Source organism: Hordeum vulgare, chromosome 6H (assembly GCF_904849725.1).
Source record: "Hordeum vulgare subsp. vulgare chromosome 6H, MorexV3_pseudomolecules_assembly, whole genome shotgun sequence".
Taxonomy (NCBI): Eukaryota; Viridiplantae; Streptophyta; class Magnoliopsida; order Poales; family Poaceae; genus Hordeum; species Hordeum vulgare.
In genome coordinates, this window is record NC_058523.1 from 70677908 (window position 1) to 70749996 (window position 72089).

The 72089-nt window shown below is 43.5% G+C and overlaps 1 protein-coding gene across 1 annotated transcript; it reads left to right on the plus strand.

Annotated features, from left to right (window-relative positions):
* The first annotated feature begins 19393 nt into the window (after window positions 1-19393).
* LOC123405113 lies at window positions 19394-44237 on the plus strand. Its single transcript, XM_045098941.1, has 2 exons — window positions 19394-19772; window positions 43993-44237. Exons 1-2 carry the CDS (start codon window positions 19394-19396, stop codon window positions 44235-44237), a joined length of 624 nt encoding a protein of 207 aa, XP_044954876.1.
* Window positions 44238-72089: the final 27852 nt, after the last annotated feature.

Below are 72089 nucleotides of genomic sequence, written 5' to 3' on the forward strand. Positions count from 1 at the left end.
CCAGGGACCCCGGCCTCGAGGCGGCGGCACAGCCACACTCCGGCAGCCTCGACCAGCAGCTCCGGCACAGGGTGCACTCGGCTGAAAGGGAAGATGACCGATGGCGGAGTGGGCAACGAAACTGGAGATCACCACATCGTCCTACTGAGATCGTAGCAAGATACGATTACGACCCGATAGAAAACATGCTAGAACAGGAACACGATCAACAAGGAGGATGAAAGGTATTGAACAGTTAGGCGCTCGTTTATTTGTATGTTCACTGTCCGTTCCTTGTAGTTCAGACATTCATTGAGATCCACCTTTGTGTATGTTGTTGTTTTATTTTCTCACCCACTGCATCAGTGTTATAAGAGACATCTTGATTAATTTATATCAGGGCTCCCTTTATATAATCCTCGACGAAAACCTGTAGGCCCATGTGATGACTCCCACCTGCCCCTCCATTTGCTCGCTCGGCATCCTCGATCTGTCTCTAAGAACACGACGTCTTGCGCCCAAAAAAATCTTCCAAGCGTCGTCCGCCATGTGAAGCTTGTTTCTATGAGGTAGACTGACCTCGTCCTTACCACTGTCAATCAGTAGCAAGGTAGCAGTTCATTTATATGTGAGTCGATCTAGTTTTTTTAGTTTTTCTGTCAATTCATTCCAAGTACAAAATTGGAGCCGCTTCCTTGATGCGTACTTAATTGTGGAGGAGAATCTTGACATTGTACTTTAGATGATCTCTATTAAGATAGGACAACACTGTTGTACCGGTTATTTTCTCTGAACTCTCATCTTTTACTGATTAAACTACTACTTCAATTTAAAGTCAATCTTACATCTAACTTTCTCTGTTGTGCACTCCGAAATTATTGGCATTCACGTATGCAGGTGCTTGATAAAAATCCTTTGAGAATATTCTGATAGAATAAGATGGTCAGTGTTCCTAAAACATATTTATTTTTCATGCAGTTAAAAATGCTCGTGTATCAACTATCAAATTACATTCATTCCCTCCCCTCCCATAACTAAAATTAAGAGCTTTGCACCCACGTTCTAACATTTCTTAGAATTAACATGCCTTCTACTCCCCCCGTTCCTAAATATAAGTCTTTTTGAGAAAATCTACACTCTAGGGTATGCCTATATACATTGATATGTAGTTGGTAGTGGAAACTCTGAAAAGACTTATGTTTAAGAACGGAGGGAGTATTATAAAGGGAGAGATCAACTCATATATGCAGTTTGTCATCTGCATAAACTTTTCTCATTTTGTTCGATAAAGAGCACCGTGGATTGATATATTATCATGTTTGGTTAGACTTAATCATATGTGAAACATCTGGGTCACATGTGTTGCCCTATGTTTAGAGCAGGTGAATATTTTCATGCTCGCTTACGTAGATATTGTGTTAGACTGAAATTATTAATATGAATTACCATGCGAATTCAGTATTTTTATGGTAACCAGTCCCCTTAATAAGTAGAGCTAGTATTAAGTCTTAAAGATTATAAGTGACAACAACCATTAGAATTCAGTCCTTATATGTTAAACTGTTGTTATTTCTTTACATATATATGCTTCTAATGGAAGTACTTAGTTATTTAATTATTTTTTTCTAACAAATACACTTCAAGCATTCTCACCTTGGCCAATCCGTTGATGACATAACTTTCTTCTTTTTACAGTATGTATCTATACTTCATATGGGCACATGAAATCTACACGACTAGCTAGAACTTGTGCAGCGCATGTTTACTCGATGTAATACGTAATACTGTTCTTCTCTATTCTCATGGTCGTATGTTCAGCAAGCGAAAACTTACTGATAGAAGTTCCAATAAATATATTTATATTTCATTTGCCTTTCTTTGCAGAAAAACTTATGTGTGAGGATTTTGAAGGCAGTTGCCACAAGGATAAACTAGAGAAGCAGAGAAAATAAGGAGCCATTGTTCCATTATCAGCACGTAGAAACAAAAAATCATATGGATATGTTTCACCTAGATTGTGACATATGTAATTGTTTATAAGTGATATGTGCAATTGAGTTTGTAAACAAGTACTACTCTCAGTAATACAGTCTTATTATTTCGTCCCAGTATTTCATAGGAGCAAGTAATTCTATTGAGTGCAATTGATGATATTATGAAATCAGCATTGTTCATAGAGATTATATCAGCAGTAAACTGACAGGAGAAATGATACTTATCATCAAACTTCTTCTAGTATACAATAGGAACAGGATATATGCAGTTGCATCTAGCATGAATTTATCAAAGCATCCCTAGGGGCATAAAGATGCTCTTAAAACGTCTCATATCCATGTCGCATGCTTTGTTAGGATGCTTTTAAAACGCCTCATATGCATATTGACACGCTTTGTAAGGACGCTCTTGAAACGTCTCATTTCCATGTAGATACGCTTCCTCTGCGTCTCACTGGTTCTTTAGACGGTACGTGAGGAGACGCTCCTAGGACGCTTTAATGAGCGCCTCTAAAATCCGCTAGAGATGGTTTAATGCGCCTTTAACACCTATATTTACTGCCTCTACGTGGCATTTTTGTTGTAGTGCAAACTTACTCATAACTGAAGGTGAATCAAGTAAAGAGCTAGATGGCAGTTCCTTACCTCCCCTCGTAGTTGAGGACAAGACTTTGGTTTTCGGATCCTTCAGATTCTTCATAGTTATCAGCAGATATAAATCCCAAGTGACTCAGAGAATATAGCAATACCTCCCCGGCAACGGCGCTAGAAAAATGCTGACTGGCACTCTCTGGCAATAGCAAGACGAATGTTGATTCTGTGACAACAAACTTTCCCCTGCAACGGCACCAGAAGAATGCTGCTAGCACTCCCCGTCAACGAAACCATAAGAATGTTGTTGATGGCCCACCAGCACGTGGGTTCGTAGCAGTTTTTGAGGGTAGAGTATTCGACCCAAATTTGTTGATCGCCTATAGGAGGTGAGAGGATACTCTCAAGTATTAGCAGCTGAATGTGTCAGATTCAACCACACCTGAAAGATTAGTATCTGCAAGCAAAGTAGTATGATAACAACGGTGTCGGAAACGATCTGTTGACACATCAGACTATTTATAACGATTGTATCAATGGCGCCAAGTTGCTGCGTTGAAGGAAATTGTCAGTTCCCGCCAACGTCCAGCGAATCAAAAGTGTAGCAGGTAGCAACAGTGTAACGAGTAATAGCAGCGGCAAGGAACAACAATTGTGACAGCAGTAGCAAGTAGCAACAGTAGCAAGAGACAATAGTAGCAACAGTAGCAGCAGGGCAAGACAAGTAACAACAGTAATGAGACAAACTCGTAGGCAATGGGTAGGTGATTTGTTTGGATGATATTCATCATGCAACAGTTATAACACGGAGAGATATGTGGCTAGCTCCCGTTCGTCAATGTGATGTAGGCATGCATTCTGTGTGTTGTCATACGTGCTTAGGGAAAAGAACTTGCATGACATTTATTGTCCATCCCTCCCGTGGCAGCGAGGTCCAAAAGGAAACTATGGGATATTAAGGTTCTCCTTTTAATAAAGAACCGGACCAACGCATTAGCACTTGGTTAACACATGAACTCCTCAAACTATGGTCATCACCGGGAGTGGTTCCGGTTATTGTCACTCCGGGGTTGCCGGATCATAACACATAGTAGGTAACTACAACTTGCAAGATCGGATCTAAAACACAGATATATTGGTGACAACATAATAATTTCAGATCTGAAATCATGGCACTCGGGCCCTAGTGACAAGCATTAAGCATGGCAAAGTAGTAGCAACATCAATCTCAGAACATAGTGGATACTAGGGATCAATCCCCGTCAAAACTAACTCGATTACATGATAGATCTCATCCTACTCATCACCGTCCAGCGAGCCTACGTATAGATTACTCACGATTGATGAAGAGCTTCATGGAATTGGAGAGGGAAGAAGGTTGATGATGACGATGGCGACGATTTCCCCTCTGTGGAGCCCAAAACGGGCTCCAGATCTGCCCTCCAGATGAAGAACAGGTTGTGGCGGCGTCTCCGTATCGCAAACGCGACGAAATCTTCTCTTCTTATTTTTCTCGGACAAAAGTGAACTTATAGAGCTGAGATTGAGGGTGGCAGAGCCACGTGGGCCCCACAAGCTTGCCCACCGCCACTAGGGGGGTGGCGGTGGCAGGGCTTGTGGCCCACTGGCCCACCCCCTCAGGTGGATCTTTGCGCAAGTATTTTTCATATTTTCCAAAAATGTTCCCCGTAAATTTTCAGGATGTTCTGAGAACTTTTATTTCTGCACAAAAATAACACCAAGGCAATTCTGCTGAAAAGAGCGTCAGTCCAGGTTAGTTCCATTCAAATCATGCAAATTAGAGTCCAAAACAAGGGCAAAAGAGTTTGGAAAAGTAGATATGATGGAGACATATCAGAGTACATGGTGGGTTGTCTCATTGGGACCGTCCTTAAGAACTGAGTTTTGTGTATGTTATCCAAGACAAGGTACTACAGCACATTGGGATAATTAATTGACCCTCTTAGCTTATTAATCATCTAGATCTTTGTCGAGGAGTTGCAACTAGTTTCTGGTGTTTGTAGGAAAAGTGTTGGCGGCCGTGTTTAGCTCTGCCCGACGGGGTAGGCTTCACTTCGATAGATACATAGTGGTACGGTGTACCAAGTGGCACCCGGATGGTGGGCTTGGGAACCCTGCGCACATCGTTTGTGGCCGTTAAGGAAACTTCGGCCGGACTTCCTTGCGGGTTCAGTCTCAAATAGGCGATAAACCTCGACTAGGGTCTTGTGTGGTTAACGATCGTGGCCGACACCCACGCCAGTTCTTTTGCTTGAAGGTTGTCGAGATGCATGACGTGCATATGGTGCTAAGTGGTGAGAGCATGTGTGAATAAGTATACCCCTACAGGGTGATTTAATCTGTTCGAATAGCCGCGTCCTGGAATATGGACTACTTGGAAATATTACGTGGTACATAGACAATTCAAATGGATACTCTAAAACATGCAAGATAAGTGTGAGTGCCATGGATGGCCTTCTCGTAGGAAGACGAGAGTGGATCCATGGTGGTGTATTGATTCGTGAATATGTGGACTCGTGTGCGCTATCCCACCTCAAAGAAAGAACTTGTAGTCGTAGTACAGGTTAGCCAAGAGTGAAAGATGGCTTGCTGCAAGCAAACCCCACACTCCTTTCATTGATACATGATGCATATGTAGATAGTTCCGATGTAAGTCTTGTTGAGTACCTTTGTACTCACGGTTGCTATATTTACGTTTCGTAGAGAAGATTTAATCTCATTAAAAGGTTCTATGCGATGTGTTCGATGTTGACCGGAATAGCTTGGAAATCCCAGACAGAGGTCTGGTTCCTTTGGTAAGGTCGTTGTAGCTTTTTAGGCTCTTCCAACCACTTTTAGTAGATGTCTGTACCCAGACATGTTGTGCTTCCGCTTGATGTTTGTATGACTTGAGTGACGGGTCACGAGACCCCTGTTTGTAATATCAAACTATGTTGACTTTTATGAGTCTTTAATAAAAGCTTGAGTCATAGAGTTATATTGTGATGCCATGTTGTATCTACACATATCATGCATATTGTGTATGTTATGAAATGCAATATATGTGTGGGATTCGACACCTAGTTGTGTGCCTTTAGTAGTACTCTTTATGGGGAAATGCCTCTTTGTGCTTCCACCGAGCTTTGGTAGCTTGCTACTGCTCCGGACACATTGATTGACCGGCATGTATCCTTCTTTGCTGCTATGTTTGTCCCTTCGGGGAAATGTCACGTGGTGTAATGGAGTCCTTGTAGCTTGCTACAACTCGTCTACATACGCTGATGACCGACACCTGCTTTCCTGGGTTATGTATGCCTGTACCTATACGGATGTACCACTTGGGCTAATAACTAGTCATGTCGGCCCGTGTTCTTTGTCGTTTTAATGCTAGCGACACATGCATATACGTGAGCCAAAAGACGCAAACGGTCCCGGCCAAGGTAAGGTGGCAGCCGTAGAATTTATCGTGCGTGAGGCCGCAAAGTGATGTGCTGTGTTACAGGCTGGGTTCTTATGATTCAGGATCGGGGTCCCGACATTGCCTTTGCCTTCAACTGGTTCAAAATATTTTTTGATGACTTTGAGAGGCGGCAGATAACCGAGTTGATTTTGATAGTCAGCTTGGTAGTTGATGGCGGATATGTTTCTGATGAATCTCATGATCCAAGGCGCATAAATCGTCAGCTCAAATAGTGACAAGGCATTATCAGCCAAAGTCCTCAAGAAGAAATCGTGAAGGTTCATTTCGATGCCATGGATGACGTTCAAGAGGATATTCCTCCTGATTCCAACAACATCTTCTTTTTGTTGGGGAACGTCGCATGAGAAACAAAAAATTTCCTACGCACACGCAATACCTATCCATGGTGATGATCATCTATGAGAGGGGAGAGTGAATCTACATACCCTTGTAGATTGCTAAGCGGAAGCGTATATAACGCAGTTGATGTAGTGGAACATCTTCGTGATCCAAATCGTAGCCCGTCCCGCGATCTCATCACGATCCGTCCTGCTATCCCATCACAATCCATCCCGATCTAGTGCCGAATGGATGACACCTCCGCTTTCAGCACACGTACAACTCGATGACGATCCCTGCCTTCTTGATCCAGCAAGAGGGGCAGGGAGGTAGATGAGTTCTCCAGCACGGCGACATGGTGGTGGTGGTGGTGAACTAATCGAGCAGGGCTTCGCCTAAGCACTACCGAACTAGACTAGAGGAGAAACATATATAGAGAGAAGTAGAGGGAGCACGTGGCAATTAGGGTTATCCCTCACCTCTAAAACCTCTAGTATATATAGGAGGGAGGGAGGGGAGGAGGAAGCCTCAAACCCTCAAGGTTTGGCCGAAATTGGAGGTGGAGGAGTCCTAATCCGATCCTACCAGGAGTAGGATTCCTCCTCTCCACTTGGAAACCGTTTCCACCTTTTCCACCTTTGGGTTTCTTTCCTTCCCACCTCCAATCTGCCTTGGGATTTGGTGGAGGCTTCGTCCAGTCCACTAAGGGATGGTCCACGTCCTCCCACAGCCCATGAGACCCTTTCGGGTGGGTGGGCCCACCTGGTGGACCCCCGGAACCGATTCGTCACTCCAGGTACACTACCGGAAATGCCCGAAACATTTTCGGAGTTCAAAACTCACTTTCCTATATATCAATATTTACCTCCGGAGCTCCTCGTGATGTCCGGGATCTCATCCGGGACTCCGAACAACTTTCGGTTACCAAACACACATAACTCAATAATACTGAAACGTCACTGAACCTTAAGTGTGCAGACCCTGCGGGTTCGAGAACTATGCACACATGATTTGAGACACTCCCCGATCAATAACCAATAGCGGGACTTGGATGTCCATATTGTCTCCAATATATTCTACAAAGATCTCTGTCGGTTGAACCTCTATGTCAAGGATTTAATTAATCCCGAATGTTGTTCCCTTTGTCCTTCGGTATGTTACTTGCCCAAGATTCGATCATTGATATCTCCATACCTAGTTCAATCTCGTTACCGGCAAGTCTCTTTACTTGTTCCGTAATACAAGATCTCATAAATAATTCCTTAGTCATATTGCTTGCAAGGCTTGTTGTGATCTTGTATTACCGAGTGGGCCCCGACATACCTCTCCGTCACGCGGATTGACAAATCCCAGTCTTTATCCATGCCAACCCAACAGACACCTTTGGAGATACCTGTAGAGCACCTTTATATTCACCCAGTAACATTGCGACGTTTAATACACAAAAGGTATTCCTCCGGTGTCCGGGAGTTGCATGATCTCATGGTCATAGGAATAGATACATTGACATGCAGAAAACAGTAGCAATAAACTGACACGATCATATGCTACGTTTATAGTTTGGGAATTGTCCATCACATCATTCTCCTAATGATGTGATCCCGTTATCAAGTGACAACACTTGCCTATGGCCAGGAAACCTTGACCATCTTTGATCAACGAGCTAGTCAACTAGAGGGTCACTAGGGAGAGTGTGTTGTCTATGTATCCACACATGTATTTGAGTTTCCAATCAATACAATTCTAGCATGGATAATAAACGATTATCATGAACAAGGAAATATGATAATAACCAATTTATTATTGCCTCTAGGGCATATTTCGAACAGTCTCCCACTTGCACAAGAGTCAATGATCTAGTTCACATTATTGTGTGATTGTAATGAACCTAACACCCATACAGTTCTGGGGTTCAATCATATATTTCTTGTCAGAGAGGTTTTTAGTCAACAGATCTGAACCTTTCAGATCCATGTGTGCTTTACAAATCTCTATGTCATCCTATAGATGCTGCTACTACGCGCCATTTGGAACTATTCCAAATGTCTGCTCCACTATACGAATCTGGTTTACTACTCAGAGTTATTCGGATTAGTGTCAAAGCTTGTATCGATGTAACCCTTTACGACGAACTCTTTAATCACCTCCGTAATCTGGAAAAATTCCTTAGTCTACTAGTTACTAAGGATAACTTTGACCATTGTTCAGTGATTCAATCCTCGATCACTCTTTGTACCCCTTGACACACTCATGGCAAGGCACACATCAGGTCCAATACACAGCATGGCATACTTTAGAGCCTACGGCTAAGGCATAGGGGACGACCTTCGTCCTTTCTCTTTCTTCAGCCGTGGTCGGGCTTTGAGTCTTACTCAAGTTCACACCTTACAACACAGCCAAGAACTCCTTCTTTCCTGATATATTTTGAACTCCTTCAAAAACTTGTCAAGGCATGCATTTCATTGCAAGTTCTATTAAGCGTTTTGATCTATCTCTATAGATCCTGATTATAAATGTTCAAGTAGCTTTATCCAGGTTTCCTTTGAAAAACTCCTTTCAAACAACCCTTTATGCTTTCCAGAAATTCTACATTACTTCCGATCAATAATATGTCAATCACATATATTTATCAGAAATTCTATAGTTCTCCCACTCACTTATTTGGAAATACAAGTTTCTCATAAACCTTGTATACACCCAAAAGGTTTGATCATCTCATCAAAGCGTATATTCCAACTCCGAGATGCTTGCACCAGTCCATAGAAGGATGGCTAGAGCTTGCATACTTCCTAGCATCCTTAGGATCGACAAAACCTTCTAGTTGTATCACATACAATCTTTCCTCAAGGAAACCGTCGAGGAAACAATGTTTTGACATCCTATGTGCAATATTTCATAAATAATGTAGCAACTGCTAACATAATTCCAACAAACTTTTAGCATCGCTACGAGTGAGAAAGTCTCATCATAGTCAATTATTTGAACTTGTTGGAAACATCTTTGCGACAAGTCGAGCTTTTCTTAATGGTAACTTTTCACCATCATCGTATGTCTTCCTTTTAAAGATCCATGTGTACTTAATAGTCTTACGTTGTCTTAACTATGGTGCTCCTATGACGTTCAGACACACCATCACACTATGGTGCTCTAGGTGGCATGAGTTGCTAAACAATTTCCACATTGTCTTAACTGTGTACCAAACTTGCAACTGAGATATTCATCTCTATGATCATATCGTAGACATTTTATCCTCTTGTCACGATGATCTTCACTCCGAAATAGCTTGAACTTTTCAATATTTCGGACTTCTCATTCATCAAGAAAATACTCATGTATCTACTCAAATTATCAGTGAAGTAAGAACATAACAATATCCACTGCGTGCCTCGGCACTCATTGGACTGCACACATCAAAATGTATTACTTCCAACAAGTTACTTTCTTGTTCCATCTCACTGGAAAAACGAGGCCTTCAGTCATCTTGCCCATTGGGTATGATTTGCATGCCTCAAGTGATTCAAAATCAAGTGAGTCCAAACGATCCATCTGCATGGAGTTTCTTCATGCGTTTATACCAATAGGCATGGTTTGCATATCTGAAATGTTTCAAAAATGAGTGAGTCCAAAGATCCATCAGCATGGAGCTCCTTCATGCATTTTATACCAATATAACTCAAGCGGCAGTGTCACAAGTAAGAGGTACACTACTAGGAAAAGGGCTATAGATGATATAGACACTAATGGCGCACCAGACAAGTAGTGTGCCACTACTATATAGCAGTGAGGCACCATATGCAGGTGTGCCATTAGTGTGATGGACACTAATTGCGCACCGGGGCAAAGTGCGCCATTACTAGTTTAACTAGTAATGGCGCACCACTCACCCAGTGCGCCACTACTATATTTTTTTTGCAAAACTACTAATGGCGCAGCACCAGCTAGTGCGCCATTAGTAACCAGGGTTACTAATGGCGCATTTGTATATAGTGCGCCACTACTATAATCTTTTTTTGGCAAAACTACTAATGGCGCACCACCAACTGGTGCGCCATTAGTAACCAGGGTTACTAATGGCGCACCAGTTGGTGGTGCGCCATTAGTAGTTTTGCAAAAAAAGGATGGAGGAGCAGAGCAGATGCGCCTCACGTGACACGAGCCGTCGTAACCCACCCACCAACCCACCATCCACCCCAATCCCCTCTCTCCACTCCTATCCCACTCCCTCCCAACCGCAGGCGGCGGCGGCGCACCAAAGCGAGCGATCCCCAGCTCCACCGCCGCCGCCGACCCCCCGCACCCTCCCCGGCCCGCTCCTCCGCCGCCACCGACCCCCCGCACCCTCCCCTGCTCCACCGCCGCCGCCGACCCCCCGCACCCTCTCCCGCTCCATCGTTGCCGATGACCCCCCGCACCCTCCCCGGCCCACTCCACCGCCGCAGCCGACCCCTCGCACCCTCCCCCGCTCCACCGCCTCCGGCGAGCCCCCGCACCCTCCCCCGCTCCACCGCCGCCGACGACCCCCCGCACCCTCCCCTGCTCCACCGCCGCCGACGACCCCCCGCACCCTCCCCGACTAGCTCCACCGCAGACGACGACCCGCTGCACCCTCCCCCGCTCCACCGCCGCCGATGACCCCCCGCACCCTCCGCCGCTCCACCGCCACCGCCGACCGCCAGCACCCTCCCCCGCTCCACCGCCGCTGCTGACCCCCCGCACCCTCCCCTGTCTCCTTGCTCGGTTCCCCCGAACGGAATCGGTCGAGCGCACCACCCACCCCCTCCCTCCCCCGCGAGCGCCATTGCTATCCAAATATATATATATATTACTAATGGCACACCTCTCTATGGTGCGCCATTGCTATCCAAAAAAAAGATTACTAATGGCGCATCTCTCTCGGATGCGCCATTGCTATATATATAAAAAAGATTACTAATGGCACACTGCATGGGATGCGCCATTGCTATAAAAAATCTAATGGCGCACCGCTCGGGGGTGCGCCATTGCTATCCAGCCCCAGGCCCCAGACCCCATCGCCAACCCGCTCCTCTGCATCCACCACCCGCACGCCGACGTTGCGCCCACCAAGTCCCAGCGCATCGGCCTCCACCCCCACCCCCCAAACCCTAGCCCGAACCCCAACCCCATTCCCATGGAGGTCGAGGTCAAGCTCTGCCTCCCCGACGCGACCGCGCACCGCTGCCTCGCCGCCTACCTTGCGCCCCGCCTCCTCTGCACCGACGCCCAACGCAACGCCTTCTTCGACGCCCCGGCCCGGCCGCTCGCCGCTGCCACCGCCGCGCTCCGCGTCTACCTCTACGGCCCCGATGACCGCGCCCCCTCCCGCGCCGTCCTCGCGCTCAAGCGACGCGCGTGCATTGACGCCGGCGTCAGCCGCGTCGAGGAGGTCGAGGAGCCGGTCGACCCCGAGGCCGAGAGGCTACGCCTCAACGGCGGCTCGTAGGCCAGGCACTACCGTGAGGCTGAGGACAAGCTCGGACACGGCAGCCGCTGCCGCCATCGAGCACCTCGAGCGGAAACCTATGCTATTGGATCCAGATTAGATCTCATGTTCTAGATCAACCTTGCACAGATCGGCACCGCCCTTGCCGGCCTACAGCTCATCACAACGAAGACAAGCTAACAGGTATGATGAAGCTTCCTCCTTCCCGATTAACCACTTTATGTTTTTAGTCATTTGTGATTTGTATGGTGATATGGACAGAATCCATATTCGTTTATGGAGATGACCCTTTATCTATGCCTACAAGGAGTTTTATAATTATTCAATCGAGCTGCAGAGGTTCAGTGAGTAAATATTTCCCGTTTGATGTGTGACATCCGTAGCTAGCTACTAGATATGTATTACAAGATGTTATTAATATGTTGAAGTTTTTTAAATTTCAATATTATGTCCAGTAGTTGGGTCACTTCTGTCGATCCTTCTTATGGTAATATACTTGTGCTTTTTTGTGCAGGATTATTTTGCGTAGCAAGAATCATAGAGTTCTAGGTCAAATCAAACGATGGACAGGGAAATAGCTGCCTTATGAGCCAACATTTAATACTAAAATAAGGATTTTTGAGAGATCGGATGAGATAGTAACAGAACTGGATGGCTAAGTATATCTCGCAAGTTTCAGAAATCTCTGCCGAAGAAATTGGATACTTCGCTATTTATGTTTCTGGAAGGCCACTTGTGAGGGTTAGGGGGTAATGATTTTTTCCATTCTTTGTTAGCTATATGACATATTGTTTTTGCACATGAATTTTTTATGCAGTATGCATTGCTGTGTCTGAAGTGTCCTGTTTTTAATTTATGAAAAGGAAACTCCATGAAGCGACGTACAACAAGACCCTGGATCTATGTGACCATAAGTTAACAAAGGAAGTGTTTCTATCGAAGGTATGTGGACTTTAGGAGGAAATTCGCAGTATAGCCTAGAGCAAAAATACAAAGGATTTCCATGGTTTTTTAACTCAAAATTTTGCTTGTTTTCCGTATATTAGTTTTTGGATATTTCTTTGTCGTGTTTCATTTTACATTTGATTATGAGGTGATAGTTATATCTTGTATGGGATCATCATACCTATTGTTGTTTCTTCACAATATTTTTGTCAAAATCTACATTTTTTAGTATATGAAGTCACATAGCCAATAGCAGTTGGGTCATTCCGGTTTTCCCTTTTTTCTCTTGTACTATATGAAGTGTGTATATTTTTAAATTGGTAGACTGATGTTGCTAATAGTGCCACCATATATGTCTTTGCCGTCGCCCCCGCCATCGCCGCCATCTTCACATCTTGGTGTAGCTCAAACACTCGATATCGTGGTCGCGCTAGACATGCCCCCACAACACCGTCTGCATCGCTCAGAAGCTCGCGGAGGATGGGCACGAGGTGGGTGTGTAGATGCAGGTCGTCTCCGGCTGTGTGCTGGTAAACCATAATCTCTCCTTCTATCTCTTTATCACATGGGAATACCAGGTAGTGTCGATATGGGTACTGCCAGCATGAACGCACGCAAGAAAATGTGCTTATCTTTTCTTTTCTTTTGAGTTTGGAAACTGGCTAGCAGTTTCAGTTTGCAGCGCAAAAAGGCTGATGCCCTACTAAAACTGTCATTCTCTTTAGGTTTTGGTAACAGCTTGAAGGTGAAGATTAAAATCTTCAAAATAGTAGCGCTACTTTGTAATACTACTATAAATATACTCAGTTGTCTTGATGTATGATTGGATTGCAGTGACACAATTTCTCAAAACTGGCATGATGCTCCGAGAACAATGCTTCCTATTTACAAGGAGCTTTTATGAGCTGGCCTAACGATATGGGTCTTCAGGTTAGATACAGTTATCTACATTTACTTTTCTTTTCTATTGCTGGGTAATCTTCTTATGCCATCATTTTCTCAATATTTTTATGGTGCAGGTATCTGGTCCCGAGCTGATGGAGACAAGATCGGTTGCTGCTTCTGCTTTCGATTGTAAGTGAATCCTTTGATGAGAGTGCTTTTTTTGCTCTCTTGATACTACATCTGATTCACATATTTAGTCTATCCTTGTTTGAGAAATTGTTCACTAGTGGGGACAGGGCCTATAGTCCCGGTTCACCAACCGGGACCAAAGAGGCGGGACTAAAGGCCTAACCTTTAGTCCGGGCCCTGTTCCAAGCCGGGACCAAAGGTGCTTCACGTGGGCGCCTCGGAGCACCCTCAAGGGCAGGCCCTTTAGTCCCGGGTCTTAACACGGACCGGGACTAAAGAGTTTCTGCAGATTTTGTTTATTTTAGGGTTTTAGGGTTTTAGGGTTTAGGTGTTCGGGAGATTAACGTGATGCCTCGTTTGGTGTTCGGGAATTAGTTTTCATATAATTCTAAATATACATATTTATGCATATATATATAAGATTAACTTATCTGACAAGTGAGCATATATATACAATTATATGGAGATCTGAATTATCGGGACTAGAGCTCGTCTATTCGATTACATGGACCAACATCAGTAATGGCCCCTAGCTACACTAAATCGTCCTTTGTCATCTATAGCTTCCGTCCTCAGAAAGGTCGCAAGCTCCTCTGCAACTGCAATCGCGCTTGGCTCTGGTAGGTACTTCTCCCTCATGGGCGTGTACTATATAAGAAGAGGAGATGAATATGAATATCAATCATGATAACAAAGAATGGAGGGTAAAAATAGAGGTGTGAATGTTCATTGCTTACGTCGTATCTGTAATCCTTGTGCTCAGAGGTAAACGTGCGAATGGTCTCGCAAACATAGTATCCGCATAGATGCGTCTCCCATGGCTGCTGGTCGCACTTTACGAGAATAGAATATATATAATCAAAATAATAATCTAGCATCATAAATGTATTGAAAATAGAAGTATATCATACTACTACTTACCTGAGCCGCTCTAAAGGTCACCTTCTCATGCTCGATACCGGGAGTCACGCACTTGAACCGCTTCCAAACCCTGCCCAACAAGGAAAATGATTTGCTAAGTTTTCAATTACTTGATATATCAGAAAATCATCGAAAGAGACCGATAGAGCGCAAGAATGATTGAAATTACCCTTGGAGCATGTCCTGTAGGCTTTAGAATTGTTCCAAGGGTCTCGATAATGGGTCGAAGGCATCAACTCTTCCCTTATCAATTTGAATGTCCACCAGAATCCAATGGTAGCTGCACATGTATATATATATATATATATGTGTGTGTGTCAGTAACTTATCAATTACACTTATAAGTGAATGGACACAACAGAGTAAAGACCCTCACTTGAAGTTGTATGGAAACAGTATGTGGTCACAGAATTTTTGATCTGTTAGAAACCTTAGAAGGTTTTCCTCCGTCTCCTTGGGTTTATAAGTTAGCGTCGCTATATGTATTTTATCTGGGTCAATAAACCCAATATTTAGGATTTTCCTACTTTTACATTCCAGAATCTTCATTCTGCATAATAGAGTACAAGTTATATGTAGACAATGAATTGAAATAACTAAACAAGTTATATGTACACAACGAATTGAAAAACTTACAAACAATAGCACCTCATAAGCGATTTGTCGAGGGCGTCGGCATTGTACATCTGGAAGAGTTCATCAAAGTCGATATGGATTTCTTCGGGGTGGCTGTAGTACTCCCATGGGACACGCGCCACGATCATCGTTCTCCCATTCTTTGATTCACTTAAGTACCATGTATGCAAGTAACGCATATTTGTTGGGAGATCATCTTTGCTGACCTAAGGTGCTCCCATGACAAACTGTGGCTTAGGGGCTACCACAGCCTTGGGTAACATGTCGTCTTGGGAAGCCAGAACGTCTTCAACCGGGATGCCCCATTCATCCGCCCACTTCTTTGCTAATTCCAAATCTTGCCCCTGCACCAAAGAGGGAACATTCTCGGGTAACACCCTGAGGGTGGGATCGATTGTTTGGCATGTTGTCCAAGCTGAGGAACGTCTGATCTTTTTTTGCGTGTAGTTGAACTTGATTTGCTCCCACTTGCACTTGCACGTGATCTGCTCTTTTTCCCTTCCTTCTGCAATGTGCGTGTATAGTCATCAGGCTTATGGTGTAAGTCATACTGTGATGGAAGGGTCATGAAGTATTTTGCATATGCTATTTGCTTCTCGGTGTACTCCGGGCGGGGCTCGGGTTCCTTCTTTTTCATCTGCGCATCATAATGTTCCTTTGCTATCCTGGCGTTTTCCTCGTCGGTACGATCATAAGGTCTATAGGAAGATTAGCATGAGGTACCTTTGGGAGGGGCGACAGTTTGCGCTTTGGGGAGCTCTGTTGCTTAGAACTCATCGACGGAGCGTTCTTGCTGGCACGCTTCCGCTTAGTATCCTTAGCGGGCGGCGGCGGAGACGGATGACCCAAGTCCAGTGGCGGTGATCGACATGGACTCGTGTTGTGCTGGTCGTCCTCATGTGGAGGGCTTGGAGGTGATGGAGGTGTTGGTGACCTGCGACGACTCGGAGGCGGTGTTCTCCTTGGGGCCGAGCCTGGAAGCTTGATGTAGTTCTTGTCCCATAGGATGACTCCACCCAGTACTTCTCCGAGTGTCCTCTCATCTTCGGGTCCAGCTATGTCGAGCTCCATATCATGAAACCCCGCCATGATTTCATTCACCCTGACTTTAGCAAAGCTAGCTGGAATCTCATGGCCATGCCAACGTGCATCAGGGCCAGAAGGTAAAGCTTGTCCGACGACCACCTTCATGGATATGTTCTTGAATTTCTGATGGAGTTCACATGATGTTGACTCCTTGATTCCATCCACGGGGTAGCCGGGACCGCCCTCTATCATTCTTCGTGCATCGTCGGGCGGGGCCTCAGATTCAGCCATGCTGCTTTTCCGCTTAGATGGGGCAACGGTAATATCGAGTGGAGGATCTTCCTGGCGCGCTACTCCTCTAAGCTCATCAATCTGCTTATGTTGCTCGTTAAGCCTGGCAAGCAACTGGTTGAACTTGTCATTCTCCTCATCCTGCTGTCGCTTCATTGCTCTCGCTCGGCTTCTGTAAGTGTCTTGGTCTCTGGCAAACCCAAGCCACCACGGGAAAGAAGGACCGAAGCCTCGCGTTCGTCCTCCATGTTCGTCATTGCCGAGAACCAGTGTGAGCAAATCTTTCTCTCTATCTGCAGTGAACTGTCTTTTTCCCTCCTTAATTTCATTCACTATCTTTTTCCAATTCTCCCTGGGTATCCTAAGACCGTCACTGCAGATGAGGTCCCCTATTTCTTCGTCGTACGAACCACCATGCGCAAGGAACCAATTTCTTGCTCTCAATTCCCACTCATCATGGATGGGTTCAGGTATGATGCCTTTAGCTAGCAGATCTTGCTCTTTATTATCCCACTTTGGGATGGCAGTCTCATAGCCCCCTGGCCCCAACGTGTGGTGATATTTCTTCTTGTCAGCATTTTTCTTGTTCTTTTCTGATAATGCCTTGGCATCTTCTGACTCCTTGTACTCTTGAAATGCCTTCCAGTGATTCGCCTGCTTGGCTAGATACCCCTCGAATACTAGCACTTTCTTTGTCTTCCTAGTTTTTCCATAGCTTCTTCTTCCAGCTACAGAACAGTTCGGCCATCTTCTTTAGAGTCCACTGCTTGACTTTGGCCCTCAGTTTTTTTGCGGCTCTTCATTCTCACATTCTGGCAGGTTGAAATGTGACATGAGATCATTCCAAAGATTATCTTTGTACCTTTCGGCGACATAGTCACTATCGGCTGCCCCTTTGCGCTTGTTCCACTCCCGAACGCTGATCGGGAGGTGATCCCTAACGAGAACTCCGCATTGCTTCTTGAATGTGTCAGCAGCATTCTTAGGAAGCTTGGGTTCGCCCGTAGGCAATATCACCTCAAAGGTGTAATGCGTCCGTGCATCCAACTTTTTAGTCGGGCCTCGTTTCGTAGCTTTGCTGGATGTGGAGGCCTAAGAGGGAGAAAAAATCGTCAAATGAATGTATATGTATACAATATAGAGATATCTCCAATATTTTTCACATATTACAAGTGATTGTCGAACTTCATATGTATACCTCGCCGGACTTTATTATTTCTCCACCGGCTTCTCCATCAGTGGAGCTATCACCTTCTCCGTCATTGGACCTATCTCCTGCCCCATCGGCTTCATCTTCATGTCGGTCGACCTCCATTCCATATCCGGAGGGGTTTAGATATGACGACGGAGATTCAGCTGGTTCAACATCGGGGCCGTCTTTGATTATATCTTCGAGAAGTTCTTCCTCTTCGAGGTTCCTGATATGTGGATCCATAGTTCTGCAAAAAACGGACATTTGATTAACTAATAAACTAACAAACTATATAAGAGGGGTTGGAAACTTCGAAGTATCGTTTTATATAGGAGGACCTTTAGTCCCGGGTCGTGGTTCCACCCGGGACTCCTAGATTTCTGCATAGTGCTCTCTAATTTTAGTATTCAAAGTAGGAGTATTTTTCCAATTTGAGCATTCAATAAGCAAAACCAAATCGTAAAATAAAGTAGTATTCAAATTAGCATGCATTCAATTATAAGCAAAACTACATCATCTCTTGTGTCCGTACATCATCGAATATTATCACTAATACTCCTCGAATACTATCATACATATAGCATCACTAATACAGCTAGAACCGTAGCGCCCGACGGGTATCGTCGCGGGCGGTGGACACCCAAAGAGAAGGAACCATCACAGGATCATACCTCCAGTGAGATCCCTGAAATACGTGCCAGGTATGGTCGAACCTGCCCTCCAACGCAACCACGTAGCGACGGACGTCCTCATCCTCCTCGCTGACACGGTGACGTACCACCTCCGCGGTGTCCGGAAGCCTCGGCACCGTCACTGGCCCACGCGACCGCCACCAAACAAGGATCGAGTCAACAACGGGCTGGCTCCTCACCAACCTACGCCCCCCGGAAGGTAGCACCTCCCAATACCAGCCGGGCGGAGCCCAGTCCCGGACATGGCCCCTCTGATCAAGCAGGTGTCCTCCGCCGAGTCGACGACGAGGATGCGGGATAGGCATCGTAAAATGAACTAAAAAAATAAACTAGTTCTATTAATTTTCTTGCCAAAAATAAACTAATTGTATATATAGTAACATAAAGTAGTAACCCTAACCTAATTCTAAATATTACTAACCCTAATAATCTAGCACAAACATAATAACAATAGGAATTAAATGACAAAAAAATCTTCTTCTCCTCCTCTTCTTCTTCCTTTTCTTCTCCTCTTCTTCTACTCCTCCTCCTCTTCTTCTACTTCTCCTCCTCCTCTTCTTCTACTTCTCCTCCTATTCTTCTCCTGATCTCTAGCTACACGATGGGATTTGGTGTCACGATGGGATTTTGAACATTGACTTCCATTTTTATTTTCCCTCCGACGATTGACTCTCTTTTTCAACAGACAATCATCCAAGCTATTGTTGATTTCCTACAAGCTACAAGAACACACACCATTGATGCATCCAGCAACCCGGCTTTATCACCACATCTCTACTTATCAATTTGCTCATGGCGGCGCCTCATCATGCAAGCCCAGCCCAACCGCTACCATTTCTGGCGCCGCTCGTCGCCCTACTCTTCCTCGTGGCGGCGACCACCACGGCAACCGCAGCCGCAGACGGTGTCCCCGTCGGCAACGGCGGCATGATGCACCTCCACTTCTACTTCCACGAGATATACACCGCCGGGCCGAACGGCACGACGGCGGCGGTGGCGTCCCCGCCGGCGGGCGCCGGCGGCTCGTCCTTCGGGTTCGGTTCCGTGAGCGTGGTCGACGACATGCTCCTCGAGGGCGCCGACCCGGCGTCCCGCCTCATCGGTCGCGCGCAGGATCTCACCGACGCGGCCTCGCTCTCGGAGGGCGCCATCCGAAGGCATCCGAAGCGAAGTACCGAGGCATGGGGAGGAGGGGGCGGGGGGCTTACCGGAGTGGGAGGGGAGGGGGTCAACCGGCGGTGCTTGGAGCAGGGGGGAGGACGGCGGGCGTCGACGATGGCGAGAGCGAGGCGGAGGTCTTGCAGCCTGGCGGCATCGATCGCGTCGTCGTCCGGTGCGTAGGCGAGAGCGAGAGGAGGAAGAAAACGAGGGGAGATGGGTTGGAAACTTCGAAGTGTCGTTTATATAGGAGGACCTTTAGTCCCGGGTCTTGGCTAGAACCGGGACTAAAGACACCCTTTAGTCCCGGGTCTAGCCGTGACCCGGGGCTAAAGACCCCTTTTCGGCAGGCGAGGAGGTAGGAAACGAGGGGCTTTAGTCCCGGGTCGTGGCTCCACCCGGGACTAAAGGTGGTCTTTAGTCCCGGTTCGAGCCCCGAACCGGGACTACAGATCTCTTTTCGGCAGGCGAGGAGGCGGGAAACGAGGGGCTTTAGTCCCGGGTCGTGGCTCCACCCGGGACTAAAGGGCGTCTTTAGTCCCGGTTTGAGCCCCGATCCGGGACTAAAGACCTGGCTGGCTCCGGTGCGACGCAGGGCAACCTTTAGTCCCACCTCGCCTAGCGAGGGGCGGTGGTAGTTCTTTATAAGCACTGCCGCGCCTTGCTCAATTGAGCTTCTCTCTATTGCAGGCCTATGGTCCTAACTCTCCTCAAACTGCATGTTGGGCCTGTTGGGCCCGCGAGCCTGCATCCTGTCCCACGTGTCGGGTAGGGTTTCTAGTCGTATGCAGGCCGTGATGGCCCAATAGGCGGCATTTTTTTTACTTTAATAATTTTTAGTCCTTGTTTATATTTTAATTCTTTGCTATTAAATATTTGTTTTCTCTTCTATTTTAGTTTTCTATTGAGTTGATCTTTTGTTGTTTCTTTTTAGTTAATGTTTTACTTGATTCTTTCCAACAAATAAGCACTTTGATAATTTTACTTAATTATTTTTAATTCATTCATTTTAGTTAATATTTTACTTGATTCTTTTTAGTTGACTCTTTTTTTTGTTTTCTATTAAGTATTTTAACAAAAAAAACTTTATGAAATTTCTCCCTTCATTTGATATTTTTTGTGAATTTACTTATTTTTTTGACCTAGTTGACCCTGAAATTGAAAAGCACCAAAAATGAACTCTAAAAATGTTGAAAGTTGGCATGGTATCATCATTTTCACCCACATAGCATGTGCTAGAAAGTTGAGAGGGTTATGGCAAAAACTGGATGCACTTCGTGTAACAAACGGACAATCTCTCTCAAAGTATCAGGGTTTCGAACGAGAACTCATATGTTACAAAGGGATTTCATTTTTTGTACTTATTTGAACTCCATACATTTTGTGTGTTCAAAAAGCACCATTCAAAGGCACATCACAAAATTTCAACAATTTCTGACTTCATTTGGTATTTTTCGTGCATTTAATTATTTTTTTGAGCTAGTTGACCCTAAAATTGAGAAGCACTACAAATGAAATCTGAAAATATTGAAAGTTGGCATGGTATCATCATCTCACCCACACAGCATGTGCTAAAAAGTTGAGAGGGTTACGACAAAAACTGGATGCACTTCGTGTACAAAACGGACAATCTATCTCGAAGTATCACGATTTCGAACGTCACCTCTTACAAAGGGATTTCATTTTTTGAACTTATTTCAACTCCATACTTTTTTGTGTTCAAAATGCACCATTCAAAGGCACATCACAAATTTTCAACAATTTCCGACTTCATTTGGTATTTTTCATGAATTTACTTATTTTAAGCTAATTGATACTGAAATTGATAAGCACAACAAATGAAATCTGAAAATGTTGAAAGTTGTCATGGTATCATCATTTCACACACAAAGCATGTGCTAAAAAGTTGAGAGGGTTACGGGAAAAACTGGATGCACTTCGTGTACAACACAGACAATCTCTCTCGAAGTATGAGGGTTTCGAACGAGAACTCATCTGTTACAAAGGGATTTCATTTTTTGAACTTATTTGAACTCCATACTTTTTGTGTGTTCAAAATGCACCGTTCAAAGGCACATCACAAATTTTCAACAATTTCTGACTGCATTTGGTATTTTTCGTGCATTTAATTATTTTTTTGAGCTAGTTGACCCTAAAATTGAGAAGCACTACAAATGAAATCTGAAAATGTTGAAAGTTGGCATGGTATCATCATTTCACCCACACAGCATGTGCTAAAAAGTTGAGAGGGTTACGACAAAAACTGGATGCACTTCGTGTACAAAACGGACAATCTCTCTCGAAGTATCACGGTTTCGAACGAGAACTCATCTGTTACAAAGGGATTTCATTTTTTTGAACTTATTTCAACTCCATACTTTTTGTGTGTTCAAAATGCACCATTCAAAGGCACATCACAAATTTTTAAAAAAAATCGACTTCATTTGGTATTTTTCGTGCATTTACGTTTTTTTAGCTAATTGATCCTGAAATTGATAAGCACAACAAATAAAATCTGAAAATGCTGAAAGTTGGCATGGTATCATCATTTCACCCACAAAGCATGTGCTAAAAAGTTGAGAGGGTTACGGCAAAAACTGGATGCACTTTGTGTACAACACGGACAATCTCTCTCGAAGTATGAGGGTTTCGAACGAGAACTCATCCTTTACAAAGGGATTTCATTTTTATGAACTTATTTGAACTCCATACTTTTTGTGTGTTCAAAATTCACCATTCAAAGGCACATCAGAAATTTTCAACAATTTCTGACTTATTTGGTATTTTTCGTGCATTTAATTATTTTTTTGAGCTAGTTGACCCTAAAATTGAGAAGCACTACAAATGAAATCTGAAAATGTTGAAAGTTGGCATGGTATCATAATTTCACCCACACAGCATGTGCTAAAAAGTTGAGAGGGTTACGACAAAAACTGGATGCACTTCGTGTACAAAACGGACAATCTCTCTCGAAGTATCACGGTTTCGAACGAGAACTTATCTGTTACAAAGGGATTTCATTTTTTTGAACTTATTTCAACTCCATACTTTTTGTGTGTTCAAAATGCACCATTCAAAGGCATAACACAAATTTTCAACAATTTCCGACTTCATTTGGTATTTTTCGTGCATTTACTTTTTTTTAGCTAATTGATCCTGAAATTAATAAGCACAACAAATGAAATCTGAAAATGCTGAAAGTTGGCATGGTATCATCATTTCACCCACAAAGCATGTGCTAAAAAGTTGAGAGGGTCACGGAAAAAACTGGATGCACTTCGTGTACAACAAGGACAATCTCTCTCGAAGTATGAGGGTTTCGAACGAGAACTCATTTGTTACAAAGGGATTTCATTTTTTTGAACTTATTTGAACTCCATACTTTTTGTGTGTTCAAAATGCACCATTCAAAGGCACGTCACAAATTTTCAACAATTTTGACTTCATTTGGTATTTTTCGTGCATTTACTTATTTCTATTAACTATTTTGTTATTTTCAATTTAAAACTATGTTTATTAAAATTCTTTTTGCATATTTGAGAATTTGACAAAACTATGAAAATGAAAAGTGTTTGAAATTGAATAAATAATTCAAAACTATTTTCTATTTTCAAAATTAATTACTTTGACTATCCAAACTATTAACTATTTTGTTATTTTCAATTAAAAACTATGTTTATTAAAATTCTTTTTGCATATTTTAGAATTTGACAAAACTATGAAAATGAAACGTGTTTGAAATTGAATAAATAATTCAAAACTATTTTCTATTTTCAATATTAATTATTTTGACTATCCAAAGTATTAACTATTTTGTTATTTTCAATTAAAAACTATGTTTATTAAAATTATTTTTGCATATTTAAGAATTTGACAAAACTATGATAATGAAAAGTGTTTGAAATTGAATAAATAATTGAAAACTAAAAGGTTTAGTACATTCCATACATGCATTACATAAAAGGTTTAATACATTATTACATTATTGCACCAATATTCCTATCTATTATTTCTGTTTTCTTCTAGGTCGTAGCCATGGAGAATCTTCATCATTCAGTAGGATGCTTGGGTTAGTTTTCACTTTGAAGGGCGGAATTTTATTAAACTTATTATAATCTACTGACATGTCTCTCTTGTCATCTACTCCCACGATGTTTCTTTTCCCTGAAAGAACTATGTGGCGTTTTGGCTCATCGGCCGATATCTTCTTTTGCTGCTTTCTTTTTCTCGTTTTTGTAGACATGTCCTTCACATAGAAAACCTGAGCGACATCATAGGCTAGGACAAATGGTTCGTCCATGTACGCAAGATTGTTGAGATCCACTGTTGTCATGCCGTACTTTTGGTCTACAACTACCCCGCCTCCTGTCAGCTTCACCCATTTGCACCGAAACAAAGGGATCTTAGAAGTAGGTCCATAGTCAAGTTCCCATATCTCCTCTATGTACCCGTAATATGTTTCCAAACAGTGCCCATTCTCGTCTGTTGCATCAAAGCGGACACCACTATTTTGGTTGGTGCTCTTTTTATCTTGGGCAACCGTGTAAAATGTATTCCCATTTATCTCATACCCTTGGAAAGTACATATAATCGAAGATGGTGGCCTGGCCAAACAGTACAGCAGATCTCCAACGGTGTCGTCATTCATGAGATGTGTCTGCAACCAACTGCCGAAAGTCTTCTCGTGTTCCACTTTAATCCAAGAGTCAGCCTTCCTCGGGTTTTCGGATCGTAGAATATTCTTGTGTCTCACGGTATACGGAGCCACCACGGTGGAATAGTGTAGAACTGTGTAGTGTGCTTGAGAGAAAGAATGCCCGTCCATACATACTTTTGCTTTCCTTCCTAGTGTGCCTTTTCCCGTCAGCCTACCCTCATACCGAGATTCAGGAACACCAATCGGCTTAAGGTCAGGAAGAAAGTCCACACAAAACTCAATGAGCTCCTCTGTTCCATAGCCCTTGGAGATGCTTCCTTCTGTCCTAGCATGGTTACGAACATATTTCTTTAAGACTCCCATGAACCTCTCGAAGGGGAACATATTGTGTAGAAACACAGGACCGAGAATTCTAATCTCTTCGACTAGGTGAACTAGGAGGTGTGTCATTATATTGAAGAAGGATGGCGGGAACAACAACTCAAAGCTGACCAGACATTGGACCACATCAATCTGTAACCCTGATAGACTTTCTCGATCGATTACCTTCTGAGAAATTGCATTGAGGAATGCACATACCTTCACAATTGCCAGGCGAACATTTTCCGGTAGAGTTCCCCTCAATGCAACCGGAAGCAATTGCGTCATAAGCACGTGGCAGTCATGAGACTTTAGGTTTTGGAATTTTTTGTCTTTCATATTTACGATTCCCTTTATATTCGACGAGAAGTCAGTCGGGACCTTGATACTGAAAAGGACTTCAAAGAAGATTTCCTTCTCTTCCTTAGTAAGAGTGTAGCTGGCACGCCCTTGAAACTGCCCTGGATGCATGCCACCTCTTCCTTTATGACGTTCCTGGTCCTCCCGTGCTTCCGGTGTATCTTTTCACTTCCCATACAAGCCCAGGAAGCCTAGAATATTCACGCGGAGATTCTTCGTCAGGTGCATCACGTCGATTTCCGAGCGGACCTCATGGACTTCCCAGTAGGGTAGCTCCCAAAATATAGATTTCTTCTTCCACATGGGTACGCGCTTATCAGGGCCGTTAGGAACAGGTTGGCTGCCAGGACCCTTTCCAAGGATTACTTTTAAATCTTTGACCATATCAAATACTTCAGCACCAGTACGGATGACAGGCTTCCCCCGGGGTTCTGCCTTGCCATTGAAATGCTTGCCTTTTTTCTTTAAGGGATGCTTGGGCAGAAGAAAACGACGATTGTACGGGTACACATTCTTCCTACATTTGTCCAGATATATACTTTATGTCTGATCCAAACAGTGCATGCATGCATTGTATCCCTTGTTTGACTGTCCTGAAATGTTACTAAGAGCAGGCCTATCATTGATGGTTACGAAAAGAAACGCTTGAAGGTCAAATTCCTCTTGTTTGTGCTCGTCCCACACACGTACACCTGGTTCGGCCCACAGCTGTAAAAGTTCATCAACTAATGGCCTTAGGTACACATCAATATCGTTGTCGGGTTGCTTTGGACCTTGGATAAGCACTGGCATCATAATGAACTTCCGCTTCATGCACAACCAAGGAGGAAGGTTGTAGATACATAGAGTAACGGGCCAGGTGCTGTGACTGCAACTGTGCTCCCCAAAAGGATTCATGCCATCTGTACTCAGACCAAACCATAAGTTCCTTGCGTCACCTGCAAATCTCGGGAACTCTCTCTCCATTTTTCTCCACTGCCGACCATCAGCGGGGTGCCTCAACTTATCGTCTTTCATACGATCTTCCATGTGCCATCGCAACAACTTCGCATGATCTTTATTTCTGCACAGACGTTTCAACCATGGTATTATAGGAGCATACCACATCACCTTGGCAGGAACCCTCTTCCTGGGTGGCTCGCCCTCAATATCACCAGGCTCAGCTTTTCTGATCTTATACCGCAATGCAGTGCATACCGGGCATTTATCCATATTCTCGTACTTCTCATCGAGGTAGAGGATGCAGTCATTAGGGCATGCATGTATCTGCTACACGTCTAATCCTAGAGGGCAGACAAGCTTCTTTTCTTCGTACGTGCTGGCGGGCAATTCGTTCTTTCTTGGAAGCATCTTCTTCATCAGTATCAGCAACTTTTTGAATGACGAGTCAGTCACACCGGTCTCTGCCTTCCACTTCAGCAATTCCAGTGTGCTACCCAGCTTCTTCTGGCCATCTTCACAAGTTGGGTACAACAATTTGTTGTGGTCCTGTAACATCTGCTCGAACTGCAACCTCTCCTTTTCTGTGTCGCAACCTCGCCGTGCATCAGAAATGACCCGGCCAAGATCATCAGGGGGCTCATCTGGTTCCCGTTCTTCAACCTGACCTTCTTCTTCATTGTCTTCCATTGCAGTATCAGCATACTCAGGGAACATAGATCGGTAGTTGTCATCATCGTTCTCTTCTTCTTCATCGTCGTCTTCCATCATAACCCCTCTTTCTCCGTGCTTGGTCCAAACATTATAGCCCGACATAAAACCGGACCGAAGGAGGTGGCTCTGAATGACTCTTGAGGAAGTGTAATCCTTCTTATTCTGACATTCAACACATGAACAAAACATATAACCACCACCATGCTTGTTCGCATCGGCTGCATCTCAAAAAGAATGCACGCCTTCTTTGTAAGAGGTTGTGCGTCGATTACCGTACATCCATGGATGGCTCATCTGCGTTATACGAGAGTATATCAAATACAATCACGATCCTAAAAATTAGTACCGCACGGTCTAAATGAGTTAATATAGTTGCTAACCTTTTAGAATAAGTAGAAATAAAGAGGAAGAGGTTTAAGCGTGGCTCGGGCATCTCATATCGTAGTTGTATTCGGTGAACTGAAGCGGCATCGCTCTAACACACATTTCAACAAACACCTCTAGTGCATCCAAGAAAAATGGAGAGATAGCACACACCCACACTCTTCCATTCAAGAAAAATGCAAGGAAGAGGGGAGAGGGGGGCTGTGGCCAATATATATAGGCACAGGACTTTAGTCCCAGTTTGAGACACAAACCGGGACTAAAGGTGGCGCACATGCGGGCTGCACACCACGTAGCCCTTTAGTCCCAGTTTGAGACACAAACCGGGACTAAAGGCTCCTTACGGGCCAGGACCAAAGCCTCGTGGGCGGCATTGCGATTTGGGGCGACGTGGTCGGGCCTTTAGTCCCGGTCGAGATGGAGGCCGGGACTAAAGGGTCCAGGCCAAAGGCCCGTTTTCCACTAGTGGTTCATGTATGTGCTTCATTGCTCCAGGAAAAACCGGGTGAAACTTTTCACGACAATAGGTGCTGATTATATTTCATTGTAATGGCCATTGCCAACACACGTACTATGGTCATGTGCAACTTCTATTTTGCTCCCCACTGGAGACCACCACCCAGATCCATCTCTTCTCAACCATGTTGATGCTCAGGGGAGTTGCTTACATGCGTTCTTGTTGTCGATCCGTGACGGCATGGCCTCCCTGTGCCCTCCGTTGAACAGGGGAACGACCCGTGTTCTAGCTGTTTGCTTGGGTTTTTAGCTGAGGGAGAAGGGGACGACCGCTGTCGCTCCTTCTCTCGAACCTTCGTTGCGATGAATCTATGGGAGGAGACGGGCACACGCGTGATGGATCTGCTCCTAGCACCTCAAGCCGCACATCTTCGAGGTGATCGCTTCATCCACATTCAATATCGGTTCTCGTGTTTACTCCTTTTGTGGGTCGATGGATGCATGATACTCTGATCGTAGTAGGTTGTTGTGGTACGTATCGCACATTGGCACTCTGAAACTAGCCTGCAGTTTTCTCAAACAAAAATAACGTGAAATGCCAGTGAAGAGGACTATAACATTCCAATGGAATAAATTGTAGTTACTTCTTCTTTGCTTCTCAAAGAAAAGGATGTTATATTAACTTGATGTTGCTGTTCTTCGTAGGATGAACATATGGCACCTTGTAGGATGTTGTTTTTTTGTGTGATTCCCTCTTAAAGGATATACTTTTTCAGCTTATTTTATCAATTCTTTCGAAGCAAATAATATGCGATGGTAGCTACAGTTATAGCTTTTTTTATGTTATTGTCCTGATCGAGGTGCTTCCAAGGTTAGATATGCCTTGCCTTATGTATATTGGATACATCAAGCCCTTTTCGGTGCATCATTAAACATTTGCTTTTCATATTTGCTTACTAATATTGTACACATTGGGATGAATGGATCAGCCTCATTCTTTGCTTAAAATAATTAGTCAATGTTTGTTTGTTTAGTAGTATCATTGTTCTACAACCTACCTGTTTGTTGGATAATAACCATCTTTCACAACTCATCCACTTTGCCATTTCTGTTATCTATTTTGGTTGGCTTGTCTTCTCAAAGGTATATCTTCCTGAACATATGCCAACTGTGCGCTTTATGTATTCACATCCGGGTACAACTCTCACCAACATAATTGTGGATATGTTGGAAGATGGTACATAAATGTTCACGCCGCTCGAAGCTATTTACATGAAGCACTATTATTAGTAGATAGAGAAGCTCGCACTTCCAAGGTTGTCCACCTCCTATATATGATGAATATTTTTCTCGTAGAACTTACTCTAACCGGATGTCAGAATATATATTATCCATGTAACAATCTATTCATTCACGTTTTATCAGTTCTCCTTAATTGTTATTTGGTTTTTAGAATTTTACATGTATTTTACATGTTGATCTTACAGGACCATGTCACTGTCTTCTAGAGATTAAATTCAAGTTTAGTTAATGCTTGTGTTGCTGCTTAGATGGTGCAACATTGAAAGTAGCATGGTACAATCTATTCATGTTTAGTTAATGCTTCTGATGGACAGAATGGCCTGTTGAGGAATAGTGCAGTTCCTGTTGAGGATAGTGTTGCTGTTGCAAGTAGCATGGTCCTTACAGAACCTGAGGTAGAAGGCAAGGAAGATTTGCAACAAACAAGTAGTGATGATAACTCTGTGAGTCAAAAGCTTTCTGATGGACAGACTACAAAGGGTACACCACAAGGGAGGAGGCGGAAGTTAGATACGCGCGCTATCTAGCGGGAGAGAGGAGGGAGCGTTGGAGGAACCGGATGAAGACCAGTTTCATTGCGATTATGCTCATCGTGATGACCGCAACTCTCTTCTATGTGATGGTAGTTTAGATGATCGATATCGACTTGTAATGTGAAGACAAACTCGCTACTCGCGGTCTCGAGACTTGTAATGTTCTAACTTTGTTCGGTATTTTAAATTTGGAGACTAATATGATGAGTTGTATTCGAAGACTAATCTTCTATTGTATTCGATAAATATGTTGTCTATATGTTGTGCTTTTTATATTCTGTGCAATAATATGTTTTGTAACCTGTGTAAATATCAGAAAAAAATAATACCTAATATTCATACTAGTGGCGCACTTCAAAAAGCACACTAGTGGCGCATCGTCAACTAGTGCGCCATTAGTAAGCCAGAGCACATGGGTAAATATGGCCCCTGGGAGACATACTAATGGCGCACCATGAGCTATACTAATGGCGCACTGCCTGGTGCGCCATTAGTATACCAGATACTAATGATGCACCGTGAGCTATACTAATGGCGCACTGCCTGGTGCGCCATTAGTATACCAGATATTAATGGCGCACCATGAGCTATACTAATGGCGCACTGCCTGGTGCGCCATTAGTATACCAGATACTAATGGCGCACCTGTGGTGCGCCATTAGTAAAAAATTCTAATGGCATGATGCTAGTGGCGCACCTGTAGTGCGCCATTAGTAGCCAAAACAGGTGCGCCACTAGGTGGCCTTTTCCTAGTAGTGGTACTATCATTACTACTTCGTATCTTTTGGGATCAATATTATGAACATGTGTACCACTACGATTGAGATTCAATAATCCATTGAAGGTATTTCTTCAAGCAAATAGAATAACAATTATTCTCTTTCAATGAATAATCTTATTGCAATAAACACGATCTAATCATGTTCATGCTCAACGCAAACACCAACTAACAATTATTTACGTTTAACACTAATCCCGATCACAGAGGGAGTGTGCGATGTTTGATCACATCAACCTTGGAAACACTTCCAACACATATCGTCACCTCACCTTTAGCTCGTCTCCGTTATTTCGTAGATTTTATTTCGAGTTACTAACACTTTGCAACCAAACCGGTATCTAATACCCTCGTGCTACTAGGAGTACTAGTAAAGTACACATCAATATCATGTATATCCAATATACTTCTGTCGACTTTGCGAGCCTTCTCATCTACCAAGTATCTAGGGTAGTTCCTCTTCAGTGACTTTTCCCCTCATTACAGAAGCACTTAGTCTCGGGTTTGGGTTCAACCTTGGGTCTCTTCACTAGAGCAGCAACTGGTTTTCCGTTTCATGAAGTATCCCTTCTTGCCCTTGCCCTTCTTGAAACTAGTGGTTTTACTAACCATCAACAATCGATGCTCCTACTTGATTTCTACTTTCGTGGTGTCAAACATCGTGAATACCTCAAGGATCATCATATTTATCACTGATCTGTTATAGTTCATCACGAATCTCTAGAAGCTTGGTGGCAATGACTTTGGAGAACCATCACTATCTCATTTGGAAAATTAACTCCCACTCGATTCAAGCGATTGTAGCACTTAGACAATCTGAGCACATGCTCAACATTTAACTTTTGTCCCTTACTTTGTAGACAAAGAATCTTGTCGGAGGTCTCATACCTGTCAACAAGGGCACGAGCAAGAAATCCCAACTTCATCTCTTGGAACATCTCATATGTTCCGTGACGTTCAAAACGTCTTTGGCGCCTCAATTCCAAGCCGCTTACACACTGAACTATCACGTAGTCATAAAAAATGTGTATGTCAGATGTTCACAACATCCACATACGACGTTCGAGGTTCAGCACACCGAGCGGTGCATTAAGGACATAAGCCTTCTGCGCAACAATGAGGACAATCCTCAGTTTACGGACCGAGTCCGCATAATTGCTACTATCATCTTTCAACTAAATTTTCTCTAGGAACATATCAAAAAATAGTAGAGCTACAACGCAAGCTATAACATAATTTGCAAAGACCTTTTGACTATGTTCATGATAATTGAGTTTAGGTAATCATATTACTAATAACTCCCACTCAAATAGACATCCCTCTAGTCATTCGAGTGGCGCATGATCTAAATCCACTAACTCAAGTCCGATCATCACGTGAGTTGAGTATAGTTTCAGTGGTGAACATCTCCATCTTGATCATATAAACTATATGATTCATGCTCGACCTTTCGGTCTCTTTTGTTTCGAGGCCATGTCTATACATGCTAGGCTCGTCAAGTTTAACTCGAGTATTCCGCGTATGCAACTATTTTGCACCCGTTGTATGTTGATACGTCTCCATCGTATCTACTTTTCCAAACTCTTTTGCCCTTGTTTAGGACTCTAATTTGCATGATTTGAATGGAACTAACCCGGACTAACGCTGTTTTCAGCAGAATTGCCATGGTGTTGTTTTTGCGCAGAAATAAAAGTTCTTGGAATAACCTGGAAATTTACGAGGATTTTTGTGGAATATATAAAAAATACTGGCGCAAGAATCAACCGGAGACGTGGAGCGAGGAGCCCACAAGCCCAGGACCCTCGGGGCTCCGCCGCCTCCAATGCCAGCTCTATTTAGTCTCTTTCGCCCAGAAAAAATCAAGGAGAAGAGTTCATCACATTATACGATACGGAACCGCCGCCACCACCTGTTCTTCCTCTTGAGGGCAGATCTGGAGTCCGCTGGGCTCCGGAGAGGGGGGATCGACGCCTTCGTCATCACCAACCATCCTTCATCGCCAATTCCATGATGCTCTTCACCGTTCGTGAGTAATCTCATCGTAGGCTTGCTGGACGGTGATGAGTTGGATGAGATCTATCATGTAATCGAGTTAGTTTTGATGGGGATTGATCCCTAGTATCCATTATGTTCTGAGATTGATGTTGCTACTACTTTGCCATGCTTAATGCTTGTCACTAGGGCCGGAGTGCCATGATTTCATATCTGAATCTATTATGTTCTCATCAAGATATGTGTGTTCTTGATCCTATCTTGCAAGTTGTAGTCACCTACTATGTGTTATGACCCGACAACCCCGGAGTGACAATAGCCGGAACCACTCCCGGAGATGACCATAGTATGAGGAGTTCATGTATTCACTAAGTGCTAATGCTTTTTCCCGGTTCTCTATTAAAAGGAGAACCTTAATATCCCGTAGTTTCCATTAGGACCCCGCTGCCACGGGAGGGATGGACAATAGATGTCATTCAAGTTCTTTTCATAAGCACGTATGACTATATACGGAATACATGCCTACATTACATTGACGAACTGGAGCTAGTTACATATCTCTCCATGTTATAACTGTTACATGATGAATGTCATCCAACATAATTATCCATCACCGATCGAATGCCTACGAGTCTTTTCCTACTGGTTCTTGCTACGTTACTTTGCCGCTACTGGTGTCACTGCTGCTATTGTTACCGCTACTGCTGTCACCGCTACTGTTACCGTTGCTACTGTTGCTATCACACTACTTTGCTAGTGAAACTTTGTGGAGGATACTAAGTCTTTCAGGTGTGGTTAAATTGACAACTCAACTACTAATACTCGAGAATATTCTTTTGCTTCCCCTTGTGTCTAATCAACAAATTTGGGTTGAATACTCTACCCTCGAAAACTGTTGCGATCCCCTATACTTGTGGGTTATCAAGACTATTTTCTGGCGCCCTTGCCGGGGAGGCCTAGCTCTATTTTCCGAGTCACTTGGGATTTAGTCTGCTGATCACTATGAGGAATCCGAGAGATCCAAAAACTAAAGTCTTGTCCTCAACTACGAGGACAGGTAAGGAACTGCCATCTAGCTCTGCACTTGATTCACCTTCAGTTATGAGTAAGTTTGCGACACCACCATCTGCTAGAAATTCTTATATGTCGCATGTGCTTAATGATGCTACTTCTGCTATCCATGATGCTTGTGATGATGCTTTGCTTGATACTGCTTTGCCACTAGGTGCATTGCTTGATCCACAAATTGCTAGAGTTGCTGCTGAATGTGATGATACTTCTGAAACTGCTGAGATTATTGAAGTAGAACCTTCTATTTCACCTGTTAGAACTAGCTCTCCTAGATATGAATTGCCTGATATACCTGAGGGTTATGTTATGGAGGGAGAGGTAGCTGAGGACTTTCTTGCTTGTAAGGATAGCTATGATATTGAGAAATTACTGCGTAAGTGGAAAGAAAAATCTCTGAACGCTAGAATCAAATACGATCCTAAGTTTGCTACATCGCCTATCTTTGTGACCGATAAGGATTATGAATTCTCTGTCGATCCTGAGTTAATCACTTTGGTCGAATCTGATCCTTTTCATGGTTATGAGTCTGAAACAGTTGTAGCACATCTTACTAAGCTGCACGATATAGCCACCCTATTCACGAGTGAGAAAAAGATCCGCCACTACTATATCCTTAAGTTGTTTCCTTTCTCGCTAATGGATGATGCTGAGACTTGGTTCACTTCTCTTCCTCCAGGTTGTGTGCGTAGTCCCCAGGATATGATCTACTTCTTCTCTGAGAAATATTTTCCTGGCCATAAGAAACAAGCTGCCTTGCAGGATATATATAACTTTGTGCAAGTTGAAGAAGAGAGTCTCCCACAAGCTTGGGGGAGGCTTGTCCAGCTACGGAATGCTTTGCCTGATCACCCTCTTGAGAAGAATGAAATACTTGATATCTTCTATAATGGACTAACCGATGCTTCTAGGGACCACCTAGATAGTTGTGCTGGTTGTGTTTTCAAGGAACGAACTGTGGAACAAGCTCAGATTCTATTGAATAATATCTTGTGCAATGAGAATGCTTGGACTATTCCCGAACCACCTCCGAAGCCAACTCCTAAGAAAAGAGGTATCCTATTCCTCAGTCCTGAAGATATGCAAGAAGCTAAGAAATCTATGAAAGAGAAGGGCATCAAATCTGAAGATGTCAAGAATCTACCACCTATCGAAGTAATCCATGGTCTCGATAACCCGACACAGGTAGTAGAGGTAAACTCTCTTCGTAGATTCAATGAGAGTGATATTCCTTTTGATAAACCTGCTAGCTTATGCTTAGATGAATTTGATAACTTTGTTGCCAAACAACAAAGTTCCAATGATTATGTTAGCAGACAATTGGAACAGAATGCTTGCATGCTTAGTCATTTAAGTGCTTGTGTGGATAGAAATGACAATGATCTTAAGCTTTTGAGTAAACATGCCTCTATGGTCACTACTCAGGTAGAACAAGTACTTAAGGCTCAAAATGACTTGCTCAATGAGTTGAATGACAATTCTGTTAGAGTTATCACTAGAGGTGGTAGAATGACCCAGGAACCTTTGTATCTTGAGGGTCATCCTAAGAGAATTGAACAAGATTCTCAAGGAGTTAGCACCGAGGCACCTAGTCATCCTAGGAACAAAAAGAAATATGATAGGAACTTGCACGCTAGCAACCCCGAAACTGTTACACCTGAGAATCCAAACGATGTCTCTGTTTCTGATGTCGAAACACAATCTGGTGATGAACATGAGCCTAATGACAATATCGATAGTGGTGTTCATGTTGATGCTCATCCTAGCAATGATAAGGATGTGGATATTGAACCAGTCGATCTTGATAACCCACAACCTAAGAATAGGAGATACAATAAGAATGATTTCATTGCTAGGAAGCATGGTAAAGAAAGGGAACCATGGGTTCAGAAACCCATGCCCTTTCCTCCCAAACCATCCAAGAAAAAGGATGATGATGAATTTCAGCGATTTGTTGAAATGATTAGACCTGTCTTTCTGCAAATGCGTTTGACAGATATGCTCAAAATGTCTCCTTATGCTAAGTACATGAAGGATATTGTGACTAATAAGAGGAGGATATCTGAGGTTGAGATTTCCACCATGCTCCCTAATTATACCTTCAGGGGTGGAACTCCTAAGAAACTAGGTGATCCCAGAGTGCCCACTATACCTTGCTCCATTAAAGGCAACTACGATAGAACTGCTCTATGCGATCTTGGAGCCGGTGTTAGTGTTATGCATCTATCTCTTTATCGTAGACTTGAATTGGATAAGTTGACACCCACTGAAATCTCCTTGCAAATGGCCAACAAATCAACTGCTTTCCCTATCGGCATTTCCGAAGATGTGCCTTTTGTGGTTGCTAACATTACTATCTTAACAGACTTTGTTATTCTGGATATTCCTGAGGATGATGCCATGGTGGTCATCCTTGGAAGACCCTTTTTAAACACGGCAGGGGCTGTTATTGATTGGAACAAAGGCAATGTCACTTTCCATGTCAATGGTAATGAGCATACGGTGCACTTTCCGAAGAAACAATATCGAGTACATTGCATCAATGCTATTGAAAAAACTTCATCGATTCTTATTGGGAGCTTTGAATGCCCTATACCTACTGTCAATATGAAGTATGATTTACTTGTTGGGCATATGCACATCCCCATTAAGATGGATGAATCTAGGAGCTCACCCAGCAGTGGCACCCTTAGTACACTCCGGAGTACCCCGGAGATGGTCATTTCCCTCCATGGGAGTAGACCAACTTAGGCCAAAAGCCTAAGCTTGGGGGAGTAAGTGTTTCTCACCGACTTTATATTCATGCTCACGCTTTCACATTGTTAGTCGGTGTTCACACCTTGCCACTGTATCATCCATGCTAGTTCATTTTGTTTTCTCGCTTTCTTCTCGTGTGTTTCTTTAGATTGAGAAAACCCAAAAATATTTCCCGGCCTTCTTTTCCTTGTTGGGAGCTTTCCCGTGTAAATAGTTTTCATTTTATTTGGGTCAAGGTAGAAGACCATGGTTACAATGTTTAGTGGCTCTCGCATGCATATTTGTTTATCTATCAAAGAGCCATATTAGTTTGTCTTCTCCTTTGTGTTTGCTTGCAGATTCGAGCTTAGTCCAATGCACGAACACTCTTATTATTGTTCACATCATTCGGCCGTGCAAGTGAAAGGCAATAATGACGATATATGATGAAGTGACTAAGCCTGGAAAAGCTGGTATGAACTCGATCTATTTTGTTTTTGTAAATATGACTAGCTCATCGTTCTTAATTCAGCTTTGTTATGATAGAAACATGTTTGCAATGACAACTTAGAGATCATAGTTTCTGATGCCATGCTTAATTAGCTAGGAGCTTATAATGGTTTGTCTTGGATGCCAACATGAATCTCAAGATGATTATGATGTAGCATGATAGGATGGTATCCTCCTTTGAATGATTCAAGTGGCTTGACTTGGCGCATGTTTACGCATGTAGTTGAAACAAAATCGACATAGCCTCTATGATATTCATCTTTATGGTGATTTATGTCCTACTCATGCTTGCACTAAATGTTGGATAATCTCAATGCATATTGATGACTGTTGTCGCTCTCTAGTTGGTCGCTTCCCAGTCTTTTGCTAGCCTTCACTTGTACTAAGCGGGAATACTGCTTGTGCATCCACTTCCATAAACCCAAAGTTGTTCCATATGAGTCCACCATACCTACCTATATGCGGTATCTACCTACCGTTCCAAGCAAGTTTGCATGTGCCACTCTCTAAACCTTCAAGTAATAATCTGTTTTGCATGCCCGAACCGCTCATGTCCTGACAAGGGGCAGTCAGTATCTTCCATGCTAGGCGTGTTATCCTCGATACGTGTTTATTCACTATCATTCACGAGAAAGGGGCCGGTAATTGGAATGCCCAGTTCCATGCTCAAATCAAAAAGATAATTGCAAACAAAACTCCCCCTGGATTGTTGTTGGTGTGGATGGCACCCAAGGATTTGGCTAGTCGTGGAGTGTGATTGATCGGTGGTGGGGGAGTCGAAACTTTACTTTTCTGTTTGGGAACCGCCTATAGCATGTGTAGCATGGAAGATGGTGAAAACTCTTGGTCATTACGTTGACAACGAAAGCATGCCACCCAAAATTATTTACCTCTGTCTTCAAAGATTGAGCTCTGGCACCTCTGCAAATCAATGCTTCCCTCTGCAAAAGCCCTATCTATTTATGTTTCTATTTAGTCATCCTGTTCTTATAAAAGCACCAATAAGAGAGCACCTCCGTCATTTTTATGCTTTGCTTTTAATTGTTATTGAGTATGACTGTGACTGGATCTTCTTTGCCATGAATTACAATGTTTTGCGGTGCTTGTTATTGAGTATGCCCTTGGTCTTTGAAGGTGCTCTGCATTTATGTTTTGCGGTCTCAGAAAGAACTAGCGAGATACCATCTATTCATGATTGTTTTGATTGAAGTGTTGATGTTTGAAACTTATTATTATTGCTCGCTAGTTGATTTTTCCATTGATATGAGTACTTCATGAGACCTAAATGTCATTGCTTATGTGGTTAGCTTATGATCTTGCTGAAAATCTGAATATGAGTTAGACATAATTACAACAACAAGATCAAACAGAGTTCGTAAAAGTTTTTCTTTGGTCTCTTTCAGTTTTTCAACTGAATTGCTTGAGGACAAGCAAGGCTTTAAGCTTGGGGGAGTTGATACGTCTCCATCGTATCTACTTTTCCAAACTCTTTTGCCCTTGTTTTGGACTCTAATTTGCATTATTTGAATGGAACTAACCCGGACTAACGCTGTTTTCAGCAGAATTGCCATGGTGTTGTTTTTGCGCAGAAATAAAAGTTCTCGGAATGACCTGGAAATTTACAAGGATTTTTTGTGGAATATATAAAAAATACTAGTGTAAGAATCAACCGGAGACGTCGAGCGAGGAGCCCACAAGCCCCGGAGGCGCCCCCTGGCCACGTCAAGCAGGCTTGTGGGGCCCTCGGGGATCCGCCGCCTCCAATTCCTCCAATTCCTGCTCTTTCGCCCGGAAAAAAATTCAAGGAGAAGCGTTCATCGCGTTTTATGATACGGAGCCGCCGCCACCACCTGTTCTTCCTCTGGAGGGCAGATCTGGAGTCCGTTCTAGGCTCCGGAGAGGGGGATCGATGCCTTCGTCATCACCAACCATCCTTCATCGCCAATTTCATGATGCTCTTCACCGTTCGTGAGTAATCTCATCATAGGCTTGCTGGACGGTGATGGGTTGGATGAGATCTATCATGTAATCGAGTTAGTTTTGATGGGGATTGATCCCTAGTATCCACTATGTTCTGAGATTGATGTTGCTACTACTTTGCCATGCTTAATGCTTGTCACTAGGGCCCAAGTGCCATGATTTCAGATCTGAACCTATTATGTTCTCATCAATATATGTGTGTTCTTGATCCTATCTTGCAAGTTGTAGTCACCTACTATGTGTTATGACCCGGCAACCCCGGAGTGACAATAGCCGGAACCACTCCCGGAGATGACCATAGTATGAGGAGTTCATGTATTCAGTAAGTGCTAATGCTTTGTTCCGGTTCTCTATTAAAAGGAGAACCTTAATATCTCGTAGTTTCCATGAGGACCCCGCTGCCACGGGAGGGATGGACAATAGATGTCATGCAAGTTCTTTTCATAAGCATGTATGACTATATACTGAATACATGCCTACATTACATTGACGAACTGGAGCTAGTTACATATCTCTCCATGTTATAACTGTTACATGATGAATGTCATCCTGCATCTATAATTATCCATCACCGATCCAATGCCTACGAGTCTTTTCCTACTGGTTCTTGCTACGTCACGTTGCCGCTACTGGTGTCACTGCTGCTATTGTTACCACTACTGCTGCACCGCTACTGTTACCATTGCTACTGTTGCTATCACACTACTTTGCTACTGAAACTTTGCTGCCGATACTAAGTCTTTCAGGTGTGGTTGAATTGACAACTCAACTGCTAATACTCGAGAATATCTTTTGCTTCCCCTTGTGTCGAATCAACAATTTTTTGTTGAATACTCTACCCTCAAAAACTATTGTGATCCCCTATACTTGTGGGTTATCATATGTGAACGTTGAGTCTGTCACACACGATCATCACGTGGTGTCTCGAAATGACGAACTGTCGCAACGGTGCACAGTCGGGGAGAACACAATTTTATCTTGAAATTTTAGTGAGAGATCACCTTATAATGCTACCGTCATTCTAAGCGAAATAAGGTGCATAAAAGGATTAACATCACATGCAAATCATAAGTGACATGATATGGCCATGAACTTGTGCTTCTTGATCTCCATCACCAAAGCACCGGCATGATCTCCATCGTCACTGGCGCCGCACCATGATCTCCATCATCGTGCCGCCATCGAGGTTGTCACACTATCTATGCTATTACTACTAAAGCTACTACCTAGCGATATAGTAAAAGCATCTGCAAGCACAAACATTAGTTTAAAGACAACCCTATGGCTCCTGCATGTTGTCGTAGCATCGACATGTAAGTCGATATTTAACTATTACAACATGAACAGCTCATACATCCAATATATCATATAATGTCTTTGGCCATATCACATCACATGCATACCCTGCAAAAACAAGTTAGACGTCCTCTAATATCTTGTTGCATGTTTTACGTGGCTGCTATGGGTATCTAGTATGATCGCATATTACTTACGCAAAGCCACAACGGTGATATGCAAATTGTTATTTAACCTTCTCCAAGGACCGCCTCGGTCAAATCCGATTCAACTAAAGTTGAAGAAACAGACACCCATTCATCTTTATGCAACAAGTTGCATGTCAGTCGATGAAACTGGTCTCTCGTAAGCGTACGAGTAAAGTTTGTCTGGGCCGCTTCAATCCAACAATACCGCTGAATCAAGGAAAGACTAAGGAGGGAAGAAAATTGACCATCAACGCCCACAAACTCTTTTGTGTTCTACTCAAGATATCATCTACGCATGAACCTAACTCATGATTCCACTGTTGGGGAACGTCGCATGAGAAACAAAAAAATTCCTACGCACACGCAATACCTATCCATGGTGATGATCATCTACGAGAGGGGAGAGTGAATATACATACCCTTGTAGATCGCTAAGTGGAAGCGTATATAACGCGGTTGATGTAGTGGAACATCTTCGTGATCCAATTCGCAGCCCGTCCCACGATCTCATCACGATCCGTCCCGCGATCCCATCACGATCCATCCCAATCTAGTGCCGAACGGACGACACCTCCGCGTTCAGCACACGTACAGCTCGATGACGATCCCCGCATTCTTGATCCAGCAAGAGGGGCGGAGAGGTAGATGAGTTCTCCAGCACGGTGGCGTGGTGGTGGTGGTGGTGAACTAATCCAGCAGGGCTTCGCCTAAGCACTACCGAACTAGACTAGAGGTGAAACAGATCTAGAGAGAAGTAGAGGGAGCACGTGGCAACTAGGGTTAGTGTCGTGGTTTTGTCACGGCAGATGTCCTGGTGAAAGGACTTAGTTATGGAGCCATCGCACCTTGGTGGCGACTCAAAGGGGGTGAGCGGAAGCGAGACTCAGGTTTACGCAGGTTTGGCCCCTCCTGTAGCGGTAAAAACCTACGCCTTGGTTTGTGTATATTGATGGTGGATTCGATTACAAGGAGGGTGTGACTCGCATGACCTAGCTCTTGATGGATTCTAACTGAACCTATCTGCCCTAGAGACTCGCCTTTATATACATGCTGAGATCCTAGGGTTTACAAGTCATGGCTTTCCATATCTCTAAGTCGTAGTGTCTTCCAAGCTAGGAAACCTCCTCAGCGACTTACCTTCTCCATTAATCTTGAACCGCCATCCGGCTCATGGGCCCTAGCTGGCCCTTCGTCGAAGTTCTCCTGGAACATCTCAGCCCCTGGGCCAAGGCTTATCTTGATCATGACTGTAGAGTCGCTGTTTACCTGACCTGGCCCAATAGGGCGGGTCATACAGTAGGTAATGTCCCCAACATTAGGCCCCAGATTGACTTGAATTTGTTCACGCCAATAAACCTTCACACTTGTCTTCGGCGACTCATACACGATCCCTGACCTTTCTTGAACAAGTGATAAGCCACCAATCTTTATGAATTGTCTGAGTCGCCAGGTCATTTATTGATGATGTCATCTTCTCCACTATTCGAGGGATCTAGATGACATCACCTCCAATGGATCTTTTGTCTTATCCTGTCATCCCCAAAATCTAGGCGCCATAATTTCTGGTTTTCAATGCGCCTCCTTGACTCCCGTGCCTGCCGTTTCGATTCTGCCCCAGGTCTTTAAATAGCCACAGGGGGAGGCGGGCATCCCCACCTACCTATATTCCATCTCCTCCACTGCGTCTTCTTCCTTGAGCTCGCGTCACAAACGTCGCGCCACCGCCAAACCTCTGCTTCGGACCGGCCGCTTCTCGGGCTGATTGAGGGTGTGGTCTTTGGCGCGAACCTCCGCGACCTTCTTCCGTCGTCATCTTCCCTTAGCAGGTAACTCCCTCTTCTCCATTAGACCTAGATCTCGAACCTCCATAGTTCTTCGGGTAGCACCGAAACTCCACGAGCGTCAGCTCTTCATGCCATTAACACGTATAGGTACGGTCTTTAGATCCTCCTTTTTAGCGGTAAACTGCGGTAGTCCCATCAACTATCCATAATAAATCCATTGTTCCCCCCATTGTTCTATAGGACCACCACACTGTTTCCACAATGTTCTTATGTTCTTAGCGTTTTAATTTCGGAAAGTTTATCTTCCTCAGTAGAATTACCTGCAGATCTGTGAATCATGTCTTTGCATTGTAAACATGTTTGTCCTTGATTAGGAATATCCTAAGGAAATTTTCAGAATCGCAACCCGCCCTCAATGTTGTGGCGAGTCACAATTCCCCCTTAGACATGCTCTCAGCCGCTGGCCGGCGAGTTACCATTTCATAGGTCCTGACGACCCGCCAAACCTTCTTATGAAGACCTCCATTCCCCTCTATTTAAGCTTGTAATCATGGGTTCCATATCCAAATGCAACTGGTTGCCAATAAAAGTCAATGACGCCTATCTTGCGAATTTTGTGAAAGTGGGCAATCTTGCGCCCAAAGAAACGATCGGCTGGCGAACCGCCTTTGGAGAGCAACGTCCACAACCCGCTGAAGGGGAAGTGGTCATTTTCCCTGGTCACCTCGAGCGAGGCTTCACGCTGCCCGACTCAAAGTTCTTCAGGGACGCCTTGCATTTCTTCAACCTCCATCCCCAAGACTTAGGGCCAAAATCCATCAGCAACCTTTGCCAGTTCCAAGTGTTCTGCGAGGCTTACCTGCAAATAGAGCCTACTGTACTTGTGTTCAGGAAGTTATTTTATCTGAACCGCCAAACAGAGTTTGCCAAAGGGCCCTGCCTAGAGCTTGGGGGAGTCAACATCCGGCAACAGCGAGAATGCGGGTTTCCGGCTGTTGCATTGCCAGGTCATCCCAATGGTTGGGAAAAGACTTGGTTCTACTGCCGCGACACTTTTCCACCCAACGAGAACCCCTTACCAGGTTTCAGGGAGGAACGTCTGCCCATGGATTTCAAGTTGCCTTAAAAGCTAACAGAAGAAGAAGAAGCTACATTTGTCCCTATCTTCGCATAGCTCAGGGCTCTTACTGTTAGTGGTCTTACTAGGATCAATATGATCTGCTGCTGGGTGGAGTGGAGAATCATGCCTTTGAGCCACCGGAATGGCTTGATGTGTGAATTCAATGGCGACTTAGACCACCCCCAATGCTTCTATAACGTGAGGCTTGAAGAAGAAGACATTGTTGAAATTGTGAATAAGCTAAGTGGCGAGCCTCTTGAGAACTGCACCAAAATCGGGCTTAAACCTTTCTGCGTTTCTAACCCAGCTCCAGAGGTAAAACATCCCAAGTCGCTCTTGTAGATTTTTAATATACTCATGCTTCTTTCTGATTAGAGCTTTAATCATGTCAATTAGTGCAATTCGACCTTTTGGAATCGAAGGCCCAAGACTGTCATCAAGAAAACGACCAAACCCACCCCGAAGAAGAAGAAAAACAAAGGCAAGGCCACTTTAAAGGAGTCATCCGAGAGTCTCGGGCGCCGATGAACAATCAGAGGTAAATGCTCTCTTGTCTTTATTGCTTTAATCTGACCTGTACTCCTGCTTTGCTACTTATGTTTATAGGATGATGTCTTTGAGAGCCAAGATGAAGATGTTAAGGTAATTTCCATTTTTTTCTGACTCAAACTCTTCTCCTCCCAAGTCGGCCACGCGAATCTGTAGAAAAGTTCCCCTGTCTCACCCGGATGCTTATCTGGATCCCAATTTCCTTTTGAAGAAGGCGATTTTTACGCCCAATCATCATACTCGAAGACACTCTGGGACCTCTTGTCCGGCTTGCCCAAGAAAACAAGTGGTCGCAAACGACAGAACGAGGTACATTGCTATAAACATCTTTTCTTCCTATGCAAACTATTCTCGTGATTTACCCAATCTTTGAATCCTTCACTCAACAGGTTTCACCTCCTTCATCTGGAGACTCAGCTGCCTCAACTCTTCCCCCATTGATCCAAATTCAGGGGTAAGTTGCTTCATTAACATGTTCCTTCGGGTGTCAATGTTTCTGTTTTAATATTGGTACCATCATTCCTTAGGGATCAAGCAAAAAAAGAGGAAAACCGGCGAGTCATCTTCTGTTCCCAAAGCAGCTGAAATGTTTGGCATGAGTACCTCCATCCCACAAGCACAAGAGGAGCCAGCTGAGACTCACGCCGATGCCTTTGATGATTTTCTTGACATCCGAGGCGATCTTCCAAGTCCTCAAAAGGAGTTAACTGAAGACATAACCCACCCAGCTCTCATAAGGCGGCTGAAGACGCGATACCTGAGCCGGATTTAGTCGTCGTCACTGGTACCGGCTATTCTAAGCTACTGCTGTTTTAAGCAAGCATGCACCGAAATATGCCCAAGTCTTTGCAGAAAAAGATATTACCAAACTGAAGCTTTCCAATTATGAGAAATTGAGCCGCCTGGAGATGAGCCATGAAATGGAAAAGAGCTTGGCTAAAATGATGCGAATAAAACATGAGGTATGATACCTTTTAACTTCCCTGACATGTCCTCCCATTAGACCTCCAAAGGACGACTTATCCATGACAAATCGTGCTTTGTGTAATCTTTCAACCTGTAGCCCCAAAGGGTCGGGTTATCTTTTTAAAGATGAGTCGGGTCTTTAGTTTGTACTTGAACAAGAGATTCAACGTGTAGTCCCCAAGGGTCGGGTCATCTTTTTAAAGATGAGCCGGGTCTTGAACTTGTAATTAAAGAAAATATTCAACCTGTAGCCCCCAAGAGTTGGGTCATCTTTTTAAAGATGAGCCGGGTCTTTAACTTGTAATTGAAGAAAAACTTCAACCTCTAGCAGATATGTCTCCAACATATCTAAATTTTTTGATGGTTCTATGCTATTATCTTGTCAAGTTTGGATGTTTCATATGCATGAATATGCTATTTCATATCTTTTTTGAGACTAACCTATTAACTCATTGCCAAGTGCCAATTTCTGTTTTTTCCGTGTCTTTGACCTTTTTCAGACGGAGTCCAAATGGAATAAAACTTTCGCGATGATTTTTTTGGACCAAAAGAGACCCCCAAAGCTTTGGAAGATTGCCAGAAGAGCCACGAGGGAGTCACAAGCCCAGGAGGCGCCCCCCTAGGCCACACCTACCAAGCTTGTGACCTCCTCATGGGCCCAACCGACGTAATTCCATCGCCATAAATTCCTATAAATTCAGAACCCCCCAAAAGAAACCTAGATCGGGAGTTCCGCCGCCACAAGCCTCTGTAGCCACCCAAAACCAATCTGGAGCCCAATCCGGCACCCTGCCAGAGGGGGAATCCATCTCCGGTGGCCATCTTCATCATCCCGGCAATCTCCATGACGAGGAGGGAGTAGTTCACCCTTGGGGCTGAGGGTATGTACCAGTAGCTATGTCTTTGATCTCTCTCTCTCGTGTTCTTGAGATGTTTTGATCTCGATGTACCGCAGGCTTTGCTACTATAGTTGGATCTTATGATGTTCTTCCCCCTCTCCCTTCTTGTAATGAATTTAGTTTTCCCTTTTGAGTTATCTTATCAGATTGAGTCTTTAAGAACACTTGATGTATGTCTTGCACGTGTCTATCTGTGGTGACAATGGGATATTCATGTGAGTACTTGACTTATGTTTTGGTGATCAACTTGCGGGTTTCGTGACATCGGGAACCTATGCATATGGGTTCGCACACGTTTTGACTCTCCGGTAGAAACTTTGGGGCACTCTTTGAAGTTCTATGTGTTGGTTGAATAGATGATTCTGAGATTGTGTGATGCATATCGTATAATCATGCCCACGGATACATGAGGTGACAATGGAGTATCTAGGTGACATTAGGGTCTTGGTTGATATGTGTCTTAAGGTGTTATTCTAGTACGAACTCTATGATAGATCGAACGGAAAGAATAGCTTCGTGTTATTTTACTACAGACTCTTGAATAGATCGATCAGAAATAATAACTTTGTGGTGGTTTCGTACCCGACAATAATCTCTTCGTTTGTTCTCCGCTATTAGTTACTTTGGAGTGACTCTTTGTTGCACGTTGAGGGCTAGTTATATGATCCAATTATGTTATCATTGTTGAGAGAACTTCACTAGTGAAAGTATGAACCCTAGGCCTTGTTTCCAAGCATTGCAATACTGTTCGTGCTCACTTTTTCTATTAGTTACCTTGCTGTTTTTGTAATTCTAGATTACAACAACCTATATCCACCATCCACATTGCACTTGTATCACCATCTCTTCGCCGAACTAGTGCACCTATACAATTTACCATTGTATTGGGTGTGTTGGGGACACAAGAGACTCTTTGTTATTTGGTTGCAGGGTTGCTTGAGAGAGACCATCTTCATCCTACGCCTTCGACGGATTGATAAACCTTAGGGCACCCACTTGAGGGTAAATTGCTACTGTCCTACAAACCTCTGCACTTGGAGGCCCAACAACATCTACAAGGAGAAGGTTGCGTAGTACACATCAGTAGCCCCCAAGGGCCGGGTCATCTTTTTAAAGATGAGTCGGGTCTTTAACATGTATTTGAAGAAAAGCTTGAACCTGTAGCCCCCAAGGGCCAGGTCATCTTTTTAAAGATGAGCCGGGTCTTTAACTTTCATTGAAGAAAAGCTTCAACCTGTATCCCCCAAGGGCCGCGTCATCTTTTTAAAGATGATCTGGGTCTTCAACATGTATTTGAAGAAAAGCTTCAACCTGTAGCCCCCAAGGGTCGGGTCATCTTTTTAAAGATGAGCCGGGTCTTTAGCTTATAATTGAAGAAAAGCTGCAACTTGTAGCCCCCAAGGGTCGGGTCATCTTTTTAAGGATGAGTCGGGTCTTGCTTGGAGGTATTACCTCTAGAAAAAATGAATCATACATTAGCCCCCAAATGTTAGGGATGTTGCTTTAAATGGTCCTGAAACATGCTTTCCCTGATGTTTTTGCAGGAATCATTGACTCGGGCCGACTCAACTGTGGCCGGCATGAAAAAAAGCCTGGCTGAACATCAGGATGCTCGAGCTAAATTTGAAGAGAGGCTTCGCCTTGCACTAGCTGACATGGAAAAAATGACGGCAGAGCACAAAGAGTTTGAAGACAAGGCCCACACTGAGCAAGCTACCGTACTAAAAAGGGTGGAACAAGCCGAAGAAAAACTGAAAGCCATCGTGCAAGAGTTGTCCGGATTAAAACATCATATCTCAAAGATGGCCCATGTTGTGTTCGGTAAGTATCGATTATTCCCTTCTGAAAACGTATTGTACTACCTTGCGGTGACTTATGATCATGCTTCTTTCCTGCAAGTTGATACGTCTCCAACGTATCTACCATTTTGGATGGTTCCATGCTATTATCTTGTCAACTTTGGATGTTTTATATGCATGAATATGCTATTTTATATCTTTTTTGGGACTAACCTATTAACTCAGTGCCAAGTGCCAGTTTCTGTTTTTTCGTGTTTTTGACCTTTTCCAGAGAAGAATATTAAATGGAGTCCAAACGGAATAAAACCTGTGGGATGATTTTTTCCATAACAGAAGATACGCAGGGGACTTGAGAACCAAGACAGGAGACCTCGGAGAAGGTCACAAGCCCCCTAGTCGGAGCCTGGGGGCGCCTGGCAGGCTTGTGGGCCCCACGTGGCTCCTTTGCCTTACCTCTTTCGCCTATAAATTCTCTAAAGTCCCGAAACCAAAGAAGAGAGCCACGAAAATAATTCTCCGCCTCCGCAAGCTTCTGTCTCCGCAAGATCCCATCTGGGGACCGTTCTGGTGCCCTGCCGGAGCGGGATTCAGACACGGCGGGCTTCTTCATCAACACCATTGCCTCTCCGATGATGCGTGAGTAGTTCACCACAGACCTTCGGGTGCATAGCTAGTAGCTAGATGGCTTCTTATCTTTCTTGGATCTTCAATACAAAGTTCTCCATGATCTTCATGGAGATATATCCGATGTAACTTTATTTTGAGGTGTGTTTGTCGAGATCCGATGAATTGTGGAGTTATGATCAGATTATCTATGTATATTATTTGAATCTCCTTTGATCTCTTATATGCATGACTTTGTATCCTTGTAATTCTCTTCGAGTTATGGGTTGTGTTTGGCCAACTTGATCTATAATTCTTGCAATGGGAGAAGTGCTTGGTTTTGGGTTCATACCGTGCGGTGTCCTCACCCAGTGACAGAAAGGGTAGTGAGGCACGCATCGTGTTGTTTCCATCAAGGGTAAAAAGATGGGGTTTATATCATATTGCATGAATCTATCCCTCTACATCATGTCATCTTGCTTAAGGCGTTACTCTGTTTGTTATGAACTCAATACACTAGAGTCATTCTGGATAGTGGTCTATGTGTGGAGTAATAGTAGTAGATGCAGAAAGTATCGGTCTACTTGTCTCGCACCTGATTCTTATATGTATGATCATTGCCTTAGATATCATCATGACTTTGTGCGATTCTATAAATTGCTCGACAGTAATTCGTTAACCCACCCTAATACTTGCTATCATGAGAGAAGCCTCTAGTGAACAATATGGCCCCCGGGTCTACTTCACATGATATATTCAGATCTACAGAATTACTTTGTTGCACTTTTCACCTTCAGATCTCACCTTGCAAAAAATCGTGAAGGGATTGACAACCCCTTTATAGCGTTGGGTGCAAGTTTGTTTGTTTTTTCGCAGGTACATTGGTGCCTCATCTTGATACTCCTACTGGATTGATACCTTGGTTCTCAAACTGAGGGAAATGCTTATCGCTATTGTGCTGCATCACCTTTCCTCTTCAAGTGAAAAACCAATTTAGTTTGATCATTGCTGCGGCAACAAAAGCCCTTCCTTGGCGCTAGGAATTCTTCTTGTTACTTCTCTGGTTTGCGTCGGTTTTTCCCTTGAAGAGGAAAGGGTGATGGAGCACAAGAGAAGTAAGTATTTCCCTCAGTTTGAGAACCAAGGTATCGATCCAAAAGGAGGGTCTCGTCAAGTCCAGAGTACCTGCGCAAACACAAATGAGCATGCACCCAACGCTTCAAAGGGGTTGTCAATCCCTTCAACATTGTTTGCAAAGTGAGATCCGAGGGCAGAAAGTGCAACGAAGTAAAAAGTGTAAGGCTGAAAATATGGTGTGGAGTAGACCCTGGGGGGCATAGTGTTCACTAGAGGCTTCTCTCATAATAGCAAATATCACGGTGGGTGAACAAATTACTGTCGAGCAATTGATAGAACCGCACAAAGTCATGACGATATCTAAAGCAATGATCATACATATAGGCATCACGTCCGAGACAAGTAGACCGATACTTTCTACATCTACTACTATTACTCCACAAATCAACCGCTATCCAGCATGCATCTAGTGTATTGAGTTCATGACGAGCAGAGTAACGCCTTAAGTAAGATGATATGATATAGAGGGATAATCTCAAACCAATGATGAAAACCCCATCTTTTTACCCTTGATGGCAACAACATGATGCGTGCCTCGCCACCCCTTCTGTCACTGGGTGAGGTCACCGCACGGTATGAACCCAAAACCAAGCACGTCTCCCATTGCAAGAATCATAGATCTAGTTGGCTAGACAAAACCCACAACTCAAAGAGAATTACAAGGATATGAAATCATGCATAAGAGAGATAAGAAGAAACTCAAATAAGATTCATAGATAATCTGATCATAAATCCACAGTTCATCGGATCTCGACAAACACACCGCAAAACAAGATTACATCGGATAGATCTCCATGAAGATCATGGAGAACTTTGTATTGAAGATCCAAGAGAGAGACGAAGCCATCTAGTTACTAGCTATGGACCCGTAGGTCTATGGTGAACTACTCACGCATCATGGGAGAGGTCATGGTGTTGATGAAGAAGCCCTCCATGTCCGAATCCCCCCTCCGGCAGGGCACCAGAACGTGCCCAGATGGGATGTTGCGGAGCTAGAAGCTTGTGGCGGCGGAAAAGTAATTTTGATGATCTCCTGATTTTTTTGGGATTTTTAGGGAATTTATAGGCGCAACCCCTAGCTCAGGGGGCGCTCAGGGGGCCCACAAGCCTGCGGTCCACGGCCTACCCTCCTGGCCGCGGGGTGGGGGCTTGTGGGGCCCCTGAGGCTCCCCTGCCTTGGCTCTCAAGCTTCCTGATCTTCTTCCGTTCCGGAAAAAAATCTTTTCGGGGATTCTCGTCCGTTTGGACTCCGTTTCAAAATCTCCTATGAAAGGGGTCAAAAACATGGAAAAAACAGGAACTGGCACTTGAGAGTGAGTTAATAATTTAGTCCCGAAAAATATATAAAAGGCATGCAAAACATCCAAAGGTTGACAAGATAATAGCATGAAACCATCAAAAATTATTGATACATTGGAGACGTATTAAGCATCCCCAAGCTTAACTCCTGCTCGTCCTCGATTAGGGAAGTGATAAAGAATGAATTTTTGATGTGGAATGCTACCTAGCATAGTTGTCCTTTGCAACTTCTTTCACCTGACATGAACGTTCAGATCCGTAAGATTCAAAACAATAGTTTGCTATTGTCATGAAAACAGTAATACTTCAAGCAAACTAGCAAAGTAATCATGAACTTTCAAAATAACAAGGGCAAAGAAAGTTATCCCTACAAAATCATATAGTCTGGGTATGCTCCATCATCCTCACACAACTAATGTAAATCAGGCACAACCCCGGTATTGGCCAAGTAATTGTTTTCGCACTCTTACTTTCTCAAACTTTTCATAACTATCATGCAATACATGAGCGCGAGCCATGGATATAGCACTATAGGTGGAATAGAGTGTGGTGGTGGTTGTGAGACAAAAAGGGAGGAGATAGTCACATTGACTCGGCGTATCAATAGGCTATGGAGATGCCCATTAATAGATATCGATGTGAATGAGTAGGGATTGCCATACAAGAGATGCACTAGAGCTATAAGTATGTGAAAGCTCAAAAGGAGAACTAGTGGGTGTGCATCCAACTTGCTTGCTCACGAAGACCTAGGGCAATTTTGAGGAAGCCCATCATTGGAATATACAAGCCAAGTTATATAATGAAGACTTCCACTAGCATATGGTAGTGACAAAGCAAGAAGCTTTCAATCATGAAGAGCATGGTGCTATCATGAAGCACAAGTGTGGAAAAAGATAGTAGCATTGTCCCTTCTCTCTCTTTCTCTTTTTTTCATTTGGGCTCTTAGGCCTCTCTGTTTTTCTCTCTTTTTTTGTTTTGGGGCTCTTTGGCCTCTTTTTTTTATTTCCTCACATGGGACAATTCTCTAATAATGATGATCATCACACTTTTATTTACTCACAGCTCAAAGATCACAATGATGATGACTCCGTAGGAAATGCCTCCGGCAGTGTATCGGGATGTGCAACGATCTAGCACGGCGTATGACGTTGAAACATCTCGCTAGCTATCTTACGATCATGCAATGGCAATATGACAGTGACGGCACAAGTCATGAGACGGAACAGTGGGAGTTGCATGGCAATATATCTCGGAATGGCTATGAAAATGCCATAGTAGATAGATATGGTGGCTGTTTTGAGGAAGTAATTTGGTGGGTGTGTGCACCGGCGAGAATTGCGCGGCACTAGAGAGGCTAGCAATGGTGGAAGGTGAAAGTGCATCTATACCATGGGCTCACATTAGTCATGAAGAACTCACATACTTGTTGCGAAAGTTTTTATTAGTAATCGAAACAAAGTGCTAAACGCATACTCCGAGGGGAAGGGTTGGTAGGTGTAAACCATCGCGTGATCCCGACCTCAACACAAAGGATGACAATCAATAGATCAATTATGCTCCGACTTCCTAACATAGCGGTTCACCATATGTGCATGCTACGGGAATCACTAACTTCAACACAAGTATTTCTAGATTCACAACACCCTACTAACATAACTCTTAATATTACCAAATCCATGTCTCAAAACTATTTGAGAGGAATCAAAACTTCTCTTTCTATTCAATGCACGTGAAGATGGAGGTTTGTGCATCCTCTTTGGGTATCTATCACTTTTGGGACTACTTTCATATCATAAGCCAACTACCAAATCAATCACCATCGTGCTCTAAAAGATATAAGTGAAGCACATAGAGCAAAAGTATCTAGCTCAAAAGATATAAGTGAAGCACAATGAGCATTCTAGCAAAATCACGATGAGTGCATGTCTCTCTCTCTCAAAAAAGGTGTGCAACAAGGATGATTGTGACACAACAAAAGGAAAAGAATCCTACGATACAAGATGCTCCAAGCAAAAACACATATCATGTGGTGAATAAAAATATAGCTCCAAGTAATGTTACCGATGGATTGAAGACGAAAGAGGGGATGCCTTCCCGGGGCATCCCCAAGCGTAGGCTTTTTGGTGTCCTTCAATTTGGCTTTGGCCCCTTGGGCATCCCCAAGCTTGAGATCTTTCCACTCCTTATCTCTTTGTCCATGATAACATCACCCAAAACTTAAAAACTTCACAACACAAAACTTAAACAGAAACTCGTGATAACATTAGCACAAGAAACAAACTACCACTTCTTTTGGTACTGTAGCAAACTTGAATTCTATCTATATTGATGATGGGTTACTGTATTCTCACTTTTCCATGGCTAGTACCCCCCGATACTAACCATAGTTTCATCAAAACAAGCAACCAACTCAACAAAAACGGAATCTGTCAAAAACAGACCAGTCTGTAGCAATCTGTATACTTCGTATACTTCTGGTACCTCAAAAAATCTGAAAAATTATGACGGCGTGGGAAAAAGCATATCAACGAGAAGCAGAAAGAATCATCTCAAAAGTTCTTTCTGAATAAAAATGAAAAATCATCTCGTGAGCGAAAAGTTTCTGTCTTTTTCCAGCAGGATCAAACAACCATTACCAAGACTAGTCATAAAGATTTTGCTTGGATCAAACACAAAAAGAAACACAAAAAACACAATCGAAACAGAATTATGAAAGTGTAGAAGCAACAAAACAGAAAGCAAAAGATAAGTTCATTGGGTTGCCTCCCAACAAGCGCTATTGTTTAACGCCCTTAGCTAGGCATTGATAATTCAATGATGCTCACACAAAAGACAAGAATTGAAGCACAACGAGATCATCATAAAGCATGCGAAAATCACATCTAAGACTAACATACTTCCTATGCATAGGCATTTTATAGGAAAACAGATTGTCAAGACAACCAATAGTTACCATATGCAAGGAAGAAGAAAGAGACAATAGCAATCTCAACATAACGGGAGGTGATTTAGTGATATGAAAGTTTCTACCACCATTTTTTCATCTCTCATAATAATTACATGTGGGATCATATTCGAATTCAACAATGTAACTATCACATAGGATATTCTTATCATGATCCACATGCATGCAAAGTTGACGCTCTTCAAAAATAGTTGGATTATCATCAACTAAAGTCATGACTTCTCCAAACCCACTTTCAATAATATTGCAAATATCATATTCATCATGAGGCTTAAACAAATTTTCAAGATCACAAGAAAAATCATCGCCCCACTCATGATCATTGCAACAAGTAGTGGACATAGCAAAACTAGCATCCCCAAGCTTAGGGTTTTGCATATTTTTAGCATGATTTTCACTAATAGAATTTATAGTGAAACCATTGCAATCTTGCTTTTCATCCAAGGAGACCTCGTGAATCACTTCATAAATTTCTTCCTCACAATTTTCAGATTCACGCATCTCAAGCAAAACTCCATAAAGATAGTCAAGTGCACTCAACTCACTAGCAATTGGATCAACATAATTGGATCTCATAAAGAGATTAGCAAGTGGATGAGGATCCATATCACTAGATTTTCAGCAAGCGAAGATGCAAGCATATTTAAGGCACATGGCACACAAGCGAACAGAAAGCAAGCGAGAGAAAACGGCGAACGAAAAAGCCAAACGAAAAAGGGAAATTGGTGAAGTGGGGGAGAGGAAAACGAGAGGCAACTGGCAAACAAAGTAAATGCAAGAGATGAGTTTGCGACACCTACTTGGATGAGTTCTTGACTTGATCTTCCTCCCCGGCAACGGCGCCAGAAATTCTTCTGCTGCGGCAACAAAAGTCCTTCCTTGGCGCTAGAAATTCTTCTGCTGCGGCAACAAAAGTCCTTCTGGTTTGCGTCGGTTTTTCCCTTGAAGAGGAAAGGGTGATGTAGCATAGGAGCAGTAAGTATTTCCCTCAGTTTTAGAACGAAGGTATTGATCCAGAAGGAGGGTCTTGTCAAGTCAAGAGTACCTGCGCAAACACAAACGAGCTTGCACCCAACGCTTCAAAGGAGTTGTCAATCCCTTCAAGATTGTTTGCAAAGTGAGATCTGAAGGCGGAAAATATGGTGTGGAGTAGACCCTGGGGGTCATAGTGTTCACTAGAGGCTTCTCTCATAATAGCAAATATCGCGGTGGGTGAACAAATTACTGTCGAGCAATTGATATAACCGCGCAAAGTCATGATGATATCTAAGGCAATGATCATACATATAGGCATCACGTCTGGGACAAGTAGACCGATACTATATTCTTCTACTACTATTACTCCACACATCGACCGCTATCCAGCATGCATCTAGTGTATTGAGTTCATAACGAACAGAGTAACGCCTTAAGCAAGATGACATGATGTAGAGGGATAATCTCAAACCAATGATGAAAACCCCATCTTTTTACCGTTGATAGCAACAACACGATGCGTGCCTCGCTACACCTTTTGTCACTGGGTGAGGTCACCGCACGGTATGAACCCAAAACCAAGCACTTCTCTCATTGCAAGAATCATAGATCTAGTTGGCCAGACAAAACCCACAACTCGAAGATAATTACAAGGATATGAAATCATGCATAAGAGAGATCAGAAGAAACTCAAATAAGATTCATAGATAATCTGACCATAAATCCACAATTCATCGGATCTCGACAAACACACCGCAAAAGAAGATTACATCGGATAGATCTCCATGAAGATCATGGAGAACTTTGTCTTGAAGATCCAAGAAAGAGAAGAAGCCATCTAGTTACTAGTTATGGACCCGTAGGTCTATGATGAACTACTCACGCATCATCGGAGAGGTCATGGTCTTGATGAAGAAGCCCTCCGTGTCCGAATCCCCCCTCCGGCAGGGCACCAGAACATGCCCCAGATGGGATCTTGCGGAGACAGAAGCTTGCAGCGGCGGAGAAGTAATTTAGATGATCTCCTGATTTTTTTCGTATTTTTAGGGAATTCATAGGTGCAACCCCTAGGTCAGGGGGCGCTCAGGGGGCCCACAAGCCTGTGGGCCGCGTTCTATCCCCCTGGCCGCGGGGTGGGGGCTTTTGGGGCCCCTGAGGCTCGCCTGCCTTGGCTCTCAAGCTTCCCGATCTTCTTCCGTTCCATAAAAATATTTTCGGGGATTTTCTTCCGTTTGGACTCCGTTACAAAATCTCCTCTGAAAGAGGTCAAAAACATGGAAAAAAGAGGAACTGGCACTTGGCACTGAGTTAATAAGTTAGTCCCAAAAAATAAATAAAAGGCATGCAAAACATCCAAAGTTTGACAAGATAATAGCATGAAACCATCAAAAATTATAGATACGTTGGAGACGTATCAATCATCCAAGGCCGGGTTGTATCTCCTAATATGGCCTTCTGAGCCATGTAATAGTCTAGAGATTTGAAAACAATACTATAATTGTACCTCGTGATGACGTTAAAGTCTCACCCTTTCATGAATATGAAACGCCTTGCCAAGTGCTTTTGCCATATCTGACAGAATCACTTTCCGTATTTATCATAAAATAAAAATTAACTCAGTTCAATGAGTCGCGGCGGTTTATAATGGAGTTTTTATGAAACTCTTTGGCTATGCTACAAAGATACTTCGTAGTCATAAAGTTTGCCGGCTCAATAAGTCACGACAGGGTAGGATGAGTTTGCATGACTCTAGTGCTACCCCAGGAAGGATTTTTTAAGATCCTGAGTTGTTTAGACCAGCTGATCAAGCGCGAGTCAACCTTCAGTGAAGCAGGTTCAGTGAACCCATGGCCTGTCTATTTTCCATGTGTCGGCTCCCGCTAGCACCCTTCATGTGTTAACCTAGGCAAGTTTGGGGTCCAAAAAGTGGATTGACTCGCCAAGAGTACATGGGACCATAGGGCGAGTCGCCAAACACACAGTCCAGTATAACCATTGTAATGCGTTAACTTTTTGCTAGCCAAGAGGGTATTCAGGCTGAACTCAATGAGCAGAAGCCCCCAAGTGACCTATGATTAGGACATTGGATTACAGAATCGTTTACGCTCTTACTGCAAAACGACTTGGGAACTAGTAGCCCCCAACTAAGTCGGCTTAATTCTCAAAACCATATAATGTGCCTATGTTTGAACCGTGCAACGTGGCAACTTTGGTCCTCTTTAGCGTACCAGCATCCAGTTTTGAAATAAGAGCAGCATGGCGACTAATGCTCTTTGATGCTGATAGCGTCCATGCTTGGACGACTTATGGAACAATAAAGACTCATGCTCTCAAGAAGCTAAAATGGTAGAGACCCCGAAGTTCGTGGGTGTCGTCTTTATTGCTTTATATATATATATATATGAAAAGAGATTACAATGACTAAATTTTGTACATAAATAAGGAGCCAGTGGCTCTAAGCATAGTAAGGCCGTAAGTGGGCAATGTTCCACGGCCGGGTTGACTCAACCTCTATTGTTGGCCTATCTGGGCTAAGATGCACAAAGTAGTAGGAACCATTGTTAAGACTCTTGCTGACAACAAAAGGTCCTTCCCATGGAGGAGATAACTTATGCATACCAGTATGATCCTGAATCAACCGGAGCACTAAGTCGCCCTCCGGAAAGACTCGGCTTTTGACTCGGCGGCTATGATAGTGTCGCAAGTCTTGTTGATAAATCGTCGATCGTGATGGTGCCAAGTCGCGTTCCTCCTCCAAGGCGACCAACGAATCTTGACGCGCCAGCTCATTGTCTTTCTCTACATAAGAGGCGACTCGTGGCGAGTCGTGCCTAATGTGACTTGGTAACACCGCCTCAGCTCCATAGACCAAGAAAAAAGGCGTGTAACCAGTAGATCGATTAGGGGTGGTCCTAATGCTCCACAAAACCGAAGGCATCTCTTCAACCCAACATCCCGGAGCACGTTCCAGAGGCACCAAAAGTCGGGGGTTGACCCCCCGCAATATTTCTTGATTCGCCTTCTCGGCCTGTCGTTAGATTAGGGGTGTGCAACTGTAGAGTGTAACACCCCAAAAATCGGGTTATCGATTTTTGTGTTGTTATTCCTTCCTAGCTTTTCTCTCCCAGATTTTTCCTCTGGAATTTGGCAAATGACCAGGTGAACCCAGTCTATCCTCAACCTCTCCGTCCTTTTCCCATGTCCTTGTGCCAGCTTGCCCTTGTTGAGTAAACCCCGAACATCTTTGAAACCCTAGCTCCGAAATATTGGAACTGGGAATCCTGCCTTTGTGTTTACAAAGGAGCCATCATTTCCCTTGCTCTATTGATTCTCCAATTATTCCGAGAGATCATTCTTCCCTCATAAATCCGAGATGTGCAAAAATATTTCCAAGTCATATGCAATATTTCTCCTCTAGAATATTCTTATTTTTGCCTTTCTGAGGAATTAAATCCAATAAAATATCTATCCAGCTCCCAAGGTCATGAAAACTTGTGGAGATATCCTTTGGGATCCTATGAAGCTCCCATAAAATATTGGCCATCACTAAGTAGGGGGAAAATGCCTTTTTTCCTATTTAAAGCCAATATTCCAACTTGGGGCCTTCCCAAAGGAACTACTAGTTTGGTAGCTAGGAAATATACCAAATAATTTGTGGAGCTTCTCTTATCCATATATTCACCATTTCCATCAAAATATTAAGTTCCCCAATTCAAAAATTGAGTACAATATCCCTTTGCAGATTATGTCCAGATTTTCTGTTTGCAAAGGAAGTGCTTGTTTCCTTGTTTACCTTGAGATGAAATTTTGCAGAGTAGTTCATGATGATAAATCATCCTTGTCCACCAAAATTTAAACCATTCCATCAATCCATTATTCCTGAGTAAATTATTTAAGATTCTGTCCAAATTGGAGTACTGTGAAGGAGGTACCATTTATATTTGTGCAAATGGTATGAAAATTTTACAGTGACTTCACATGCCTAAATCATGAGTCTCCTCCAAGTTTCAGTCATTTCCATCTAGCCAATTGACCTCATCATCATCTTTTTCATTTCTGGTCAGAATGCCAAGTTACAAAGGAAGTACCCCATAGACTTATTGGATTGTGCTGAATTTTGGCTAGGATAGTGACCTTAGTGAGTGGTCAACCTCAGCCAAATATCATGCCAAGAGGTGCACTATGGTGGACACACCACAACACAAACAACTTGATGTTGGAAACTATTTGACTTTGGTTTGCTCACCTCATTGGTCCCCAGTGGTGTGTGTTGTGTCATTTCACCTTAGAACAGTGTGTAGATAAGATTAGACATGATTCAAGAGCTTGTGGGGCATGGCAATGTCGTGGCACCATGGTGACCACATGCAGAGCGTGCCAAAACCGAGCTCTGTGCATTGAGGTCGACGTAACCTTGTCTCCAGCAGGTTCTAACTTGTCCGGGAGTGTCGTAGAGTTTCTCCCGGCGTGCGTGAACACTCTGGATCCCTCTCTGCATCGTCCCCTTGCCCCTGGACGTGTGTGCCGAATGGGATTCCGCCATGGATTCTCGGAGCTTCCCGGGCGTCGCGAGAGCCCCTGCCCGAAGCTATTTAAGGTGTCCCTGAGCCCCTCCCCGAGCTCTTGAGCCCCAGCAGCCTCATTGCCCCCTTCCTGCCGAGCCCCGAGCTCCTCCTGCGCTGCCGCCGCCGCCACGCCTCGCTACGGCCGTCCCCGGCGGCAAGGCCGCCTCCCTCGGGCGCGGTGTGGCACGGGGCACCCGCCCCAGCCGCCGGCTCCACCTCCCGCGCGGTGGAGCAATGGCAACAGCGGTGGTCGGTGCCCTCCTGAGCTCCTGGTCGAAGGAATAAGAAGATGTCAGGGGAAAGAGAGAGAGCATGGGGTGGACCCCAAGGCGTAAGAGAGAGAGAGGAGAGATAGGCGGTCCCACCCGTTAGCTGGTTAAAGTCAAACCCCCCGGGCCTGCGCGTTTTAAGTGGAGACATAAAGGGTAAAACCGAAAGCGTATTCCTGGAAATGCGCCTTCTATTTTAAACCCCGCCGGCCGAACAGCCTAAGTGGTGGACGTTCACTGGTTTAGACCGAAAATGAATAAGTTTTTATTTGTTTTCTGCCTAAACAACGAACGGCCATAACTTTGTACTCGTAGCTCCGATTGAGGTAAAACCAGCGCCCACATCTTCGTCTCGTCGATAATATGATTTTTCATAATATGTTTGCACAGTAGAAATGACTCCTTTGCCCTTGCCCTCTGATTGAGCCCTCCTAGAGGGAAACCTCTTCGGCAAAACTTCCCGGTGTTTTATCGCGCTTCTTCCCAGAGTATTCGTCAACCCCCAGGCAAGCCAACCTCTTACCATGAGCTCCGGACTTGCGTGATAACTTTGCTTGCACTCTTTGTGTTTATCTGTATCACCTGTTAGTCTGCTTTTGCATATAACTGTGATGGGCATTAGGACTAGTTACTAGTATTACTTTTCATCTAAGATATGCCCTCAAACCTTGATGCTCTTGCATATTAAATTTATAATGCTTATGTCCGAGTGTATAGTAATGCGGTGTGTGTGACTCTGACGAACCCTTGCTCGCATTTTCTACAATGACGGCACCACGCCCGAGTGGATGCCAACTTTATATTTATTTTGTCAGCAGCTGTCCCGTGTTCTTAGCTGCTTTTCCGCAGTCGCGGGCAACTATTGAAGTCCTTTCCGTGGCAATTACCCTATGCTGTGAGATGTTCTTCGGCCGTCTTAGGCAACTGCTACATTCTTCTTATCAACACCGCCTCATGCTCTGAGCTGCTTTCCAGCCGTCTTGAGTCGGGGTTCAGTTATTTCGGTAACGTCCCAGATCTGTGTTGTAATGACCGTTCTGGTGGCTACCGATTGATTTGCCGATTTTATGCGAGGGTTCCGAAGGTCTAACTTATAGCTAGAATCTGTAAAGTAATAGTCTGCCATTTACATTATACTATTGAAGATTACTGTTTATGATTAATTTGTGCTTCATCCGACATTTTATGAATATGGTTTAACAGTAGTGGCCTGAGCTTATTAATTATCGGATTTCTATGACATCGTAGTATCAACTTTGACAAATATTATTCAGGATAAGATACCTAGTTGGTTGATCAGAGTCACCTGTTCAGGATCATCAGTGCAACCACATTTGCCGATATGGGACGGCCTTGACTTGGTTTGATTGCGTTCTCTTTCACCGGTACCTCCAAAGAGGGAGGGTTATGCAAGGGTGCTACCCTAATCAGGTAGGCGGTGATAACCATGTGCGCTAGTTGAGTTGTTTGTGCAGGCGTCCCCGGATGGGACAGTTTAGTTTGGCCACGACGGTGGCAGGTGTCATGAGGACACAGGGCCACCCAGGGTAGGACTCCGGGGGAGGATGAATGTCGGTGGTACGATTAAAGAGTCACGGGTCAGGCAAGTTTCCTTGGAGCAACACTGGTCCACCCGAATGGGACCACGAGGTCACAGCTCCATAGTGTGGGTAAAGTTTGCAACCCCTGCAGAGTGTCAAACCTATTCGAATAGCCGAGTCCACGGTAATGGACAGCTCGACCAGACCTCAGTAGATGGTCAACCATAACAGTGTTAGTAGTGATGGTAGAACTCGTCTCGTGTGAACATCAGACGATGTTTATAACATGATGTGTTGAACATCAGATGACCATGTGATGGGATTTGGATCCGTTCAAATTGGATTACAAGTATGTCGAGGGTTGTGGGACAACCGAGAAGAGAGTAAGTTGATATTCGGTGACAGCAAGCTGGTTAAGCACTTGTTGTGATCTTTGCCATGCTAGTGAGGTAGATTACATGTTTAGTCCATGTCATGCTATACTTGATTTATATTTTCCTGTTAATTCCATGCCATGCTTCGAATAGCTATTATATAATTATTATGCTTGCTTTATTATCTGATGTTTGGATGCTATGTATTTGGTTGTCTTGCGGGTACATTCAAAGTACTCACCTGGCCTAGCACGTGGCCAGTTGCAGGAGAAGACTCGTCGCGCTAGAGCGTAACCCAGCCAGTCCTGCGAGTTATGGAGTAGCACGTGGCCAGTTGCAGGAGAAGACTCACCGGTGACTTAGCAGTGACCTGGCGGATGGGACATACATGAGCCGCTGGCGACTCAGATAAATGACGAAGGCCCGAGGCCCGATGTACACCTTAACATAAGGCGACTCATAGAGAGGCCAGGAGGGCTGACTCACAAGAGAAGGCCCAAGAAGAGGAAAGACTCCGACAAGAAGGAAACAAGACCTGGATTAGGATTCAAGAGAGACTAGTCCTATTACTACTCCTAGTAGGACTCTACATGTAAACCTACCCCTTCCACCTATATAAGGAGGGGTAAGGTGCCCCAAGAGGGACAAGATTCACAACTTAGGTCTAGACAAGACAAATCATGACATAGACAGATTAGACACCCACGAGATAGAGGTGGCGAGTCTGCACACTTGTAATCGAGATCATAGTCTTCATCAATGAAACACAAGAAGGACGTAGGCTTTTACCTCCATCGGAGGGGTCGAACCTGGGTAAATCCGCGTCTCTCGATTCTAACCAACCCCTGTCAAGCCGCCACATAGATGCGATGGCCTCACACCTAAGTTCTCTCAAGAGAACATCTGCCGTGACAAAACCACGACAGTTGGCGCCCACCATGGGGTATATCCCCATCACCAGCCAGGGATGTCGTTGCAGCTGTATGAAGACCTCTGCTGCCATTTAGTTAGCCTTAGAGTCATCTATATTGTTGTAAGCAAGAGTATTGTAATATTCCATTATATTAATAAAGCCATATTTGCCTGGAAATTTTTGTATCATGTCCTTGGCGTGCGTCCGGTCTTATCCTGGGGGCGGATGTGTGTCGGCCCTCTATCGGGGTGCCACAAGACGTGGTATCAGAGCTAGGCTGGATGTAGGTTACCCCAGCACCCAGACCACCTTAGGTTCAACTAGTAGTGAGCCCGATAGATTTGATCCGTCTCTGGCATCCGACATGGCCACTATTGACCAATAGATGGCGCAGTCGGAATGGACGTATCCCTACTCAGTTGTCTGCCCACCCAGCCACTCTAGACTAGACCGTGTCCCTACCCAGTTGTCGGTCGTGCCAGTGTATCTTCTACCCGGCACGAGAAGGATCTACGACATCCTGGTGTAGTCCAACCCGACTGCCTATTTAAACCCTTCCCACTTGTGAGCCGTAGCTCTCCCCACCCCGTAAGCTACAGCCATGCAATAGAACCCAGACCAGTATCCCCAAACCAGCAGCCATGGCCAGTTCTTCCAAGACATCCACTTTCCACAGCCGAACCCTAGCCAATGGTTATCCTGGCTTTCCACCCATCCTTTCGAGTATGCTCTCCCAAGCCCTTGGCCTTAGTAAGCCCCCAGTGTATTTGGTGTTCCAGTCGGAAGTCGTCCCCCATCTTTGCTGGTTCTAAGCAAAGGTCCATATCCACCCAGGTCCAGCAGCGGATGGGAAACCAACGAATATTCGTGGCAAACTGCTACCTCTTGAGCTTGCGTTGGTTTTTCCCTTGAAGAGAAAAGGGTGATGCAGCACAGTAGTAGTAAGTATTTCCCTCAGTTTGAGAACCAAGGTATCAATCCAATAGGAGTATCAAGACAAGTTTCCAAAGTACCAGCGCGAAAACAAGGAAACTTGCACCCGACGCTATAAAGGGGTTGTCAATCCCTTCACGGTTAATTGCAAGGTGAGATCTGAAGGTGGAAAGTGCAACAAAGTAAAAGTGTAGAGCTGAAAATATGATGTGAAGTAGACCCGGGGGCCATAGTGTTCACTAGAGGCTTCTCTCATGATAGCAAGTATTACGGTGGGTGAACGAATTACTGTCGAGCAATTGATAGAACCGCGCAAAGTCATGATGATATCTAAGGCAATGATCATACATATAGGCATCACGTCCGAGACAAGTAGACCGATACTTTCTGCATCTACTACTATTACTCCACACATCGACCGCTATCCAGCATGCATCTAGTGTATTAAGTTCATAACAAACGGAGTAACGCCTTAAGACATGATGTAGAGGGATAAATTCATGCAATAGATATAAACCTCATCTTTTTACCCTTGATGGCAACAACATGATGCGTGCCTCGCTACCCCTTCTGTCACTGGGTGACAACACCGCATGGTATGAACCCAAAACCAAGCACTTCTCCCATTGCAAGAATTATAGATCAAGTTGGTCAAACGAAACCCACAACTCGAAGAGAATTACAAGGATACGAAATCATGCATATAAGAGATCAGAGGAGACTCAAATAATATTCATAGATAATCTAATCATAAATCCACAACTCATCGGATATCGACAAACACACCGCAAGAGAAGATTACATCGGACAGATCTCCATGAAGATCATGGAGAACTTTGTATTGATGATCCAAGAGAGAGAAGAAGCCATCTAGCTAATAGCTATGGACCCGAAGGTCTGTGGTGAACTACTCACGCATCATAGGAGAGGCAATGGTGTTGATGAAGAAGCCCTCCGTGTCCGAATCCCCCCTTCGGCAGGGCACCAGAACGTGCCCCAGATGGGATCTTGAGGAGACAGAAGCTTGCGGTAGCGGAAAAGTATTTTCGTGGCTCTCTCTGGCAGTTTTAGATTTTTGGAGAATTTATAGGCGGAAGAAGTAGGGCAAAGGAGCCACGGGGGGACCACAAGCCTGCTAGGCGCCCCCCATGCCGCGCCTAGGGGGCTTGTGACCTCCCCCGGGGTCCTTTTCCTTGGTTCTCAAGTTCCCTGCGTATCTTCTGTTATGGAAAAAATCATTCCATAGGTTTTATTCTGTTTGGACTCTGTTTAATGTTCTCCACTAAAAAAGGTCAAAAACATGGAAAAAACAGGAACTGGCACTTGGCACTGAGTTAATAGGTTAGTTCCCAAAAAGATATAAAATAGCATATTCATGCATACAGAACATCCAAAGTTGACAAGATAATAGCATGGAACCATCAAAAATTATAGATACGTTGGAGACGTATCAAGCATCCCCAAGCTTAACTCCTGCTCGTTCTCGAGTAGGGAAGTGATAAAGACTGAATTTTTTATGTGGAATGCTACCTAACATATTTGTCCGTTGTAAATTATTTCTTGTGACATGAATGTTCAGATCCATAAGATTCAAAACAATAGCTTACTATTGACATGAAAACAATAATACTTCAAGCATACTAGCAAAGTGATCATGAACTTTCGAAATAACAAAGCCAAAGAAAGTTATCCCTACAAAATCATATAGTTTGGCTATGCTCCATCATCCCCACACAACGAATTTAAATCATGCACAACCCCGGTATTGGCCAAGTAATTGTTTTCGCACTCTTACTTTCTCAAACTTTTTCAACTCTCACGCAATACATGAGCGTGAGCCATGGATATAGCACTATAGGTGGAGGCGTATCAACGGGCTATGGAGATGTCCCTCAATAGATATAAATGTGAATGAGTAGGGATTACCATGCAACAGATGCACTAGAGCTATAAGAGTGTGAAACCACAAAAGGAGAACTAGTGGGTGTGCACCCAACTTGCTTGCTCACGAAGACCTAGGGAAATTTTGAGGAAGCCCATCATTGGAATATACAAGGCAAGTTATATAATGAAGATTACCACTAGTATAAGGAAGTGTCAAAACAAGAGACACTCTATCATGAAGAACATGGTGCTATTTTGAAGCACAAGTGTGGAAAAAGATAGTAGCATTGTCCCTTCTCTCTTTTTCTCTCCTTTTTTGGCTCTTTGGTCTATTTTCATTTTTTTGGTGGGCGTCTTTGGCCTCTTTTTTATTTTATTTCCTCACATGGGACAATGCTCTTAATAATGATGATCATCACACTTTTATTTACTCACAGCTCAAGGCTTAGAACAATGATAACTCTATAGGAAATGCCTCTGGCAGTGTACCGGGATGTGCAATGATCTAGCTTTGTGTATGACGTTGAAACATCTCGCTAGCTATCTTAGGATCATGCAATGGCAATATGAAAGTGACTACACATGTCATGACACGGAACGGTGGAAGTTGCATGGCAATATATCTCGGAATGGCTATGAAAATGCCAAAATAGGTAGGTATGGCGGCAGTTTTGAGGAAGGTATATGGTGGGTTTGTGCACCGGCGAAAGTTGCGTGGCACTAGAGAGGCTAGCAATGGTGGAAGGTGGAAGTGCATCTATACCATGGACTCACATTAGTCATGAAGAACTCATATACTTATTGCGAAAGTTTTATTAGTAATCAAAATAAAGTGCTAAACGCATACTCCTAGGGGAAGTGTTGGTAGGTGTTAACCATCGCGGATCCCGACCGCCACACAAAGGATGACAATCAATAAATCAATTATGCTCCGACTTCCTAACATAGCGGTTTACCATACGTGCATGCTACGGGAATCACTAACTTCAACACAAGTATTTCTAGATTCACAACACCCTAATAGCATAACTCTAATATTACCAAATCCATGTCTCAAAACTAATTGAGAGGAATCAAACTTCTCTTTACTAACCAATGCACATGAATATGGAAGTTTTTATTATATCCTCTTTGGATGCATATCGTCTTTAGGACTGTTTCATGGCACACGCCAACTACCAAGTTACTCAGAGAGAGCACTCTCAAAAAGATATAAGTGAAGATCGAGTGTTCTTATTTCTCCAAAATATTACACAGCCGTGCTCTAAAAAGATCTATGTGAAGCACTAGAGCAAAGTTATCTAGCTCAAAATATCTAAGTGAAGCACATGCGAGCTCAATTGCCTAACTCAAAAGATATAAGTGAAGCTCAATGAGTATTCTAGCAAATTCATGATGAGTGCATGTCTCTCTCAAAAGGTGTGCAGCAAGGATGATTGTGACACAACAAAAAGAAAAGCCTCCTAAAATACACGAAGCTCCAAGCAAAACACATATCATGTGGTGAATAAGAATATAGCTGCAAGTAACGTTACTGATGGATTGAAGAGGAAAGAGGGGATGCCTTCCCGGGGCATCCCCAAGCTCGGGCTTTTTGGTGTCCTTGAATTAGTCTTGGGATGCCTTGGGCATCCCCAAGCTTGAGCTCTTTCCACTCTTTATCCCATTGTCCATGAGAACATCACCCAAAACTTGAAAACTTCACAACACAAAACTTAAACAGAAACTCGTGATATCATTAGCATAAGAAAACAAACTACCAACTCTTTAGGTACTGTAGTAAACTTCATTTCTATTTAGATTGATGTTAGATTACTGCATTATCACTTTTCCATGGCTAGTACCCCCCGATACTATCCATAGTTTCATCAAAATAAGCAATCAACACAACAAAAACAGAATCTGTCAAAAACAGACCAATCTGTAGAAATCTGTATACTTCGTATACTTCTGTTATTTCAAAAATTCTGAATTTTTTTGAAAATTAAGGCAATTTGCATATCAACCAGCATAAAAAGGAATCAACTCAAAATCTTTTTCTGGATAGGAATTAAAAATAATTTCGTGAGCGCAAAGTTTTTGTCTTTTTCAGCAAGATCAAACAACCAACACCAAAACTAGTCATAAAGGTTTTACTTGGCTCAAACACAAAAAGGAACACAAAAAACACAATCATAACAGAATTATGATGGTGCGGACAAAACAAAACAGAAATCAAAAAGAAAATATAAATTCATTGGGTTGCCTCCCAACAAGCGCTATCGTCTAACGCCCTTAGCTAGGCATTGATAATTCAATGATGCTCACATAAAAGATAGCAATCGGACACAAAGAGAGCATCATGAAACATGTGATAAACATATCTAAGTCTAACATGGTTCCTATGCATAGGCATTTTATAGGAAAAAACATTGTCAAGACAACCAACAGTTACCATATGCAAGGAAGAAGAAAGAGACAATATGAATCTCAACATAACGAGAGGTGATTTAATGATATGAAAGTTTCTACCACAATATTTTCCTCTCTCATAACAATTACATGTGAGATAATATTCAAATTCAACAATATAGCTATCACATAGGATAGCTTTTCATGATCCACATGCATGCAAAGTTGACGCTCTTCAAAAATAGTGGGATTATCATCAACTAAAGTCATGACTTCTCCAAACCCACTTTGAATATTATTGCAAATATCATATTCATCATGAGGCTTAAACAAATTTTCAAGATCATAAGAAAAATTATTACCCCAATCATGACCATTGCAACAAGTAGGGGATATAGCAAAACTAGCATCCCCAAGCTTAGGGTTTTGTATATTTTTAGCATGATTGTCACTAATAGAATTCATAGTGAAACCATTGCAATCATGCTTTTCATTCAAGGAGCCCTCGTGAATCACTTCATAAATTTCTTCATCACGATTTTCAGATTCAGGCATCTCAAGCAAAACTTCATAAAGATAGTCAAGTGCACTCAACTGACTAGCAATTGGATCAACATAATTGGATCTCTTAAAGAGATTAGCAAGTGGATGAGGATCCATATCAATAGATTTTCAGCAACCGAAGATGCAATCATATTGAAGGCACATGGCAACACAAGCAAACAGAAAGCAAGCAAAAGAAAAGGGCGAACGAAAAAGGCAAATATTTTTGTAAATTTTTGTTTTTCAGAAGAGGGGGAGAGGAAAACAAGAGGCAAAGGCAAAAAAAGTAAAATCAAGAGATGACTTTGCGATAGTTACTTGGATAAGCTTCACTTAGAATAGTCCCAGGTGCCAGAAATTGACACGTTGAAGGCAAATTATTCTTGACTTGATACTCCCCAGCAACGGCGCCAGAATTTGGCACGTTGATGGGAGACTATTCTTGACTTGATCCTCCCCGGCAACGGCGCCAGAAATTCTTCTTGCTACCTCTTGAGTTTGCATTTGTTTTTCCCTTGAAGAGGAAAGGGTGATGCAGCACAGTAGCAGTAAGTATTACCCTCAGTTTGAGAATCAAGGTATCAATCCAGTAGGAGTATCAAGACAAGTTTCCAAAGTACCTGCGCAAAAACAAGCAAACTTGCACCCAACGCTATAAAGGGGTTTTCAATCCCTTCACGATTAATTGCAAGGTGAGATCTGAAGGTGGAAAGTGCAACAAAGTAAAAGTGTAGAGCTGAAAATATGATGTGAAGTAGACCCGGGGGCCATAGTGTTCACTAGAGGCTTCTCTCATGATAGCAAGTATTACGGTGGGTGAACGAATTACTGTCGAGCAATTGATAGAACCGCGCAAACTCAAGATGATATCCAAGGCAATGATCATACATATAGGCATCACGTCCGAGACAAGTAGACCAATACTTTCTGCATCTACTACTATTACTCCACACATCGACCGCTATCCAGCATGCATCTAGTGTATTAAGTTCATAACAAACGGAGTAACGCCTTAAGCAAGGTGACATGATGTAGAGGGATAAATTCATGCAATAGATATAAACCCCATATTTTTACCATTGATGGCAACAACACGATGTGTGCCTCGCTACCCCTTCTGTCACTGGGTGAGGACACCGCACGGTATGAACCCAAAACCAAGCACTTCCCCCATTGCAAGAATTATAGATCAAGTTGGTCAAACGAAACCCACAACTCGAAGAGAATTACAAGGATACAAAATCATGCATATAAGAGATCAGAGGAGACTCAAATAATATTCATAGATAATCTAATCATAAATCCACAATTCATCCGATCTCGACAAACACACCGCACCAGAAGATTACATCGGATAGATCTCCATGAAGATCATGGAGAACTTTGTATTGAAGATACAAGAGAGAGAAGAAGCCATCTAGTTACTAGGTATGGACCCGAAGGTCTGTGGTGAACTACGCATGCATCATCGGAGAGGCAATGGTGTTGATGAAGAAGCCCTCCGTGTCTCAATCCCCCCACCGGCAGGGCACCAGAACGTGCCTGCTACTGCAACAAAATACCTTCAACGGCGCCAGAAACGTGCTACGGCACCAGGAATCCTTCTGCTACGGCTACGCCTTAAGGGACTTCCTAGGCAAATATGCAAATGATTTCCCCCGTGGCCTTGGAGCCTTGTGTTGGTGTTCCCTCGAAGTGCAAAGGGTGATGTAGCACAGCGGTGGTAAGTATTTCCCTCAGTTTGAGAACCAAGGTATCGATCCAGTGAAGGAGTATCACAAGTGCCTGCACAAACACAAAAACTTGCTCCAACGCTATGAATGGGTTGTCAATCCCTTATAGATTGTTTGCCAAGTGAGAACTGAAAGCAACAAAGTAACAAAGCAAAGTAAAAGCAAAGTGGAAACGATAGGTGTGAATAGACCCTGGGGCCGTAGTGTTTACTAGTGGCTTCTCTCTTGAAAGCAAGGAGATGGTGGGTGAACAAATTACTGTCGAGCAATTGATAGAACCGCGCAAAGTCGTGATGTCATCTATGGCAATGATTATATCTATAGGCATCACGTCCACAACAAGTAGACCGATACTTTCTGCATCTACTACTATTACTCCGCACGTCGACCGCTATCCAGCATGCATCTAGTGTATTAAGTCCAAAAGAACAGAGTAACGCCTTAAGCAAAATGACATGATGTAGATGGGCAATCTCATATCTACGACAAATCCCACCTTGTTACCCTTGATGGCAACTACACGATGTGTGCCTTGCTGCCCCTACTGTCACTGGGAAAGGTCACCACACGGTAAGAACCCAAAACCAAGCACTTCTCCCATTGCAAGAATCATAGATCTAGTTGGCCAAACAAGACCCAAGACTCGGAGAAACTTACAAGGATACCAAATCATGCATAAAAGAAATCAGCAAAGACTCAAATATATATCATAGATAATCCGATCACAAATCCACAATTCATCGGATCTCGACAAACACAACGCCAAAGAGGATTACATCGGATAGATCTCCATGAAGATCATGGAGAACTTTGTATTGAAGATCCAAGAGAGAGAAGAAGCCATCTAGCTACTAACTACGGACCCGTAGGTCTGAAGTGAACTACTCACGACTCACTGGAGGGGCGATGATGTTGATGTAGAAGCCCTCTAACTCCTCCGGCAGGGCACCTGGAAGGGTCTCCGGATGAGATCTCGCGGAAACGGAAGCTTGCAGCGGTGGAAAAGTATTTTCGTGGATCCCTTGATTTTTTTCTGTATTTTAGGAAATATATAGGCGAAGGAGCTAGGTCAGGGGGGCGCTAGGGAGGCCACCAGCCTGCTGGCCGCCGCCCCCTGGTGGTGGATAGGGGGCTTGTGGGCCCCCTGTAGCCCTCCTGGCTTGGCCCTCAAGCCCCCTGATCTTCTTCCGTTCGGGAAAAAATTATTTCAGGGATTTTATTCCGTTTGGACTTCGTTCCAAAATCAGATCTGAAAAGAGCCAAAAACATAGAAAAAACAGGAACTGGCACTTGGCACTGAATTAATAAGTTACTCCCAAAAAAGATATAAAAGGTACATAAAACATCCAAAGATGACAAGATAACAGCATGAAATCATCAAAAATTATAGATACGTTTGAGACGTATCAAGCATCCCCAAGCTTAACTCCTGCTCGTCCTCGAGTAGGGAAGTGATAAAGAATGAATTTTTGATGCTTTCATGCTACCTAGCATAGATGTCCTTTGTAACTCCCCTTATGTGACTTGAATGTTCAGATCCATTAGATTCAAAACAGTAGTTTGCTATTGACGTGGAAACAATAATAATTCAAGCAAACTAGCAAGGTAATCATGAACTTTCAAAATAACAATGCTAAAAGAAAGTTATCCCTACAAAAGCATATAGTCTGGCTATGCTCTATCATCATTGCACAACGAATTTAAATCATGCACAACCCCGGTATTGGCCAAGTAATTGTTTCACACCTTTACTTTCTCAAACCTTTTCAACTCTCACGCAATACATGAGTGTGAGACATGGTTTTAGCACTATAAGTGGTGTGGAGTTCGGTGGAGGTTGCAAGACAAAATAAGGAGAAGATGATCACATTAACTAGGCATATCAGTGAGCTGTGGAGATGCTCATCAATAGATATCAATGTGAATGAGTAGGTATTGCCATACAAATGATGCACTAGAGCTAAAAGTATGTGAAAGCTCTTAAAGAAAACTAGTGGGTGTGCATCCAACTTGCTTGCTCACGAAGACCTAAGGCAATTTTGAGGAAGACTATCATTGGAATATACAAGCCAAGTTATATAATGAAAATTTCCCACTAGCTATATGGTGGTGACAAAATGAGAGACTCTCAATCATGAAGGTCATGGTGCTTAATATGCACAAGTGTGGAAAGGTAGTAGCATTGTCCCTTCTCTCTTTTTCTCTCATTTTTTTATTTTTTTTGTGGGCTCTTTGGCCTCTTTTTTTTGGGTGGACATCTTTGGCATATTTTATTTCCTCACATGGGACAATGCTCCATCAATGATGATCATCACACTTTCAACTCAAAACTTAGAGCAACGATGACTCTATATGGAATGCCTTCGGTAGTGTACCGTGACAATGATCTAGCATGGCATAGACATTAATGGAAACCTCATGCTAGCTATCTTATGATCATACAATGGCAATGTAGACGTGGTGGCACATGTCATGGTGCTAGTTGCATGGCAATATATCTCGGAATGACTTTGAAAAAGCCAAAGTAGGTAGGTTTGGTGGCTGTTTTGAGGGAGGCTAATGGTGGGCTTTGTGCACCGGCGGAAGTTGCACGGCACTAAGAAGATAGTGATGGTGGAAGGTGAAAGTGCATCTAAACCATGGACTCAACATTAGTCATGAAGAACTCATATACTTGTTGCAAAAGTTTTCTTAGTAATCGAAACAAAGCATTCAACGCATACTCCTAGGGGAAGGGCTGGTAGGTATAAACCACCGCGCGATCCCGACCGCCACGCAAAGGATGACAATCAATAGACTAATCATGCTTAGATTTCATCACATAGCGGTTCACCA

Bases quoted from the DNA above. Each gene is read 5' to 3' on its own strand.
- LOC123405113 (XM_045098941.1), top strand. From the start codon at position 19,394: ATGGCGGCGCCTCATCATGCAAGCCCAGCCCAACCGCTACCATTTCTG. The intron at 19,773-43,992 runs GTACCGAGGCAT...ATCATTCCTTAG, and splicing joins CCGAAGGCATCCGAAGCGAA to GGATCAAGCAAAAAAAGAGG.